The sequence below is a fragment of the Olea europaea genome, chromosome 10 (genome assembly GCF_002742605.1).
Source record: "Olea europaea var. sylvestris chromosome 10, O_europaea_v1, whole genome shotgun sequence".
NCBI lineage: Eukaryota > Viridiplantae > Streptophyta > Magnoliopsida > Lamiales > Oleaceae > Olea > Olea europaea.
Window position 1 is genome coordinate 41,087,696 of NC_036246.1, and position 72,089 is coordinate 41,159,784.

A 72,089-nucleotide genomic window follows, 5' to 3' on the forward strand; every position below is an offset into this window, starting at 1 on the left:
CTCTGTCAGCTAAAGCTATTCACAACTAATTATGAATTTAACGTGAATAAGCTCGAATGCAAAAAAATATTGAGTTGCTTAACATGCTTAGGACTGTTAACCCCTTTATCGAAGTTGGTAATGGGTAAACCATTGATTCCTTTAAAGATATTAATAGGAAGTCTAAAGGGGCTTTTTGAAAGCACCCAATATGGTTAAGACAGTATAAGCGAAAGGACAAATACCAAATCTAATGACCCTTGGTCTCATTATAGAATGAAAGGTCATTGGAAGGAATATTGTATGACTTACGTCTACTTCACGAGTTTCTTAGGTATATGATACCAGGTGTAAATATCGTATTTATACAAATATGGAGAAACTAAAAAGAAGTAGACCACTGCGAAAGGGTGAAGTTGACATACACGTTGGAGATGAGCAAATGTTGCTACATTATCTGTATGAATATACTTCTTACCATTGCCTTTTGGTTTAGTATTGGAATTAGAGAAATATCGTTTTATGCCAACTATAGCTGGAACATTAAAATGAATTTCATGTTTGGACATGAACTATTTTAATGTTAAGGACAATTGTTGTTCTTATTTATCTTGTTAAAGATCCTAATGGCTATGGTAAATTATAAAACGACATTTATATTCTTTAATACTAAAAATTCTATAATAAGTATAGAAATTATAAGGCATAAATACTATAATCTAATTATTATCGAAATCTGGCATGACAGACTTTGTCATTTAGATGAAATATAATTTCAAAGTTACATAAAGATGTATACTTGGGATTAATTCATTTTGACAAGTACAAATTATGCATGTCTGGCACAATGACCAAATCTTCTTTTGCTTGAAAAGAAGAAAGGCCAGCATAATTACTGGTCTAATGCATAGTGATGCATATGGATTCATGTCAATCAATATCAGGTAATGTTTCTCTTATTTCATCAATGATCATGTATACTTGATGAAAGCTCAAACATGAAACTCTTGAAAAGTTCAAGGGATTCACACTAGAATTAGAGAAACAAAGAGGTAAAGATACATTCACATTAAGATTCGATCAAGTGAAAGTATCTTAAAGATAAAATTTAGATTATCTAAGAGAGAATGAGATTCTCGAGCAGTGGACTCCTTCATATACACTGTAGCAGGGTGGTGTATCTAAAAGGAGAAATCGTTAATTATTACATATAATGCGATTAATAACAAGTCATGCAAATTTCTCAAAAAAAAAAAATTGTTTTGAGGTCACGCATTGATTGCAGTGTGCAACGCACTAAACCATGTCCCATCTAAATTGGTTAACGGAACTCCATACGAGTTATGGAAAGACAATAGTCCCAATTTATCTTATATGAAATATTGGGGCCATGACGCTTATTTGAAGTGCTTTAAATCGGATAAGTTTGAGACCGAATCCGATAAATACATATCTGTGTGATATTCAAATGAGACATTTGAATATAAATTCTATTATCATGAAGAAAGTTTTCGTCTCACGACACATCGTCTTCTTAGAGAAAGTGTTTACTCTAGGAGAGGACAGTGGGAGTAAAATAGAATTTTGAAAGAGTTCAAAAGTCCACAGATATAGTTAACCAAGTAGATAAATCCGAGTTTGATCCCATATCTTATATGTGACATACTTTGGATCAGGAAGTAAAGACTCCTGAGGACATGACAGCTCTATGTAAATCTAGTAGGATCATTCGACCTTCAAGAAGGTGCGAATTCATGATCATTAATTAGGTATTAGTGATCCAGGATAATGAACCTGCTAGTTGCAACAAAATAAAGTCAAGTGTTGACTTAAAAGAGAAAGCAAGAGGCCATGAAACTCGAGATGAAACTCGAGGCAAGTGAACAAGGTTTGGACCTTGGTCAAGCCTCCTAATGGAATAAAGCCAATAAGCTTTTGTAAATAGTTTACAAAAGAAAAGGTCGATATGGATATGAATATCCATATATACAAAGCAATGCTAGAAGCAAAGGTTAAAGTTGACCTTGGTGAAATATTTCTCTCGTAGCCTTGCTTAAGTCCATTCGGGTTTTGTTTGCAACAGGTGCATATCGTGACTATAGGTTAAGAGAAGTCTCTTGGAGCTGAAATCTTAGATTTGATGGAAAGTCAAAGTGTTTGATTTTATCAAATTTAAAAACAAATTGTGTGTTTACAAGAAGATAGTGGGAGCATTTTTCGTATTCCTAAAACGACATCCCTATATTTCAATCGTTGAAATAATGGTTGTTAAAGGATTTATTCATAAACGAAAAGGAATAAACAACTTGATCTATAGAGGTAGATCTAGAAGATTGCTTAACTCATCCCAATTTATATAGATGAAATCTTGAGAAGATTTCATATGGAGAAACTGGTTTACTCTTAAGCGGTATGTTGGAAAGGTTCCAAACGTGAAACAGCCGTTGATTCAATAGTAGAAACCTGATACATGGATACTTCAGAAGTAGCAAAGAGTTGCAATATGGATCATGATGTTCATAAATGAACTTGGAGTAGTTCCTGATATTGTTGATCACATACAATAGTATTGTGATAACAATAGAGCCATTGCGAAAGCAAAGGAACTAAGGTCTCATCAATGATCCAACACATGTATTAAGGCGGTATAATCTCATCAAAGAGATAATACATAGAAATGACGTAAAGAGGAGCAAATTTCCACATTTAATAATATTGCAGATCCACTGACAAAGAATTGTTGTAGTATAAACATGATCGTCATGTAGACTTATGATATTTGATACATAAGTGATTGGATCTAGTGCAAGTGAGAGTTTGTAAGTATTATGCCCTAGGTCCAATCAATTTTGGACATAAATACTTTTATATATAATTAATGCAATTAAATGGCAGATCTATTATTTAATTAATAGACAATTAAATAAATAATAGAGTCCGTAGATTCAAATTTTTGTAATTTGTTAATCACAAGGAGTTGTGATTGTGAGATACAAATTACATCTGATTGAATCTTAAATCATCCGTGGTCGTAAGTAATAACGAGATACGGATATCGTTATTACGGATAGACCCTCACGTGTGACATTTCTTACTTGTGAAGTAAGTAGCTGATCTCATAAGTTAAAGTGTGGTGACACTTAAATGAATACGTGGATGTTTTGTTATAGAACATAACATTGGAGACCCGTCGAGAGATTCCACATGGATAACTATCTGAGTGTTAATGGTTAATCTCAAACGTTCGATAGTGGAATTGATCCTTTGACTTGAGGTCGTCATTGTACCTTATATGAGGACAGTCATACTTTGGCGGAGTTGGATGTTGCTCTGAAAAGGGCATCTAATACGACATCGTTCGGGTACGTCAAGAATCGTATGAAGGTTGTGATTGATCAATAAAGGATTCGTCGCTCTTAGATAGTAGGAGATTATGATCTGCGTTTCATTCAATTAAGTCAATGATCAAATCCTTGGCCAAGGTATACTCATAAGTCGAAAAGGAGTTTCGATTTATATTGACTTAATAGTGAAATGAAAGATATGATCGATGATCGAGATTGACACAATTTCATATCTCGTAATTGATCGGATCATATTGACGAAGGGATTATAGTTTCACGGTAAACGAACGAATTTGGTTTTGTCATACCACGTGACATTTCCCGTCACATGTATTGCCTTGAAACATTGCTAGATGTCAATCATGGACGGCGAATGTGAATTGACGACAAATTAAAAGGGTGTTTTAATTTATCAATTTTGATTAGATCAAAATAATATTTCACGTCGTTAGACAACGTGGTCGGGAACCTAATGGGTCACACACAAAACAGAATTGGAAGATTGCAAATTGCCAATTGGTTAATTTAACAATCGTTGGATAAATTAATTAATTGGATTTGTTATTTATATTTCGAATTAATTAATTGGATTAATTAATTCACGGACCGGGTTTAATTAATTGGATTAATTAATTATTGGAGCGGACCGGGCCGAGCCTATTTGGGTTTATATAAATACATAACTAGGGCTTGAGGTCCAATAAGATTTTCATTATTCTTGCTGGCACAAGAGAAAACCCTAGAGGCTGCAATCATATTCTCTGTGTGGATCACCGTTGGAGGCTGGACAATTGGACAGCTGTGGTGGCAAATCAAGGTTGATGGAACGAAAAGAAAAGCAAAAGGATTGCAGATCTGGAAAAGGTACAATCTTATCACAATTTCTATCTAAACACAAAGGCGATTCTTGATGGGAATCGAAAATTATTTTAAATTTCGCTTTGCATGTATAAGTAGATTCCCAACATGAAAGACATACTATATTCATACTGGAGAAGTGATACAAGTAAGGAAGAGCTGATAAAACATTGTTCATCGGACATCTTAAGACTAGATTAATCGTGGGTCAAATATATATGGATGACATAGTATTGAATCCACTAAAAAAAAAAAAACCCAGGAAGTTTATCAATCTTATGCAAGATGAGTTTGAAATGAGTATAGTTGATGAACTGTCAATTTTTATGGGTTTGCTGGTTAAGCATGTTGATGTAGAGATCTTTATCTTATCGGCTAAGTATGTAAAGAATCTCGTAAAGGAATTTAGCCTGAAAAACATTAAGGCAGTCAGGACTTCCATGGCTATATCTATAAAGATCTACAGAGATAATCAGGGCAAGAACGTTGACCCTAGCCTATAAAAGAGCACGACTGGTAGCTTGCTATCTCATTCCAAGTTATCGTAACATAGCCTTTAGTGTTAGAGTGTGGACAAGATATCAACTAAAACTGCAAGTAAAGCGATGCTAATTTGGCAAGGAACTTGGATGACATAAAACATATTTGGAGGCTGTTTCTACATAGGTAATGATCTTATCTCTTGGCTAAATAAGAAACAAAACTCTATTTCCTTTTCTACTATAGAAGCTGGGTACATCATTGTCGATAGTTGTTGTATAAAGCTACTTTGGATGAAGCAGATGTTCAGTGACTATGGTATTGAACAAGATTTTCTATCATGTTCTATGATAACACCAATACTATAAACATCTATAAGAATCTAGTCCAGTTTTCTATGACTAAGCATATTGATATTCATCATCACTTCGTTAGCCACTTAGTTGAAGAATATAATTGTCCTAGAACACATTCACATTGAAGGACAATTGGTAGATGTACTCACTAAGCTTTAGATACTGGCTGATTTGAAACTTTGTGGAAAACTGTGGACATATGTATGATTAATTAAAAACTCTTTATATATATATATTTTATTTATTTATTTATTATTATTTTTTTACTTTATTTTGCGTGTTCACCTTGTTTAGTGTATTTTGCTTTTTTTATAAGAACAAAAAATCGATAAAAAATTGGAGTTTTTATTGCAATGTCACAAGATGTGGATATCTGATTGATTTGTAGTTATTAAAATGAAATTGAAATCTCCAATCAGTAATCAGTGTGGTGTGCTCAGAATAAATTATCATAAATTATTGTCAAATAAGTACACTATTAGAACATTGTGACTTCTTCTATTGTAAACATTTACTGACTAGGTTGTCACTTTAATGCGGCATATGTTTGAGTGTAGACATAAGACTGCAAACATGGGATGGCTATTATTCTATTGTAGTGCAATGATGGTGGACATTTCAATGGAGCAATGTTTTATCTGGCAAAAATGGACATGCGCGATTTGAGGGTGAGTCTAGTGGTGCATCATGATGTGCTTGTTTGGGTAATATTGAAAAGTTTGCTAAAAAATCTGAACAAGAGGACATGGAGATCTCCTTCAATATTACTATTTGCATGGAAAAAAAGAAGATGTAGAAGAGAATGGGAAACAAAAGTGAAGAGCTCCATGAATTTTTATCACCTTGTTATTGCTTAAAATAATGGTATCGCAATCGTGAAGTTCTAACAACGTTACTGAAATTGTCGAGTGTTACTGAGTACACCCCCTAATGTATTTTGATAAGACATGAAATGTTGTGTTTTTCATTCATTAATACTTGCACTTTTATTATTAATTGATACCTAAATATACTTAGTACCCTTATATTTTGATTTAGATTGCAATTGGATGAAAGCCGTGAAAGTTGGGAGAAAAGAGTGAAAAATGACCAAAATGGAAGTACATGAAATTTTAGAGATCAAATTGCAAATAATCCATAGATGAGACGGGGGATGAAATGAAGATTCAAGAGTGGTAGGGGTCAACTAAATGAGGAAAGAAGTCAAAGAGATGAAATATAGTCAAAGCGTTATCACATATCAACTTTCAGGCAAAAAAGTTATGCTTCAAAGTTCTAGCCTCTGTTTTAGACCCATTTTTGGCATAGTAAACTTGTGAATTAGAAAAATTCTGTATTAAGCAAAATTGTAGCCCTTTTTGTTAACTCTTTAATGCAATTTGAATCTCCTCAATCTCAAATTGGGAGAGAAAGTTATGACCAAAATATTAAACACTATTCGATGGAGAAAATGGTTTGAACCATGCGGTCGCATGGCTCAAAACCCATGCGGTTGCACAATACTATCTTGGGAATTCAGAGGCCGAAATAATTTGTTCCTTGTGACCGCATGAGTTTGTTCCTTGCGGTCTCATAGTTCATTTTCAAGACGAATTTTTAGTTTCCTTATTTCATTCAACTACTTATTGAAATAATCTTTGTACACTATATATAAACTCCAAATCTCATCCAAAACCTGAGAACGCCCCAAAACGCACTTTTCTCCCTTTCTGCTCTAGAATTGAAGATGTGTAGCTAATTTCTCTTTGCTTATCGAAGAAAACGAAGCCTTAGAACAATTATAACTGTGAGATCTACCTTGTTTTCTTAGTTTAATTCATATGTTTTGGTATTAAATATTTTTTTTTGTATGTATTTTTATGATTCTTGAGTTTAATTGCTAGAGTGCACACTAATTTGTTATTTTCTACAATCTATAGCTGAGTTAAATGTTCAAATCCGTAATTTTTTATTGATTTAACTTGTGAAGCAACTATGATTGGTAATTTGCTTCGGTGCAAATTATTAATTCTTGGAAAGAATATTTATCTAGGTTAAATGCAACCGCGTGTACTTGTGCTATCTAGTTCATTGATTTCTTTATTTCATAAGGCGGTTATTGAATTAAATCTTTGCGCTTGTCTGGGATTGTTTGATAATTATGATTAATTAGATTGTTTGTTTCTAATTAATTAAAACTAAAGAGAAATATAAGCCACTTCGAATGGGAAATTGTTTTCCACAATGAATGCTAAAACGGTGAATTGATGATTATTTGTGGATCAGTGATCGATTATAAATTTTCAATGATGGATGTTGTCTTAGATCAAGGTTCATTTTATTAATTTCATCCAATTTGTTGATTTGCATTGATATTAGTTGTTTTTCTTAAGAATTAATTTTTTCAAAAATCAAAACCCCCATTTTAGTTAATCTAGCCTAGAAAATAAACTAATCACTCTTTGTGGTATTGATCCTTATTTTTTCAAAAATCAAAACCCCAATTTTAGTTAATCTAGCCTAGAAAATAAACTAATCACTCTTTGTGGTATTGATCCTTACTTCTGTTACTACTTTAATTTTAAGAAGTAAAGATTCTAACTTGGAGTGTCTATAATGCACCAAATTTTGGCGCCATTGTCGGTGAGTGATTTAATTTATTTTTGTGCTTTTTATTTGTTTCATTAGTTTTTGTTTAAAAATAAATTTGTTTAATATATATATAAAAACCTCTCTGCATCATCTTTCTTACTTTAGATGATGCTACTACTTTTGAACTTAAATCTTGACTAATACATCTTTTGCCTACTTTTCATGGTCTTGCAGATGAAGATCTTCAAACACATCTAAAGGAATTTCACGTGGTTTGTACAAGCATAGAACCTACTGGAGTAACTGAAGAGCAAATCAAATAGAGAGCATTTCCATTTTCCCTCATGGATTGGCTATACTATCTACCATCTGGAAGTATTACAACATGGGAAGAGATGAAGAGGATGTTCTTCGAAAAATATTTTTCAGCTTCACAGGCACCTAACACTCGAAAGGAGATCTGTGGCATAAGGTAGGACAATAGAGGATCTTTGCATGGATATTGGGAACGGTTAAAGAAATTATGTGCAAGTTGCCCCTACCATCAGACTAGCGAACAACTTCTCATTCAATATTTCTATGAAGGACTTCTGCCTATTGATGGGAGTATGATGGTACTGCAAGTGGATGAGCTTTGGTAGATAAAACTTTTGAGGGCGCAAGGATCTTGATTGCAAACATGATAGCCAACTCTCAACAATTTGCTACTAGGCTTGACAGTCCATCTAAACTTGTCAATGAGGAGACCTATCAATAAGGTAAATATCTCATCCCTTGAACAATAGATTTTGAGCCTAACTACTCTTGTTCGACAAATGACTGCAGGTAATATGCAAACAGTGAGGGCTGTGGAATTTGTTCAGTGACAGAGCATCCAACTGACATGTGCCGAACTCTTCAAGAAAACCCCAATGAACAAGTTAATATAATGGGCGGCTTTCCTTGACAACCACAAAAGAGTTATGATCCCTACTCTAACACCTACAAGTGAGCCGACCTATGCAACAAAATCACCCAAATTTCCAGCAAAATAAGCAGCCATATCTTCCTAGACAACAACAGGGCCAAACTTCTAAGTCTGGTATATCTTTAGAAGATATTGTTAAGTCTCTCGCCACTAACACTTTACAATTTCAACAAGAGACAAAATAATTTCAGCAAGAGACAAGGGCAAGCATTCAAAGTTTGGAGAATTAGATGGGTCAAATGACAATTGCAATTAACCAGCTGGGACCTCAAAACTCGAGGAAATTACCTTCTCAAACAGTTGTGAACCTAAGGGAAAATGCAAGTGTAATTGTGTTAAGGAGTGGCAAAGAGGTTGAAGCACCGATGAAGGCAGTCTCCACATCATTAGAACAAGGAAAAGAGGAAGATGCCATCGCAAACAAAGGTACTTCCAACGGTGATGATATGCCAGTACCCTATCTTCCCCGGGCTTTAACAGAATCTAAGAAAGATGAACCAAAGAGCGAACTGAAACTTTTCGTAAATGTGAGGTAAAAATTCCATTGTTAGATGCTATTAAACAAGTATCTCGCTATGCTAAATTTTTTAAAGAATTGTGTACACTTAAAAGAAAATAGAAACTCAAAGGGTGGGAGAAAGTGAAAGTTGGGGAGAATGTCTTTCTAGTCATTCAAAGGAAACTTTTTGCAAAAAGCAAGGATCCAGGTATGTTTACTATCCCTTGCACGATAGGTGGCACTAAGTTTGAAAAGGCCGTGCTAGACTTAGGAGTTTCTATAAACGTCATGCCATATTCCATGTATGCTTCTTTGAAATTAAGGCCCTTAGTTAAAATTGGTGTAGTCATTCAATTAACTGATAGATCAAATGCCTATTCTAGGGGAATGATTGAGGATTCTTTGTAAAGGTTAATGAATTGATTTTTCTTGCTGATTTTAATGTACTTGACATGAAAAATGGTGACTAAACTAGTCCCACTTTGTTAGGAAGGACATTCTTAAAAACATCCAAAACGAAAATAGATGTACACAGTGGCATACTGACTATGGAATGTGGCATACTGACTATGGAATTTGATGGTGAAATAATTAAATCCAATATCTATGATGCCATGGAATTTCCTAGTGAAGATAATGTTGTTTACTTTATTGATTTGATTGATTGCTTGGAACAGAATGTTTTTGAACTTGATAGAAAGGATGAATTGGAGGTTGCTATTAGTAATCATGTTGAAAAGGAGAGTGGAGAATTGACTTTAAGCCCTGAATTGGGAGAAACTGTTGTAGCACTGAACAGTCTTCCAAAGTTACAACAAACATGTAATGATTCATATGCTGCTCTACCAGTTTTTAATGAAAAACTCATACTTCTGTTTTGCAAGCTTCTACTCCAGATTTGAAGCCTCTCCCTAATCACCTCAAATATGTGTTCGTTGGAGATGAAAACACGTTGCCTGTGATAATCTCAAACGAACTAAATGCAACACACGAAGAAAAACTGATGCAGGTTCTCAAGAAATATTGCACAGCTATTGGATGGACAATTGTAGACATCAAATGAATCAGTCCATCAACCTGTATGCATCACATTCTGCATGAATAAAGAGCAAGGTCTACCCGCCAACCTCAAAAGAGTTTGAACCCACCCATGATGGACGTAGTAAAGCAAGAGATTCTCAAGCTTTTGAATGTTGGAGTAATTTATCCTATCTCTGACAGCAGTTGGGTCAGTCCCATTTAAGTGGTTCCTAAGAAGACCTGGATAACTATGGTGAAGAATCAGAATAAAGAATTGGTTACCACCCGTGTTCAAAATGGTTGATGGGTTTGTATAAATTATAGGAAATTAAATGTTGTAACCCGCAAAGATCACTTCCCTTCACCTTTTATTGATCAAATGCTTGAAAGGTTAGCTGGTCATTCTTACTATTGCTTTCTTGATGGCTATTTAGGTTATTTCCAAATTGCAATTGCCCCAGAGGATCAAGAAAAGACAACTTTCACATGCCCATTTAGAACCTTTGCATATCGTCGCATGCCTTCTGGCCTTTGTAATGCTCCGGCTACTTTTAAACGGTGTATGGTTAGTATATTTTCAGATTACATTGAGCATATTATAGAAGTCTTTATGGATGACTCTACAGTCCAGGGAGACTTATTTGATTGCTGTTTACATAACTTTGCACTAGTCCTTAAAAGATGCATGAAAACCAACCTTGTACTAAATTCTAAAAAATGTTATTTCATGGTTGAACAAGGTATAGTTCTAAATGCAACATAGGAAGAAAAACTGATGCAGGTTCTCAGGAAACATCGCACAGCTATTGGATGGAAAATTGCAGACATCAAATGAATTAGTCCATCAACCTATCTGCATCGCATTCTACATGAAGAAGGAGCAAGGTCTATCCGTCAACCTCAAAAGAGTTTGAACCCATCCATGATGGACATAGTAAAGCAAGAGATTCTCAAGCTTTTGAACGTTGGAGTAATTTATCCTATCTCTGACAGCAGTTGGGCCAGTTCCGTTCAAGTGGTTCCTAAGAAGACCTGGATATCTGTGCTGAAGAATAAGAACAATGAATTGGTTACCATCCGTGTTCAAAATGGTTGATGGGTTTGTATAAATTATAAAAAATTACATGCTGTAACCCGCAAGGATCACTTCCCTTTGCCTTTTATTGATCAAATGCTTGAAATGTTAGCTGATCATTCTTACTATTGCTTTCTTGATGGCTATTTAGGTTATTTCCAAATTGCAATTGCCCCAAAGGATCAAGAAAAGACAACTTTCACATGCCCATTTAGAACCTTTGCATACCGTCGCATGCCTTCTGGCCTTTGTAATGCTCCGGTTACTTTTCAACGGTGTATGGTTAGTATATTTTCAGATTATATTGAGCATATTATAGAAGTCTTTATGGATGACTCTACAGTCCAGGGAGACTTATTTGATAGCTATTTGCATAACTTTGCACTAGTCCTTAAAAGATGCATGAAAACCAACTTTGTACTAAATTCTAAAAAATGTTATTTTATGGTTGAACAAGGTATAGTTCTAGGGCATGTCATTTCATCTAAGGGTATTGAGGTTGATAAAGCCAAAATTTATATTATAAAATCTCTGTCTTACCTCGCTAATGTGCGGAAAGTTCGTTCTTTCCTTGGACATGCAGGTTTATAAATGACCTCTTCAAAATAGCATTGCCTTTATGCAAATTGTTACAAAAGGACGTGGCTTTTAAGTTCTATGAGGATTGCAAAAAGGCATTTGATACACTGAAGGATCTGTTGACGTCAGCACCGATTATGCAACCTCCCGATTGGAACTTTCTCATTGAGATAATGTGTGATGCAAGTCACTTTGTAGTAGGCGCAGTGTTGGGTTAAAGAATTGAAAATGCTTCACATGCCATCTACTAATCTTCCAAGACTCTAAATGAAGCTCAGAGAAATTACTCCACGACTGAAAAAGAACTCTTAGCTGTTGTTTTTGCGTCAGAAAAATTTCTTCCATATTTACTTAGTACTAAAGTCATTGTTTATTCTGATCATGCAGCTCTGCGTTATTTGATGACAAAGAAGGAGGCAAAACCAAGATTAATACGGTGGATACTTCTCTTGAGTGAATTCAACTTGGAGATCAAGGACAAAAGAGGAATGGAGAACAGTGGAGTGAATTCACCTGCTGTCAGATCTATTCTTCCATGATTTCAGCCAATTGTGTTAAGATTACATTATAATTGCTTCAGCCATGGTTGAAGATGACAACAGATTGAATAAAAAGAAAGTAAAATTGGCTCAAGAGATTAGACAAACAGGGATGGATTTTTCTTTTTTCTTTTTATCACTTAAATAAAAATTGAAACATGAGAGAGTTGTTTTTTGGTGCTAAAAAATTCAACCATTGATTTTCCAGGTAAGAGATTGGAAATTATCATGTGGGTGCCCAAAGGAAGACTTCCATTATCGCGTTTTGTTAGGAAGCTTCATATGTAGTGATAAGGAATCTGAGGAATTTTCAAGTGATAGATGCATAATTGACAAGATTTGAGCTTTTCTTAGTACTTTTAATATTGTCCAGCACTATCTAATTGTCACGTCCAAACATGTCAATGCACGATCAAAACCCTAACACATAATGTACAATCATAGATAGACAGAGATCGTAAATGAATATGCTACCTTGCCAAAAAATAGGTGACAAATATAATGACATAATAGATAATTTATGTAATATTTATAAGTGTTTAACAACTATCTGATTATTCATATATATGATCTATTTGAAATTCAAGTCTAGGAAGTCTAGACTATCATTCTGCTCCGTAAGAAGGTTGCTACACCTACACTCAACAATAGAGGAATTCTAGGACTCGAAGCTTGCCAATACCTTCTCTTAAACAATAATTTCATAATTTGAAAACAGATTCTTTGAGACCAAGGCCTCCAGATACTCGACTGAGTGCTTTATATTTATTTTCTGAAAGTATTTCTTGTGTGTTTCCCTGTGCTTCTGAACTTCAGCATGAAATTTCTTGCATGCTGGAATCAACTTGTCAACCATGGACGCACGAAGTTTATTCAGGATCTCTGAATCGTATACTATCCATTTTGTGTGAAGTGTCTGAATCTCTTCAATCATGGAATTAATGGCCTTCAATCTTTTTCTCAATGCACGTTTTGAAACCTGAGTAGAAAAGCACCAAGTAACATAAAGTCCCTCTTCTCGACAACAAGACAAGAACTTGTCACAAGTTGAAACCTGATAGCTAGTCATTGCTTGCATAACATTCGTATTCAGTTTCTCCATATAATCATTGCCAATAATCTCTCGCAGCTCCTTGGATTCTTCAATTTTTTCTACAATGTAATGAACATTGTTCATCATGAACAAATGCCTTAAAGGAACATGTTTGAGCTGCTCTGATTTCCCCTTCAAATTCAGTTGTAAAACCACAATGATCAAAATCAAATGAAGAGCCAAATGACTTCTGCCTTTAAGATCCCCCAATTCTCCTTCGGGAATCAGTTGATCCTCAAATTTCATTGGTGGCATTGATATGATCAAGTCGGTGAGGAGCTTCTTATTGCTTACAATGAGAGAGATATAATTCATCACACGTTTCGTCAATGGATGAATGGCACCCCTATCATCTTGTATCGTTGAAAGCTCACGAAAAACAGCTTTCTCAAAATCCAATAACATTTTTCTTATATTATTCTCGAGTTGAGACACTGTCACCTTCACGCCGTTTTGAATAGCCTCTGCTGCGTCGAAGTCGAACAGGGTATCAATGTATTGTAAAAGAAACAACAGTGTATCATATAGGACTAAAATTGTTCCCATCCTCTCTGGGGACTGGTTAATGGAACTCACTGTTTCTGCAAAAACAAGTAAATTATTTGCAGAATCTCCAACTATTTCCCAAAAACATTCTTCACTAGCCCCATTTCCAAAACCAGAGAATAATTTCTCACTAATTTGTTTCTCCAAGTCAAAGAAGAAACAAAAACACACCCTAGCCACTCGAATCCACATTTCAATTTTCACCTTCAACTCTTGCCATAGAAACCTCTTTTTCTTGAAGGCACTTTTTGCAACCCCACCTATATACAATTCTTTCAAGCGAAGCCGTATTATCATAGTGTGGAAAAAGTATTTCCTCACTCTCTTGTAAAGTTCGATGCAATCTCCAAGGTGTCCTCCAGAATTTAATCTTTCCGCAACTTGCCTGAGATAAAAAATCGCCTCGTCACTCGGTAAATTGTCTACCGTTAAATAATCATCGTGTCCAGTACTGGCTAATGAACTCCAATCAGAGGTAGTTGAATCAACAGTGCCAAACGGATTTGATTGTGCTATGAGTACTTTCAGAAACTCGTGCTTGAGCCGAGCCATGGCTATGGAGTTCAGGTCACCAGATTCTGTTCCGTTCGTGGGGGACTGCTGGATTCTGTCGACAGCTTCTAGATATCGAGTTATTTCTCTTTCACCACTGTCGAAAATTAGCAGATTAACTGGTCTATGATGCCAATGATAGGTTGTATCAACAGCAGATTTGTATGATATTGTTGAAGTCATTGGATCCATGGACCTTCTGTCGAACTGTTACAGATGGTAGCAAAATTTCTGGTTCAAAATTCCAACTAGTAAATTTGTGTGATAATGAAAATGGTTGTATCTTGTGTTCTTGAGAAAGTATGGTGGCAAAATTTCCAAGTGGTCCTTAAATCTAAACTAAAGATGGAAGATTTGAATTGCCGCGTTTGAGAGGAGACTTCATAATATTGAGTCAATAAAGAATAAAATTAGAGACTTCCTTTTTCCTCACAAATATGTTTCCATTGCACAATGGCGGCCCCAAATTCCACAAACAAGTGTAGGTGAGATATTAGAATGTTCAAAAAGTGTAAAAGTGATGCCGCGTATTATCAAATAGTTAGTTTAATAAATTTCTTAGTACAAACGAGAAGGAAAAATTACAAATTTCTCTATTTTATGGTTGTGTTTTGATTACTATTGCTTGCCAAATATAATAATTCCATTCACACACGACATAAAAGCTTTATTTGATTTAGACAATACTTGCAAGTTTCACATGTTACATGTGAATATGTTCATAAAAATCATTTTGGGGTGGTCATGTTCACACCACATATTTTAATGAATCATGGCATTGAAATGGACACTACTAATTGATGTCGGCAATGCTTGATATAGCATATACTCTTACACTCAATCAAGCCAAAGTAAAATGCTCTTCTTTTTAGGGTGGTCATGCTCACACCACATATTTTGATAAATTACATATAAGGTCATTAACTTTTATTCATTGTCACAATTATATTCTTAAATTTTTTTTTTCATCGCATTCTTATTTTTAGCATTTCATTAATCAATTTTTTTTTTGTCCTCATTCGTGATTTGTTTTCAAAAATATTATTAACCTGCTTTAAAATAATTATAAAATATTATTTATTTTGTTTATTCAAAAATACAATCGACAAATGAGACATTTGACTCTATCTTAAAAAAATAAAAGAAAAAAAATAAAAAATTTGAGAGAAACCATAATCAGAAACAATTTATGTTAATTTGAAAATAAGAATGTGATGAAAAAAATTGAGAGATAAATGTAATAATATGTAAAGGTTATGTACCTTTTATACAATTAAAATGTAGTCTAGTTATTAAAAATTGTGGTGGGAATATATTTAGCATTTTTTATGTCAATAATCATTCTATGTTATAACCATTATAGAAAGCTTTTTGTTCTAATTAATATTCTTTTCACTTTTCTTTTCCAAAATTTACTCTATGATGGAATCAAGAGATAACAAACTTGCACCATAATGAATTGTTTTTTCTCATCATTACTGCCCTTGAAATTAAACAGACATTTAACCCTCACACGACTTGCTATTCGAGCTACGTAAAAATAGATAATGTTCTTGAATTTAAAGAACAACTAATTAATAATAAAAGACAAAGGAACAATTATTTATTTATTTATTATTATTATTTTTTTGCATGTATCTTAAATAAGATTAACAAACTATACCCTCTATATCACATTGTGTAACATTTTACGTACGTTAAATATAAATTGTTAGAATTTATTATGTTCTATAAAGTGCTCTTTATGATATAGTAATCTATTATGAGATTTGTATAATTTTATTATCTTCAATTCTTTGAACTCCAAGAATAATATATAAACTTTTATGAATTAATAAGGTATTAAAAATATGGATAACATTTCACTTGATGTGTTTGCCAACATCGCAAACGGACAAGCAAAAATTCTTAGTTGTCGATTTTCTAAGTGAATTTTTTTCAAAGAAAAAAAAATTAAAAATAAATATAATAATTTTTATATAAGTTATTATTGTTCAACTTAAAATTAATATATAATTACCTATAATTGGGATTTATTAGCAGATTACAAAAAGCTCCCTGAGGTTTATGAAAATTAGAGAGACACTCCCTCCATTTTTAAAATGTACACAAACCTTCCTTGTGTTAATGTTTTAAATAATGTATATATCCCATTTAAGTTAGTGACAATTTTAGAGACATCTCTAAAAAATTACATTAATATCTCTTATTTCAAATTTTAAATAACACATAACTCCACTAAAATTTATGACAATTTCAAGGACAACCTCTCTAGTTACGAAATTACACAAGCCTCCCTTATTTTAAGATTTGAATAACACATACCCCCTCTAATCACTTTTCTTTTACATGTTAGTATATCAGGTATTTGGTGTGGTTTCTACTAAAGTGTGTGCTTCGACCTTGTTTGGTTAACAGTAATTCTTAGGTGGAATTTTGGGAACCCAAGAGTAGGGTTCAGGTGTCGCCTGTGGATGCCTTGCAGAGGAAGATACTTTTGGTGATGGAGACTTTTGGTTATTGTGTTGAGGAGTTTGGCTATTTCGATGAAGACAGACTTATTTCTCAAGTGAAGAAATTTTGGAGCTTCGTTCGTTGCACCGAAATTTAGGTCAAGATGGAGATTATTAGATTTTTGTGCCCTAAATTAGGGAGAATTTTTTGGAAAATATTATTTCTTTACTTTCACGTGATTTTATTGGAAAATATTGTTATTTTCACATGATTTCATTGGAAAAATATTATTTTCTTAATTCCACTTTACTTTTTATATTATTTCCATCTTTATGGTATGGTATGTACCTATAAATACTAGTCTTTTCTTTCACTTTAGTTCAAATAAAAATTGTTGTGCTGTAATTTTCTCCATAGATTGTTATAATAAAACATCATTTCCTCTGTTTAACTTTCTTCGATTTCTTTACTTTAAATCTTGTTTCATCTTTGGGATTTTGTGTACATATTTCATACAACGTCATTAATCTCAATTCTTGCATCGCCTTTGGGATCAACAGGTAGGTCAAGTGATAAGTGTTATTTGCTTGAATATGAAGTTACAAGCTATGTCTCAAAAGTTGATTTTACAGATCTGTAGCACAAATGGTTTGGAGACCTAAACTATGGAAATCTTGTCAAACCTACTAAACTTGGTGTGGTAAGAGGAGCTCTTAAAGTCAGAGAAAAACCTAAAAGTATGCGTAGCTCATGCTAGAAAGGTAAAAAAACTAGAATTTCTGATAAACAAGGTCAGTTTCTCTTGAATTGCTACATATGGATTTGATAGGGTCAATTCAAACTGAAAGCCTCGGTTATAAGAGGTATAACTATATGGTTACTTTGGCAGACTTCTTAACTGAGGAATCTGATGTCCTTGAAATACTTACATTCTCATACAAAAATTGACCATTGAAAAACACCTGAATAGGACTAAAATTATAAGAATTAGGAGTGATCATGGTAAGGAGTTTGAGAATGCCAGATTTTCTAAATGAAAAGTATGGTATTTTTTTATGGATTTTCTGCTCCTAAAACCCCGAATAGAATGGTGTTATTGTGAGGAAGAATGTATCATTACAAAAAAGGGCTAGGATAATGCTAAATTGTAAGAAATTGCCTATTAAATTATGGGCTGAAGTTGTAAATACTGCTTGCTATATTAAACTGTGTGTATTCTTAAGAATTGGTGCCTTACAATCACATTATGAAATCTAAAGAGGTAGGAAACCAAATCTTAAGTACTTTTGTATTTTTAGTTATGTGTTAAATGACGGGGAACATTGGAAGAAATTTGATCCTAAGAGTGATAAAGGAGGGTTCATTGGCTATTCAAAAAACAATCAAGCTTATAAATTGTACAATATGAGGACTCAAACTATCGTTGAATGATACTGATGATTATTATTCTTATTCACAAGAACCTAAGATTTAGAACTCGGAGGAACAGTTTGAAACTACTCTGACTACTTAGGAAACATGTGCGACAGACTTTGAAAATAACAGTCAGACAGTTCCTCCAATACTTGGTTTTGGCAATTCTGAACTAGCTACTATTAGTGGTAATATACTTGAAAAAGACAGTGAATCGTAGGATAGAAGGTAGCCTCCTACTTGGATTCAAAAGGCGTATTATCTACACAATATGCTCTCTGATCGAGGAGATAGAATGATGACCAGATCAAGACTTGTCACAAAACTCGAGAATGTATGCTACGTGTCATATATTGAACCAAAAACTGTGATTGAAGTACTTAGTGATGAATCGTGGGTGTTAGCTATGCCAAGAATTAGCTCAATTTGAGCGAAATAATGTATGGGAACTAGTACCATGGCCAACATGTACAAATGTTATTTGAACTAAATGGATCTTCAAGAACAAATCAAATGAGCAAAACAACAAACAACGTAAAAGATGATTGCACAGGGTTATACCCAAGTTGAAGGAGTAGATTTTGAAGAGATTTTCGTTCCTATAGCCCGACTTCAATCTATTAGACTTTTATTGTATATTGCATGTCAATCGAGATTCGAACCTTTCAGATGGACGTTAAGAGTGCCTTTCTGATTGGAATTTTAAATAAAGAGGCCTACGTTGAGCGATCAAAAGGTTTAATTGATCCATATCTTCTTGACCACATGTTCAAGCTTAAAAAAACATTATATAAGCTGAAAAAAGCTCCCCAATCTTGGTATGAAAGACATACTATATTCATACTAGAGAAGTGATACAAGTGAGGAAGAGCTGATAAAACATTGCTCATCGGACATCTTAAGACAAATTAATCATGGGTCAAATATATATGGATGATATAGTATTGAACCCACTAAAAAAAAAAACCCAGGAAGTTTATCAATCTTATGCAAGATGAGTTTGAATTGAGTATAGTTGATGAACGGTTAATTTTTATGGGTTTGCTGGTTAAGCGAGTTCATGTAGAGATCTTTATCTTGTAGGCTAAGTATGTAAAGAATCTCGCAAAGGAATTTAGCCTGAAAAACATTAAGGCAGTCAGGACTTCCATGGCTATATCTGTAAAGATCTACAGAGATAATCAGGACAAGGACATTGACCCTAGCCTATAAAAGAGCATGACTGGTAGCTTGCTATCTCATTCCAAGTTATCGTAACATAGCCTTCAGTGTTAGAGTGTGGACAAGATATCAACTAAAACTGCAAGTAAAGTGATGCTGATTTGGCAAGGAACTTGGATGACAGAAAACACATTTGTAGGCTGTTTCTACATAGGTAATGATCTTATCTCTTAGCTAAATAAGAAACAAAACTCTATTTCCTTTTCTAATATAGAAGCTGGGTACATCATTGTCGATAGTTGTTGTGTAAAGCTACTTTGAATGAAGCAGATGTTTAGTGACTTTGGTATTGAACAAGATTCTCTATCATGTTCTATGATAACACCAGTACTATAAACATCTCTAAGAATTTAGTCCAGTGTTCTATGACTAAGCATATTGATATATTCATCATCACTTCGTTAGCGACTTAGTCGAAGGATAAAATTGTCCTAGAACACATTCACATTGAAGGACAATTGGCAGATGTACTCACTAAGCTTTAGATACTGGTTGATTTGAAATTTTGTGGAAAACTGTGGGCATATGTATGATTAATTAAAAACTCTTTATATATATATATATATTACTTTATTTTGTGTGTTCACCTTGTTTGATGTATTTTGCGTTTTTATAAGAACAAAAAATCGAAAAAATAAAAATAAAAATTGGGGTGTTTATTGCAATGACACAAGATGTGGATATCTGATTGATTTGTAGTTATTAAAATGAAATTGAAATCTCCAATCAGTGTGGTGTGCTCAAAATAAATTATGATAAATTATTATCAAATAAGTACATTATTAGAACATTGTGACTACTTCTATTGTAAACATTTACTGACCAGTTTGTCACTTTAATGCGGCATATGTTTGAATGTAGACATATGATTAGTATATATGTCTCTCTACACTATAATATGATGGTGTGCAAATAGACAAGTTCATTGGAGGAGAGGGCTACCACCATAGATGTGTGAAGCCATTCTTAATAGTAAACATAAATTATGAGAAAAAACCTACTTCCTATAATTGTGTGAAAGTTAACTCCATGAATTGAAAAGATCATAAATTAAAAGAAAACTGAAAAGAGTCATCATATGAATATTTAGAAGAAAAATTTTAAAAATTATATTACATTCTCGATTCTGGCATGCACATATCTTTATATCTACATGGACAATTTCAGATTATGGCTGATTTGAAATATGCTTTTGCATGCAATTATTGCAAGTGTCAATTTTGGTTAGGATATGATTCATAATTGATTAGTATAAAATTGTACTATTAGACACTCACATTTTAATTTGATAAATTAATTGAATTAATTGTGAGCAAACATCTAACTGAAATTTTTATGATTATCTTGATGATTTTAAGCTAATTGTGAAATTGATTGACAATGAAAATTTTCCTAAAAATATTATGATTGATTGAATTTTGGTAAATTTCATTATTAGAGTGTGATTAACATGTCTGGGATCTTTTGCAAAATTTTCAGATCTACCGTCTAAACACGAGTAAGATCGGCAAGAGCAAGTCTTCGTCTCTACAAGTAAACCAACCCATCGAAGTTCACGACAGAGACGAACAATGCCTTGCGCCCATGTTGCCACTAAGCCCATTCAATTAGATCATGAGGAAAAAGAGGCTATCGTACTAGTTTAACCACATCAAGAGACCCAAGGACTGAAGCCTCTAAAGAAAGCATGTCGTCAACAACTTCAGAAGAATCAGGGCGTCGAAATGAGCCCGTTCTTACCCTAGCTGACATGTTCAAATCTTTGAGCACCACATTGAGTCGTCTGAGGACAATGACGATGGAAACAGTGACAATAGGGTGAAGGGGATAACAAAGAAAAATAGACAGACTAATATCATGGGTATAAGGAAGTCAAAGTAGAATTTGAAGATGCTACAGATAAGGAGGTCAGTCCTGACCTGCCTAAGAAGGATACACCACCTACTGTACCTATTGTTGAGAAAGTTCAGACTCCTACCACTGTTTAAAAAGAAACCTAAAAATCATGGAGTGAAATATTTTAATGGTCACCGAAATTTGCACCTTGTCACGACTTACTCACCGAACTTTCTTAAGCATTCCATTAGCCACTAAACTTCGCTCCGTCCTACTCTATTACTCACCAGGTGGATTCCGTTTAAATTGATGCGTGGATGGCAAAATTATGAGTTGGTATGTTAATTCCCTCCAATAGTAAAGTCCTCAGCCATGTTAAGGCCATGTCATCAATTAAAACATGACTTCCAATCAATATATCGTATTTCCTATGACTTTGAAATCCCAAAAATTACCACTAACCCTAACCCCAAGTGAATTTGATTCTGCAATAACAACAATAGAAACCCCATCTTCGATCGGGAGGAAATTGAATTCATTTATTTGTCGGTGCAAGTTACCTTCTCATTTGCATTTCTGCTACGGTAGTCCCAAATTTGAGAGTCCATTTTCTCAGCTCGTATGGTGTCCAAAGCTCAGGCAACTTGGAGCTCACTGAGTAATGTTTGAAGCCAAATAGGTTCTGAAGGAACTGTGCATTAAAGGTAAATTTAATCCATTTCAATTATCAAATTTTTGTTTGAACGTTAATTTTACTATGCAAAGGGTTGTATACATTTCCTTTTTTTTTCTTATTATTATTTTTTAATAACTAACTTCAATCTATCATTTTTGATAATGAAGAATTACATTGGGGTTAATTTTGTATTTGTCAATTCAGGGGCTGGAAACTTCTTCATTCAAAAATGTTTCATTTTCTGAGCTGCCACTTTCCATTGATAAAATTCAAGAACCACTAGGTTAATGGGGTTATTAAATAAGAATGCATAATTCTCATATTTACAAGCAAGGATGATTGGTCAAGGATATTGAAATAATCTGTAATACATAAATTTAGTTAGTCAAAAAAATTTATTTTGGAATAATTGATTTGTGTCTGCAATTGCAGTTTTCAATAACAATGAAAAACAAGGATAATTGTAATAGTTGTAGGAAACCAAGGCACTACCTGTCAGAATGCCCGATAAAGAAATGATGCCCAAGATACGGCATGGGATTTGTGAAATGCATGGAGGTAGAAAAGATGAAATTTTGAAATGTACGGAGGTAGACAAGAAGACTGCAAACATGGGATGGCTATCCTTCTATTGTATAAAAAAAAAAAAAAAAAAAGGTTAAACCCTAACTTTAAGCTATCCTTCTATTGTAGTAATGATGGTGGGCATTTCAAGTGGGGCAATGTTTTATCTGGCGAAAATGAACATGTGCGATTTGAGGGTGAGTCTAGTGGTGCATCATGATGTGCTTGTTTGGGTAATATTGAAAAAGTTTGCTAAAAAATTTGAACAAGTGGACGTGGAGATCTCCTTCAATATTACTATTCGTGTAAATAGTATGCATTGATTAATTATTGATGTTAAAAACATATTTCACCTTTTTTAGCTTTTCCAATCAATCTTCTTTTCAATAAGAATGAGAACCTTGTATTGCAGGAGGATATCATTGTAGTTTCACGAACTGTATTTCCCTTTTCATCTTCAACAATCATAACTTCTCCTGGCTTCTCCATGCAACATATTGTAAGCAATCTCAACTTCGACATTGGAAAAACATAAAGTTGTCGCCTCTGCATGATTTGTGAGTCAACCATAGCCGAAAACATCTGATAATTCAATACAAAAATCAGGCATCAGCTAATTCTCGTAAGAACTATCTTACCTTTGATCACTATCCAGAGATTTGCTGTGCAATTCTTCAAAAGTGCCAGACAATTTCTAAGGAGCCATAATCGTTAGCTGACCAAATTCACTAGCAATAGCTTTAGGAGAAGAGAAAATTTATGAGAATTACACTGCATGATTGGCGCTTTATTACTAGCAATGATATACACAGCCTTCTTTCTTAGGTATAGTTTACGCTCCTCATACCATGGTATCTTCATGAGAACCATCACATAATAGCAATTGAATCTCTACACTTCTCAATATTCAGATCCATTCTGAGAAACCTACTTAAATTTATCACTTATTTCATTTTCTTTTCATTGGGCAGTCATCCAAGGACACGCACAACAAGAAAACACTATTTAAACAATTTACCTGGGAGAACTAGTCCTTCAAAGTCTTCAAATTTAAAACTGGAAACTATATGTATCATATAACCAACAGGAAAACAGGATTATGACTTTCAACCTCACTCAGGAAACAAAGATGGATTGATCATATTCAAAGATCTAAAACAAGAGAAAAAGATGAGAAGGGACTAAAATAATCTATTGCACCTGCAATCTCATCATGTTTGTGGCTGCTGCAGGATTGTCCTGATTATGATGTGCTTCAAACAGCTCTAAAACCAGTGAATTCCAATAGTCCAAGCAAACATGACAAATCAAATCAACAGCAACTTAGTTGTTATTAGAACCAAAATAGTGATAAAGTTTTATTGGATAAACGAGTCCGTTCATGTGCAAGCCAACCAGTCCTTGCTCGAAGTACAGAAATGAAATGGGTGCCGCTTCTTGACGCTTGGGTTGGCCTCTCCGAGTGGTCGACGAGGGAACTTGGGTAATTGATTTTCTTGATTTGGGGCTTAGGGTTCCGATGGAGCTTGGATAAATTTCATAGTCATTTGGGGGATTAGGGATGGAGCTTGGCCAATTGATTTGGGAATTTCCTTCTTCACGTTTCTGGGTTCAGACACAAAGGGTTCGAGACAGGAATTCACTATCCAGAGATTTGCTGTGCAATTCTTCAAAAGTGCCAGACAATTTCTAAGGAGCCATAATCGTTAGCTGACCAAATTCACTAGCAATAGCTTTAGGAGAAGAGAAAATTTATGAGAATTACACTGCATGATTGGCGCTTTATTACTAGCAATGATATACACAGCTTTCTTTCTTAGGTATAGTTTACGCTCCTCATACCATGGTATCTTCATGATAACCATCACATAATAGCAATTGAATCTCTACACTTCTCAATATTCAGATCCATTCTGAGAAACCTACTTAAATTTATCACTTATTTCATTTTCTTTTCATTGGGCAGTCATCCAAGGACACGCACAACAAGAAAACACTATTTAAACAATTTACCTGGGAGAACTAGTCCTTCAAAGTCTTCAACTTTAAAACTGGAAACTATATGTATCATATAACCAACAGGAAAACAGGATTATGACTTTCAACCTCACTCAGGAAACAAAGATGGATTGATCATATTCAAAGATCTAAAACAAGAGAAAAAGATGAGAAGGGACTAAAATAATCTATTGCACCTGCAATCTCATCATGTTTGTGGCTGCTGCAGGATTGTCCTGATTATGATGTGCTTCAAACAGCTCTAAAACCAGTGAATTCCAATAGTCCAAGCAAACATGACAAATCAAATCAACAGCAACTTAGTTGGTATTAGAACCAAAATAGTGATAAAGTTTTATTGGATAAACGAGTCCGTTCATGTGCAAGCCCACTAGTCCTTGCTCGAAGTACAGAAATGAAATGGGTGCCGCTTCTTGACGCTTGGGTTGGCCTCTCCGAGTGGTCGACGAGGGAACTTGGGTAATTGATTTTCTTGATTTGGGGCTTAGGGTTCCGATGGAGCTTGGATAAATTTCATAGTCATTTGGGGGATTAGGGATGGAGCTTGGCCAATTGATTTGGGAATTTCCTTCTTCACGTTTCTGGGTTCAGACACAAAGGGTTCGAGACAGGAATTGGCTTGGGAGGATAAAGGGACTTCACGCTTTCCACAAATGGATTTTCATTTTGTTAACTGAAAGGAGTAGGAGGCGGAAAATGGGAAGTCCGGCTCTGGGAGGACGAGGCGGAGACAGCGGAGCCGAAACTAGGAGTAAGCGGCGGCAGAGGCAGAGGCAGAGGCAGTGGCAGAGACGTAGTATGGAATCGGACTGAATTTGACTGGATGGAATGGGTTGAAGTCGTTCATATAAATGGTGATTCGGTATAGTACTGGCCTAATAAATGGGCTTCACTTCTTGGCTGGCCGGGATTGGCGATATTGTTAAAAAATATAAAAAAAAAATTTGGCATTTCTCAACGTTTATTAAACGTTGCAAAATAGAAATTCGCAACATTTGATAAACTTACTAAAGATTTCTCTTTTTATAACATTTGATAAATGTTGTGAAGATAAAAAATTCGCAACACTAAATAAACGTTGTTAAAAGGCGACATTAGCAACATTCACTTAAAAAATATTGTCAAATCTCAATTATTAACACCAATGACAACATTCATTTATTAGAATGTTACAATAGATCCTTAGCAATTTTAATTAATGAATGTTGCCTTTTACATGTTGCAAAAAGGCATTTTTGTTGTTGTGCTCGCTAATACTTAAATTTAAATGGGATAAGTCAATATATCAGAATGGATCAATCTGCAATCCATAAATAATGAAAGATACGAATTTACCACTTTAGGATCGTCATTATTCGCCTTAAACTCTTCAACAACTGTAGCAACCAATCAAACACAATCGAATCCCAAACGCGTAAAGGATGAAATCGTCCACATTTCACCGTATAACCTGAAATAAAAAACTAACACCAGAATATTAGAAATAATGTCAGGAACAAACTTCCCGAAGACAGCGTCGCCATAAACTGTCGTACACACCTACACACCCTTGGAGTCTCTGCGCATGATTTCGTGCACCATCGGACTGACTCACCTGTCAACCACCCTGATACGCCTCCTCCTGCAATCATGTTTATGATCTCCATTTCATTAAACTCATTTTGATTTGGCCTAAAATTGCATAAACAACCTCGATTTAAAAAAAAAAAAATTAGACAATTTTTTATTTTTTTTATTTTTTATTTTTTTACTTCGATTCTGCCACTTTTTCTGGTCAGATTTTTTAGCCAAATCCACTATCTTGAAGCTCCAATATTACAGAAGCTTGCTCAAAGATATTCGAAACGATGATTTTCGAGTTCAGTTTCACGTTATCATTCTTTACCAAACAACCAATCCAAATGGCTCCGACTCATAATTAATATATTTATCTCGGTTGCTTTTCAATCTCACCTATAAAGGACAAAATAACAGTGTTGATTTGCAAGAAATAAAGGCACGAGTCAAATGATGGAAGGAGGTACAAGATTGAGGCCAAAGACGCAAAGATAGTCACCGATTTTTCTTTCAAGCAAGGCAGCCAATTTTTCCCAGCAAGAGGACCTTTTTTTCATCTCTACACACATGCCACAAAGGCTAGGTCAAGAAACATCTATAAATATATCATAATAAGTTAGACTTAAGTTAGACCAATAAAGGGGTTGAATGGGCCAAGATCTAATAGCCGTCCAATAGCCAATAGGTAAATATGTGTGCCATGTCTTAAGCTACTTCCAAATGTCTACGTTATTTTCGGGTCGAGCCTTTAGGCTTGGTTGTTGATAATCAATTCACCATTGATTGAGGCATATGAAAATGTATTTCGACAATTTACTTCATCACAAGGGATTTATTGGGTATTAAAACCCTACAGAAGGAGTTGGGGAGAGGAAAATGGACAATTTAGTAATATTACTGTGTGCACTAGCAAATGTTGACGAGGACGAGGGTGAAGGCGAAGTCCAACAATGGGGGGGGGGGGCCCAAAATGATCTCAGAGAGACGAATGAAAGGAAAAATGTGGCTAAAAAATAATAGGAAGGGGGTGGTTGGGTTTTAGGAGAGAGTCAAAAAATAGGAAGTGTGTTGTACCATTGATGTGGCAACTAATATCCTGCACACTAAGGGCAAGATACTAGTTCTATTAGTTTAAATACAAAGAAAGAAAAGAATGGAAGCAGAAGTAGTTTATTGTTAGGGATTTTTCAAATTTTCAACACAAAGAACAGTTCTAATGGTGTAAATGTCCATTTCTAAACACATAATGGTATAATGTCATTTCGAGTCAATAGCATTTACGACACTTTTAGCCATTTTGTCTCCCTTTAAAATAAAATTTTATAATTTTCATGCTCATTTTCAACCATAGATTTATACAATAAATATTGAATTCAAAAATTTTCTCTACTTTTTAACCACGCATTCTTAAAAAAATCACTATTCAAAACATAATTTTTTTTTTTCTCAATAATGACCATCAAATATAGACTTGGAATATAAATAAGGGTATATCTGACTTTTTAACATATAATGAGCCTTAAAAACTTATTTTGAATAAGCTATACCCATAATCACTTTTGATAGTTTAAGCTAGAAAATACCCACATCAGTTATATTTTCTGTTCAACAAGTTTGGTAACCTAAATTGTGTTTGGGGATGAAATTTCTAAAGAAGAGTTAGAATGGAATTTTCTGAGAGGCTAGTAGTCTTCATATAGCACACATGGACTACTTACTGTCCTGTTTCTTCATTTATTTGGGGACTTCAATATAATATAGTGGTCATTGGTTTGATTTCGCATCCACGTTTCCAACATAAACTGAAATTCTGTCAAGTAAGTCGCGTTACACTTTTCACTGTTTATCAGAAATCACAGCTAACTTGATTGTCAAAGTGAAACATTTTTTCAACTTGTGACACAGACTAATGCTTGCAATTTGCATTTGAGAACATGTTTCTCATCCATATTAGTGCTTCCTTCGAAAAATATATTGGTTTGTTTGGTAAACTCAAACTCGAACTCAAATCTAATAGATTGAAAAGAGAGAGTCCAGAATGCTATAAATTAGCAAAATAGCATAAAAAGATTAGCTAACAGAAGACACTGTTTATGAAGCATAACTCAACGAAGGCAAAGGCAGAAAGATAAACAAGAAGCAATAAACAAGAAGCAAGCTACACTAGACAATTTGCACAAGACTTCTACGATATTTTGAGCTTTGGGATATGGGAAATACTAATCCAATATTGGTCTCCAGTTTCCTTCTTGTATTTCTGCTGTATGAGCGGACAATTCTGGATATGCAACTTCCTTAATGGTGCTGCCTTGAAGAGAAGATGCGGCAGTGCCTTCAGATTGCTGCAGTTGTAAAGTTTCAAAAAGCGGAGTCTAGGCATGATCTTGATGTGTTCATTTGCAGCTCTGATCATGTTCCATTCTTCCCAACTTCCCATGTTTGAAAATTTCAGTTTATTCAACTTTGGGAATGCAATATTTTCAGCTGATGATAATGCCAATGATCTGTCTTTGCTATCTGTTGTGATTTGATCATTCACATTGTCTGTTGCACCCAAAAATTCGAGCCCAAGAGATTTCAGATTATGCAGACCACCTATATGTAGAGTTGCCAGGGACGGAAGCCTTCCAAGAGGAGGCAAAATTGTGCAATTTTGGCACTCTTGAAGTGAAAGATCTTTCAGGCTGGTTAAAGTTACCATCCAATTGGCGAATCGTGTGCCTCCATATGAACTTATTTTTAAAGATTGCAACCCAGGGTGCAACTGAAGAGCTTCAATCACTTCGTCTTGGTTGCCTGTTTGAGCCTTAGAATTGAAGTCAAGGTGCAAGTCCGAAATATGTTTCTTTTCACTCAACTCTGCTATCCGGGCCTCGTCAGCATTTGTCACGTAACCCAATCCTTCGATTTTAAGACATCCACAATGTTGAAGGCAATTGCCAGAATGGGTTATGGGATAAGTTGAGGAACTTCAAGCTAATCAACTTCCCAACTTCTTTTGGAAGTTCACCCAACCTGTTACGACTTAAATCTAACACCTTGAGACATGCCGAGCGATTGCATAAATCTGGCTCAATCTTGTCCAATTCACTGATAATTGGAGGCGTATCAAAGAAAGATTGAACCCAAAACGAGTGTAGTTTTCCCGCATTAGCAATGGATGTAGGAAAACGGACGCCTTTTGCACGTACCAGGGTCAAATGACGAGTCGTTTTATAAGACGATCCCAAATTTACTGCTAGCTCCCCATCAACCTCCACCACAGAACATTCTCTCTTGGTAAGATACTGCGCAAAATCATGAACCATGTCGTGCATCTTAAATCTTAAAATCCTTTTACCGTCCTTGTCCTTTTCTATCTCTTGGAAGAAAGACCTCATAGCCAAATTTTGCAAGTATTCCTCACCTAATACTTCCATTTCTACATTTTTCTCAGGGCAGAGATAGCCTTGCGCCATCCAGAGTTTGATCAAATTGCTTGCGTTGATGACGTGATGTTTTGGAAAGAAAGCACAAAACGAAAAGCACCTTTTCATTGTCGAGGGCAAATCGAAGTAGCTCAACATCAAAGGAGGAAAGAGACCTTTTTCTGCTCCTTCAAATTCCCAGAATTCACTATTCAGAACATTCTGCCAATCTTGTAAAGAATTCTTGAACCGCATAAGACTGCCAATAGTCTTTACAGTAAGAGGTATGCCCCGGCACTTGTCAGCTATTTTCCTTCCAATTCCTTCCAATTCTTCACAATCCTCTATACTTCTTTCAAAAAACGCTATTTGACTGAATAGCGACCAACTGTCCTCGTCTGCCAACTGCCCCAAATGAAGCTCATAGCTACTTCTCAACATTTTTGCGGTTCTCTCGTTTCTCGTCGTCACTAGAATTTTACTTCCAGATGCACCAATTTTGAGAGAGTTGAACAATTGTTCCCATTTCCTGTAGTCATCTGTCCACACATCATCTAGCACAAGCAGGAACTTCTTTCCTGAAATAGCGTTCCTAAGACGGCGCAATACAGTTTCAAGTTCATATAAAAACGGAGCATTACCTTCAAGGTCTTCAACAATCGCTTTTGCAACTCGAACTTCATCAAAAGGCTCAGAAACACATACCCACATTTTTCTCTCAAAATCTTGCTCTACAGAATCACAATTGTAAACCATTTGTGCTAGAGTTGTTTTACCAATTCCCCCCATGCCGACTACAGAAACAACATGGAATCCATCACTTTGGCTACTCTCAGACAACAACTTGCTTACAAGAGTATTCTTATCCACATCTCGACCTCGTACTTCAGATACATCAATATAAGAGTTAGTTTTTAATCTCTCAGGATCACCACTCTCCGTTAACGTATTAAAATTGTACCTATTCTTCTCGGTGGCAATAACGTCGAGTCTTTCCTTAATGCCCTTAATCTTGAGAGCTATGTCACGACGTAGGGCAAATCGCCTAAATCGAAGGCTAGGTAAAGAGATAAAAGACCATACCTTTTTCTTGGAAAGGGATGAATCTTCAACACCTTCAGTTTTCGCCTTTCGGATTGCAGTTAACCATTCAGACAACACATCGTCCATGTCATAGGCTAAGTCTTTGAGCTTTTCTAACCACAATTTGACTGATTCATCCTTCACTTGTCTCTTTTCAGCATCAACAAGCACAGATCGGATGGATTCCAATCCGCTGGTGAGTTTTTCGATATCTTTTTTGACCCCCACAACTAATCTCACCTGCTTTCGGATCTGTTCTTCCGTGATTTCAGCCAATTGTGTTAACATTACAGTTATCATTGCTTCAGCCATGGTTGAAGATGACAACAGATTGAACAAAAAGCAAGTGAAATTGGCTCAAGAGATTAGACAAACAGGGATGGATTTTTCTTTTTCTTTTTCTTTTTGTCACTTAAATGAAAAGTGAAACGAGAGAGAGAGAGAGTGAAATTGGCTCAAGAGATTAGACAAACAGGGATGGATTTTGATTTTGATTTTTCTTTTTCTTTTTGTCACTTAAATGAAAAGTGAAACGAGAGAGAGAGAGAGTTATTTTTTAGTGCTAAAAAATTCAACCATTGATTTTCCTGGTAAGTGATTGGAAATTTCCATGTGGGTGCCCAAAGGAAGAGAGAGAGAGAGAGTTATTTTTTAGTGCTAAAAAATTCAACCATTGATTTTCCTGGTAAGAGATTGGAAATTTCCATGTGGGTGCCCAAAGGAAGACTTTGAAGGAGGAAGACTTCAATTATTGCGTTTTGATAGGAAGCTTCATATGTAGTAATAAGGAATCTTAGAAATTTTCAAGTGATGATTGCAATATTGTCTAGCACTATAATATTGTCCAGTGCTATCTAATTGTCACGTCCAAACATGTTAATGCAAGACCAACATAATTTACAATCATAAATAGATAGAGATAAAATTGGTGACAAATATAATGACATAATAGGTGTTTAACAACTATTTGATTTCCTAATTTGAAAATGATTCTTTGAGAACAATGCCTCGAGATCCTAGACTGAACGGTTTATATTTATTTTCTGAAAGCATTTCTTTTGTATTTCCCTGTGCTTCTAAATTTCAGCATGGAATTTCTTGTATGCTGGAATCAACTTGTCAACCATGGACGCACGAAGTTTATTCAGGAGCTCTGAATCATGTACTATCCAGTTCGTCTGAAGTGTCTGAATCTCTTCAAACACAGAATTAATGGACTTCAATCCTTTTCTCAATGCAGGTTTTGACACACGAGTAGAAAAACACCAAGTAACATAAAGTCCCTCTTCTTGACAACAAGACAAGAACTTGTCACAAGTTGAAACTTGATAGCTAGTCATTGCTTGCTTGACATTCCTATACAGTTTCTCCATATAATCATCACCAATAATCTGTCGTAGCTCCTTGGATTCTTCGATCTTTTCTACAATGTAATGAACATTGTTCATCATGAACAAATGCCTTAAAGAGACATGATTGAGCTGCTCTGATTTTCCCTTCAAATTCAGTTGTAAGACCACAATGATCAAAATAAAATGAAGAGCCAAATGACTTTTGCCTTTAAGATCCAGTTGATCCCCAAATTTCAATGGTGGCATTGATATGATCAAGTCTGTGAGGAGCTCCTTATTGCATACAATGAGAGAGATATAATTCATCACGCGTTTTGTCAATGAATGAGTGGCACCCCTTTTATCTTGTATAGGCGAAAGCTCACCAAAAACAGCTTTCTCAAAATCTAATAACATCCTTCTTATATTATTCTCAACTTAAGACAATGTCACCTTCATGCCTTGTCGAATAGCCTCTGCTGCGTGGAAGTCGAACATGATATCTATGTATTATAAAAGAATCAACAGTGTATCATATAGGCCTAAAATTGTTTCCGTCCTCTTTGAGGACTGATTACTGGAACTCAGTGTTTCTACAAAAACAAGTAAATTATTTGTAGAATCTCCCACTATTTCCCAAAAACATTCTTCACTAGCCCCATTTCCAAAACCAGAGAATAATTTCTCACTAATTTGTTTCTCCCAGTCAAAGAAGTAACAAAAACACAACCTAGCCACTTGAATCCACCGTTCAATTTTCACCTTCAACTCTTCCCATAAAAACCTCTTTTTCTTGAAGGTACTTAGAAACCTCTTTTCATTCCCACCTCTATACAATCCTTCCAAGTGAAGCTGTTTTATCAATGTGTGGAAAAAGGATTTCCTCACACTTTTGTGAACTTTGATGCAATCTCCAAGGTGTCTGTTGGAATTTAATCTTTTTGCGACATGCCTGAGATAAAAAATCACCTCATCACTTGGTGAATTGTATGCTAATAAATAATCCTCGTATGCAGTACTGGCCAATGAACTCCAATCAGAGGTAATTGAATCAACAGTGCCAAACGGTTCAGATTGTCTTATGAGCATTGTCAGAAACTCGTGCTTGAGCCGAGCCATGGCTATGGAGTTCAGGTCACCAGATTTTGTTACGTTTGCGGGGAACTGCTGGATTTTGTCGACAGCTTCTAGGTATCGAGTTATTTGACATTCACTAAGGTTGAAAATTAGTTGTTCAACTAGTCTATGATGCCAATGATAGATTGTATCAACAGCTGATTGGTGTGATATTGTTAAAGTCACTATGCCAATAGACCTTCGATCGAACTGTTACAAATGGTAGAAAAATTTCTAGTTCAAAATTCCAACTTGTAAATTTGTGTGGTAATGAAAATGGTTGTATCTTGTGTTCTTGAGAAAGTACTGGTGGCAAAATATCTAGATGGTCCCTAAATCTAAATAAAAGATGGAAGACTTGAATTGCCGCGTTTGAGAGGAACTTCATATGTAATTGTTGGAAAATATCGAGTCAATAAAAAATAAAATTAGAGAAACTCCAAGATACATTTCCTTTTTCCCCACAAATGTGTTCCCATTGCACAATGGCAGTTCTGACTATAGACGGAGTAGACGATTGTCTAAGGCCTCACTTTGGCGAAAGCCCCAAATTATGTAAGATTAATTGGTTGATTGAAGAAAAATAAAAAATCTATGTATGAAATTCTTTAAAATAAAACAATCATATGAAAAAACAAGAAATTAATAAAAATTGAAAATACAAAAATTTTTAAAAATGTATAAATGACATAGAACTTATCACTTACATTTATTTATCACATAAATATATTACAAACATTACTTTCTCTTTCTATAACTATTTGACTATTTATTGTCCAAACATTCACTTTCTTTCTTAACAAAACAAAATGTTTCATTGTCTCTTCAAATTTTACATCAAACAGTAAACCACCATAATTTTTTCAACCTACCAAGAAATAAATTATCTCCATTTGAACTAAAATTTTGAAGATTCAATTTACTAGATTGATTTGGTCTTACTGCCATTGTTACAGCCTTATAGGTTTCTTTCTTTCTCCCCTTATCTTCAAAACATATACTGCACAGTACAAGGTTGTTGTTATTATTATTATTTTGGTTTAATCTCATGATAATAGCCTTTTTAGATGTTTCATTTTGAATTTAATAATTCTTTGTTTGTGTTCATACTTCTTATTTGTAAGTCAATTTTTTATGAATTAATATAAAATTAAAAGCTCATTTGTATTTTATCGTCATTTTCATTATTTTGTTACACTATCTCTTGCGGTCAACACTCTCTTATTTTGTACATTAATCACTCAAATTCATATTCAATTTTGTTTAAACAGTTGCAGTGAGAAAATGATCAAAGAAATGAATAGACCACTTTATCATTGCATTATATTTCCATTTGCCAAACTTTGCTTATAGTTTGTATTGCATGTTGAAATTTGATATTTTATTATTTTCCTCATCAAATTTTCAAACTTAGTTGTTCGTATTAAATTCTGTATAATTATATTAAATTTTTCTGTAAGAATAAATTGGCATAAAGCCCCCGAATTATCAAGTCCGGCCCTGTCATTGCAAGAATATTACCCATAAATTTGGATAAACAAGGTAATTAGCCAAGTTGACGAGCCAACGTTTAGTGAGGACGTTCGTGACTTCATAGGTGAGATGAAAATGGGAGACAAAATAGACCATCACATTGTTCAAACAGATTAAGCTCTAATGTCTTGCATCAAGTTGCTATTTCTATCCATTTTTTCATGAACTAGTTGATAAGTTTGAAAATGTGATGTGACTTCATTAGCTTGCAAGGCTAGCAAATTTGATTATGTGACTTCAAATTTCATTATATGAAAACAAATGCTTTGAGATCAAAGCCTCAAGATCCTCAACTGAATGCTTTACATTTATTTTTTGAAAGCATTTCGTTTGTGTTTCACTTTTCTGCTCAATCTCAATATATGTCCTGAACTAGTGTAGGAATTCCTTATATGCTAGAATCAGCTTGTCAACCATGGACACACGAAGCTTGTCTCGGAGCTCCAAATTGTGTACTATCGAGTTTGAGTGAAATTTCTGGATCCTTCATACAGGAAATCAAAGGCCTTAAATCTTTTCCTTATTGCACCTTTCGACACTTGAGAATAAAAGCACCAACTAACATAAAGTAAGTCCTATTGAAAACAAGACAATAACTTGTTACAAGTCGAGACTTGATAGCTAGTCATGACTTGCTCAACATTTCAGTTCAGTTTCGCCATATATTCATTGCCAATCATCTCGCGCAACTCATGAGATCCTTGGATCTTTTGTACGATGTAAAAAATACTGTTCATCATGAGCAAATGCCTCTAAGGAATTGATTAGTGTCTAAAACTGCTTTAAAGATATATCATTTATAAGGCATTTTATATTCACTTTGTTTAAAAACACTAATGTTAGTCTCTAATTTCAATTCTATTGCTGTAAATTCAGTTTCAATAAATACATGGCAAAAAGTACAATTAATTGAAATACGTATTTAAATACATGTTGGCATGAGTATTATACTTTTGAAAGAGTATTTATTTGATGTATTTCACATGTATTTCCAAGGTAGAACAAGTGGAGCAAGTGGAGAAAAGATGTTGAAAAGTAAAAAATGATTAGCTGTCTTGAGCAAGATACAACCATCTCGATAAAATGGCAATAACTCGAGCTATAGCTATCAAAACAAGGTGATTCAAGTTGTATTGGAAAGATAAGATATGTATCTACAATTTTCATGTTTACCAAGAAGTCAAATTCGCATCATAAAGTGGCCAAAATTACCACGCAGAGTCCAACTTGTTACCTGCCGGATACAGCTTTTCTACCTATGAAGCATCACTCATTGTTTTGGCCATATCTGAGTTATTGAGATCCAATGGACTTGATTTTTGCACCAATGGAAAGCTAACTCAAGTGGTAACAATTTATCTTTGATCATAAGTTCAAATTTTCTGCACAAAGTATCTGAAAATTTGCATCAAGTCGCATGTTCTAGCTGTTTTGAAACTGGATAGAAATAAGTTACATTGTCCACTTGCATTTTGGATGTTCCTTTGCCTATGAAAGGGAAACTTGGCCAAGATTTTGAGAGCATCAATTCCTCTTCATCATATTCTAGTTTCCTTCATTATGTATTTTTAAACCATTAGCTAGAGTTAAGGGTGAAATTTTGGTGAATGTGTAGTATTGTCTTTGATCTTTCACTTTGTTCTTCAATGTTCCTCTTCTTACATGGTTGAAGTACATGTTCTACAAATAGTTTTGGTTTGTTAAAGACTTTGATTTATTTTTGACAATTTTGGCACAATAAATGCTTAGATAATCTCTATATATCAACAACTTATTTTGACATATTATTTCAAACAATTATCAAGAACTATCTTTTAGTATATTTGCGATCAATGTTTTATCTTCCATATTTCATATGAGTTAAATAAAAGATCAAGAGTAATTTCTACTCATTTATCCGAAGTGAATCCCCAATGCTCTAGTGTTCTTCTCCATCGTATTTCCACCAATCTTCACTACTCATAAACTAGTTTATTTCCTTCCAATTCCCTGTGGTTCGACCTCGGACTTCCGAATTTACTACTTGAGACAACTTGCACTTGGGTTTTCCACCTTAAATCTGTAGCAAGTTTTTGGTGCCATTGCCGGGGATTTGCATCAAGGATTATTTTCTACTACTTTTTGTGAGGTTTTCTTCTCTTTCATAATCTTCATAAATTAGATACACTCGTTCCTTTTTCGATCTTACTACATTAGTTATTTTACTTTAAAAGAAGGCCAAGCCTCCTTCATTTTTTTTATTTTCTGTTTATTTTCTTTCTTTAAAGGGAAGGCCGAGCCTCTCGAACTGCCTTTTCTTTATTATATGGTTGGCCGTGCCATCTAATTTTCGTTCTTTACATCTAGTTTATGTTATTTTGTCATATTGGTATCGCATATTTAATTTTGATCGTTTAGTTAAAGATAATTGTGAAACTTTCTTTTGTTAATTTGTTTGACTTACCTCAACACTCACTCACATCTTCCACCATGGCTGATAATGAAAGCGTACATGATGAAAATGAAAACCAAAAAGCACGAACTATGCGTGATTACTTGCAACCTGAATACACCCAAAGAATAACACGATAGTTGTAGCACAGCTTTGGGGTGTCGATTCCACAGGGAGATGGACGAATTGTTTAAATAATTTATTGAACTAGGATTTCATGAATTATGTGAAAATAATTTGTCAATTAGAATGATATTTAATTATCCATATGCGAAGCATCTGAATTCCTTTAATTGGATTGGATCATTAACATCAATAATTCATGGGGTTTTGCTCAATTAGAGGTTTTCATCCCAACTCTCTAATCGGAAGATTTAACAATGAAGTTCAATCAAATTTCAATTGTAATATTAGGATTTAGACTTTTTTAAACCATTCCCACACATATTTATTGGACTAAGATTAAGAATCGACTATATACACAATGCATAAAGCAGTAAATAATCCACTAATAAAGTTGATTGAAATTGAAATTCAACAATTAGTTCAATTCCACAATAGACAAAACATGATTGAATCTATGAAGAATGTAGTAAAAGTTAAATCAATTTCAAAGTAAATTCATAAAAGATAGTCTAGATCTAGAAGTGTTTGACAATAAAAATATCAATTTGCATGAATAAATTATGTGAAGTCGCCAAATCCAATGAGTTCTTTTGTAGCTTCACCTAGGAATTTAGTTCTCCATCAAATTCTTTAGCCCAAGATGAGAGAAAATTGTTATGGAGGTGAAGATAGACGTTCTCTATCTAGTCTAGGGCTTAAAATAGTATGCCAAGTTGTTTCCAAAAGAGGTTGAACCGAAAAAGGAAACTAAATTTTCGGTTAGAATATTCTGTACGACTATTTTCAGTATTTTGACAATAACTTTATTTTCGATGTCCAATTAAGGAAATTAAAAGTGAATTGGAAATCTAACACAAAGGGATATAATTTTTCTATAAGTAGCTCTTTCCAAATTTGGACATTTACTGGGTTAAAAGTTGATCTCAATCTCTAGCTGAAAATCTAAATTTTTTTTTTTGTGGTTGTAATTTGATTTGTGAAAATATTATGGTCACATTTAACTTCTTTTGACTTCTAATTGCACCCAATGGACTCCTAGCTTTCTCAAATCATTATTTCATCCCCCGTCTCATCTTTATATTATTTGCAACTCGGTCCCTAAACTATCAGTTTCTTCTATTTTGGTCATTTTTCGCTCTTTTCTTCTAAATTTCAGCTTTTCTACCAAAATACAACATGAATCAAAGCATAAGTATAATGAGTGCATTTTGGTATCAAATAATCACACGAGTGCAATAATTAAGATGGGAAAGTATTATATTTTGCACTCTTATCATACCCCAACTTGCTTATTGCTAGTCCCTAGCATTTTAATGCAGAATAAGTAAATGAATGATTAGATTGTGATACAAGTATAATTATTAAGTATCAATTTAACAACATACCATGTCCCTTTCAAACTCAACACCACAAGAACTTAACAATGCCATGATCTTCAAGATATCGAAAACACTTATCAAATGTGTAAGTGTGTGTCAAGCTATAACCATCTTGCCTCCAACCCTAACACATGCAACAATAAGTATATCTCAAGTTGAAGGTTCAGCCCCATAACTCACGGGAGTCAAAGTGTTTAGTACGGTTTTCTCTTATGGAACTAAGAAAGATATACTCTCAGAACATGGAGGCTTAAAATTTATGAATAAGCAACAAACAAACATTGATCTTGTCATAGGCATACTTCCAAATGAGAATTCGTCCAATTCTTACTACAACCATACTTGGGATCAAATCAGTCAATGTAAAGGGTTGTAATGCAGTTTGAATTAAGCTATATGAAAGGAGGGATATAATGATTCAAAAACTTCCAAGTACATAGCCAAGTGTAGCATCAAGCTTCTCAATGGATCACATCAACACATTCTTTATTACTTTCAACCCCCAAAATCAATTAAAAAATTTTCTTTTTTTGAATAACATTCCCTTCTTCTTCTTTTAACTTTTATGACTTCACTTGAGCACTTATCAACTTTTGTCATCTCTTTGCTTCTTTTCTTCACAATTAAACCTCCAACACCTACTATACACTTAGAAGTGAAAAGGTGGGCAAACACATATATAGGTCTCACTCCAATGTAGAGGGAAAGGGATAGCACGGGTGCATGAAGAAAAATATTAGACATGTATGTGTATTGGCTCAAAGTGGCTACTAGGGGTTATAATCATGAAAGAAAATTGGCTTGAAAGGTTAAAATTTAATCCTAAATTGATTGTCATCATTTCTTAAGTAATCAACCACCATACCTCAAACAATGTAACGTTATTCTCAAAAGAGTTCCCAATTCACAAAACCAATGAATGCTTATTACCATTTTTAGTTATATGGATCTCAATCCTCACCAATTCTCCCATAAGAAAACTTCAGCAAGAGACTCATCTAGCTACATGTGTTAAACCACTATCTTACCACAAGACTTGTGTGTACAAAATGATTCAACAAGTGTCTTAGCATCTAGACTCACATGAACAATATCAACTCTTAGTGACATATTTTGTCATTCAAGAACATGAACATGTAGCAAATGGAGACTTAAGGAAAAATCAAGACCAAAATTCCATGTAAATCATGCAATTCACAAAAAAATTTAAGATAAACTCTCTCCCAACTAAACATTGCGTTGTCCTAAATGCAAAAACATGTATGCTAAATAAAGGTAAGGAAAGATGTCACCTGAGTGTCGAAGTGAATCACATGAGTTGAAGTATAAGAAACTTGAAAGTCTTCAATGGAAAAGGTAATGCAGAAAATGAAAATAAACTAGAATGCAGTGAATAATGCATGTGATGCAAATAAACCTAACAAATGCAGAAATAAGATAAAAGAAGAAAAGAGAATTCCCATTGGGTTGCCTCGCAAGCAGTGCCTTTGTTTATTGTCGTTGGCTCGACCCAATGTTTGTTTCTTTAACCCGCATCCAATCAGGGCGTTGTCAACACTCTTTGCATTGCACCAAGCTCAGTAGAAATAATTGCCGATGATGTTACACAATCTTGCAAATCATCAAAGGCAGCACAAATATTAGCATATTCCCCATCATCATATTAGCATTCTAGAATTTCAGAATTTAAAAGAAAAGAGTTTAAAGGGTTGGGGTTAATAATTGCAGGTGCTTCCTCCTAAATGAGTGCATCAATCATGAATGTTTGATGACACTTGTCATCCTCCTTAGGTTGCTTCATGATGTGAAAGTTATTGACGTCTAGGGTCATGTTCCCAAATGATAGTTTCATTGGACCATCCTTGCAATTGATAAGAGCATTAGTCGTGACAAGAAAAGTTCTACCAAGAATTATGGAAATTTTGAAGTTAGCATTTACATCAACTTTTAGGTCCAAAATCAAGAATTCAATAGGATAGTAAAATTTATCAACTTGTGCCAACACATCATCAACTACTCCCCTAGGCCTAATAATGAATTGATCAGCCAATTGTAAACTTACTGATATGGGTTTCATCTCTCCTAGCCCTAATGACAAGTAAATATCATATGGCATGACATGGACACTAGCCCCTAGATTAAGAAGGGCTTGTGAAATCTCATGGTTCCCGATGATGTAAGAGACAGTAGGACAACTAGGGTCTTTATACTTTGGCGAGATCTTTTGCTCAATCACATCACTCACATTTTCAGTCAAGAAAGCAGTTTTCTTGACATGGTGTTTCCTCTTCACAGTGCACAAGGCTTTTAGGATTTTAGCATATGTGGGAACTTGAAAGATCAAATGTAGAAGAGGTAGATTGATTTTTACTTGTTTTAAATGCTCTAGGATCTCACTATGTTGGCCAACAGATTTTGAGGTAGACTTGAGAGCTTGAGGGAAATGTACTCTAGATTGATTTTTTACCACCTCCTTACTAGGGGGTGCTCTATACTGCATTGTTGGAGACCTTTTCATTTTCTTTAGGTTTGAGAATCAGTTCTATGACCTTACCAGATCGAGTGGTTATGGCATTTACTTCTCTAAGATTGCTTTCTCCAGACCTTGAAGTTTGTGCCATATGTTGCCCCCTAGGGTTCAGTTGAGCTTGCGCTGGGAATTTTTCCCACCCTCCAATAGCTAAGGCATTAGTTAGTTTGGACATATGAGATTTTATTTCCTTGTTTTCTTCAAAAATTAGGGTGATCATGGTCTCAAACTTTTGGTTAGTCTTACTTTGTGCCTCTATAAATGCATGTAGAGTGTCTTCTAAAGAGTTCCTAGAGGACGTGAGCTGATATGGAGGTGTAGTGTGAGCTTTATTTGGCTGGCCTTCAGATTTCCAGCAGAGATTGGGGTGATTTCACCATCCCGAATTGTATGTTTCAGAAAAGGGAGAATAAGACTTTTGGTATGTGCCTAAGGCATTGCAGTGTTCCTCTTAAACTTCCCTCATCTCAGCATAGGTTGCGTACCCTTGAGCTGGATGATTAGTTCCACCACAAACAAAACATGGTCCTAAAGATTCAACATGGGATGCATTCTATGTAGGCTTTGAGTCCCTAGCATGTAAGATTTTGAGTTCTTTAGTGAGGGCATCTACCTTGGCTCTAAGGTCATCCTCCTCCCTAAGATGATAAATGGCTGTGCTAGTGGTGTTCGGGTAGGTCGAGACCTATTAGTACTCTCAGTGGCACTAGGTCCACCAAGTATGGGCTTTCTCGGCTAAGTTATCTAAATACTCTATAGCCTCATCTGGATCTTTTTGTAGGAATTCACCATTACACATCATTTTCACAAACTGACGCTCCTTAGGTAATAATCCCTCATAAAAGTAACTCACAACACGCCAACTTTCATAACCGTGGTGGGGCAAAGGGCTTGCAATTCTTTGTATCTTTCCCATGCTTGATATAAAGTTTCATTATCCTTTTGGGACAAAAGAAGGATTTTTTTAAAGTAGTTGTTTTATGATGGGAAAAGTATTTGCCAAAAAATGCTTAGGTCATTTTAGCCCAAGTCCCAATCGAACGAGATCGCAATGAATACACCCAGCTTTTTGCTCATTCCTTGTGTGAAACTGAAATTTTTTTTAGCCTGACTACATCCAATGTACCATGTTGACTGTCGAAGGTTGCCACCACCTCCTCAAACTCCCTAATATGCAAGTATGGATTTTTGCTTTCAAGACTGTGAAAATTGGGAAGAAGTTGAATCATTCCCGATTTTAGGTCAATACGTGGCATGTTAGGTGGAAACATGATGCATGACGATGTAGATGTGTGTGTGGGATGAAGGTAATCATGCAAGGACCTATAGGGTGCATTACCATGCTCACTATCAGACATTGTGTTATATGATGTGGCGTTCGTGGCAATAGATTCAGTATCTAAGAGAGGGTTAGAAGAGATTCAAACAGTGGTTGAGGCTTTGCTATAAATAGCCCTCACTCGTCACGAAGCCTGTTCATAAAACACAAAAAAATGAAACTAAATGAGAAATAACAAAATAATTAAAAAAATAAACTAAACTAACTAAAAGAATGTAAAAAGGGACGAAGTCACCATTTTGCTCGAGAATCCTTCAAGTATTAATACCGTCTCCTCAACAACGGCGCCAAAATTTGATTACGCTCAAAGAATAACGTGGTAGTTATAGCACAGCTTTGGGGTGTCGATTCCACAGGGAGATGGACGAATTGTTTAAAGGATTTATCGAACTAGGATTTCATGAAGTATGTGAAAATAATTTGTCAATTGGAATGAGATTTAATTATCAATATGCGAAGCATCCTAATTCCTTCAATTGGATTGGATCATCAACATTAATAATTCATGGGGTTTTGCTCAAATCCCAACTCTCTAATCGGAAGATTTAATAATGAAGATCAATCAAATTTCAATTGTAATCCTAGGATTTAGACTTTTGTAAACCATTCCCACACATATTTATTGGACTAAGATTAAGAATCAACCATATACAAAATGCATAAGACAGTAAATAATCCACTAATAAAGTTGATTGAAATTGAAATTCAACAATTAGTTCAATTCCACAATAGAAAAAGCATGATTGAGTCTATGAAAAATCTAGTAAAAGTTAAATCAATTTCAAAGTAAATTCATAAAAGAAAGTCTAGATCTAGAAGTGTTTGACAATAAAAATATCAATTTGCATGAATAAATGATGTGAAGTCCCCAAATTCAATGAGTTATTTCGTAGCTTCACCTAGGAATTTAGTTCTCCATCGAATTCTTTAGCCCTAGATGAGAGAAAATTGTTATGGAGGTGAAGAGAGGCGTTCTCTATCCAGTCTAGGGCTTAAAACTATGTGTCAAGTTGTTTCCAAAAGAGTTGAACTGAATAAGGAAACTAAATTTTCGACTAGAATATTCTATGGGACTAGTTTCAGTATTTTGACCATAACTTTCTCTCCCGATGTCCAATTAAGAAAATTCGAAGTGCGTTGAAAAGATAACACAAAGGCTATAATTTTGCTAATATCTCTTTCCAAATTTGGACATTTACTAGGTCAAAAGTTGATCTCAATCTCTGGCCGAAAATCTGGAAAATCCTTATGTGGTTTTGATTTGATTTGTGAAAATATTATGGTCATATTTAACTTCTTTTGACTTCTAATTGCACCAAATGGACTCCTAGCTTTCTCAAATCATTATTCCATCGCCCATCTCATCTTTAGATTATTTGCAGCTTGGTCACTAAACTTTCACTTTCTTCCATTTTTGGTCATTTTTCACTCTTTTCTTCTAAATTTCAAATTTTCTACCAAAATGCAACATGAATCACAGCATAAGCATAATGAGGGCATTTTGGTATCAAATAATCAAACGAGTGCAATAATTAAGATGGCAAAATATTATATTTTATACTCTTATCTCAACCTCCTCGAAACTCTACTCCTCATTTTCCCTCTTAATGCTAATAATTTTCGATTCAATCCAGGTATGATTCTATTACTTCTTAATTTTCATGGCTTAGAATCCAAAAGTTCATATTTGCATCTTAAAGAATTTAAGGAAGTATGTGCCACATTTAACAATTAAACTTGTCCCAATGAAATTGTTTCCTTTTTCTCTAAAAGATAAAGCAAAAACTTGACTTAACTCTTTAAAACCTAGGTCGATTGGCACATGGCAAGAAATGCAAAGTGAGTTTTTTAAGAAATTCTTTCCAGCACATAAAACTAATGCTTTGAAAAGACAAATCCAAAATTTTTCTCAAAAAAACAACGAAGCGTACTTCCAATGTTTAGAAAGATTTGTTAAATACTTGCCCACATCATGGTTTTAAAAAATGGCATACTATAAGTTTCTTTTATGAGGCTTAACTCCTGAAACAAAATAATTTGTAGAAACGATGTGCAATGGTGAATCTTCAGATAAAGATCTGGATGAATCTTTAGAATTTCTAGATCATCTAGCTGAAAATTCTCAATCTTGGCAAACAGTAAAACCAATCGTAAACTCAATTAGATCTAGTCTTGCTAGTTCTAGTGGAGGAAAATATCAATTGAGTCAAGATGATGATCTAAATGCTAGGATTGCTAGTTTGTATAGAAAGGTTGAAGCTATAGAATTAAGGAAAGTAAAGGAAGTTAAACCATTACAAAATGATGAAATTTGTAGCATTTGTGAAACTTTTGGGCATCCAAAGCATGATTGTCCTAACATCCCAGTTTTGAAAGAAGTTTTACATGATCAAGCCAATGCTATGGACACTTTTAAAAAGCCTTTTGCTTCTCCATTCTCAAAAATATATAATCAACAATGGAGAAATTATCCCAACTTTAGTTGGAGAGCCTTTTCCTTCTCCATTCTCATAAACATATAATCGTGTTCATATATCACAACCTCAAGGGCTTTCAAAATTCCCTTCTTTTCCACAACCACAATAACAAACTCTTGAGGAAACATTGCAGCCATTCATGCATGGACAAGCAAACATTAATAATCAAACTTCACAAGCCGTCAATGAAATCAAGAACTCACTTTCTTCATTGACCTCTTCTTTGCGTTCTCAAGAGAAAGGTAAATTTTCTGCTCAACCTCAACTAAATCCTTCTGGGCAATTTAATGTAAATGCTTCTAATTCCTCTGAAACTCAACAAGAAATTGGCAACTCCATCACAACTCTTCGTAGTGGAAAAATTATTGACAAAACCATTCCTTCAAAAGAACTAAAATTGGGTGGAACTTCAAAGTAAGAAAATGATGTTTCCAAAACTGAGGAAAAAATCATTTCTGAACCTAGTGTTGAAAAATGCCTCATTCCAGCTCCATTTCCTCAATGATTGCAACCAATTTCAAAACTCAACCATAATTCTGAAATTTTTGAACATTTCAAACAAGTTAAAATTACCATACCATTATTGCATGCAATCAAACAAGTTCCTTCATATACAAAATTTTTAAAAGACACACTGTCAAGAGAAAACTAAGCATTTTTGACAGAGAACGTGAGCTCAATTATTCAACAAAACACTCCACCTAAATTCAAAGATCCTGGTTGTCCAACAATTTCTTGTGTGATTGGGAATAATAGGATAGAGTGTGCCTTGCTTGATCTTGGTGCTAGTGTTAATCTATTACCTTTTTCTGTGTCTTGGTTTGGGAGAACTTAAGCCAACAGCAACAATACTTCAACTTGCTGATCATTCAGTAAAAGTTCCAAGAGGGGTTGAAGAGGATGTTCTAGTTCAAATTGATAAATTCTATTATCCTATTGAATTTATTGTTTTGGACACACATCCCATTTTAAATTCAAATGCACAAATAGTCATTTTAGGACGTCCCTTTCTTGCTACTTCAAATGCGTTGATAAATTGTAGAAATGGTATCTTGAAACTCTCTTTTGGAAATATGACAATGGAAATGAATATTTTTAACATTTGCAAGCAACATGGAGATAAAGATAATTTGGATGAAGTAGATTTTATTGAACAACTTGTTGATGATTAGTTTATCACTACATCTTCATCTGATGTGCTAGAATTTGAATTCATCGATAATTCTAAAAATCCGCATATAATTTCTTTGTTGAATTCTTTTCAGGAGAAAAAGATAAGTGATTGGAAATCAAAGTTTGAGAAATTATCACAACAGTCCAATATGTTCATGATTTCTCACAACAATCCAATATGTTCATGATTTCAAGTGTTCAAATGCCAAAGATCGACTTGAAACCATTACCATCTAATCTGAAATATTCATTTTTGGGTTAAGATGAAATTTTTTCGGTAATAATTTCTTCCAAACTTGATGCGCACCAAGAAGGTAAGTTATTACAAAATTGAAAAATGCATAAAAATGTTTTAGGATGGACCATGGCTGATATAAAGGGGACTAGTCCTTTGATTTGCACACATAAGATTTATTCGGAAGAATATGCTAAACCCACAAGAGAAATGCAATGAAGGCTTAATCTTATTTTAAAAGAGGTGGTAGGAAATGAAGTCATTAAACTCTTAGATAATGAAATCATTTATCCTATTTTTGATGGTAGATGGGTAAGTCCAACCCAAGTTGTACTAAAAAAATCCGGTGTTACTGTAGTAAAAAACGAAGAAAATGAGTTAGTTCCAACTAGAACTGTTACTGGTTAGCACATGTGTATCGACTATAGGAATCTCAACTTAATGACTAGGAAAGATCATTTTCCTTTACCTTTTATGGATCAAGGAAAGAGTGGCAGGACATGAATTTTATTGTTTTCTAGATGGATATTCTGGGTATAACCAAATTGAAATTGCACCTGAGGACCAAGTAAAGACCACTTTCAAATGTCCCTTTGGTACTTTTGCTTATCGTAGAATGCCTTTTGGATTATGCAATGCACCAGCTACATTTCAAAGATGCATGCTTAGTATTTTTAGCGACATAATTGAAAGATCTTTGGAAGTTTTCATGGATGATTTTTCTGTTTTTGGAGATTCATTTGATTATTGTTTAACTAACTTACAAAAAGTTTTAGTTAGGTGTGAAGAAAAGAATCTTGTGCTCAACGGGGAAAAATGTCATTTTATGGTCACTAATGGCATCGTACTTGGTCATATTGTATCATCTAACGGAATTGAGGTAGACAAATCTAAAACTGAATTAATTTCTAATTTGCCTACTCCAAATAGTGTTAAAGAGGTAAGATCTTCTTTAGGACATTCTGGTTTTTATAGAAGGTTTATCAAAGACTTTAGTGCCATATCTAAATCATTGTGTAATCTCTTATCTAAAGACATGCCTTTTGAATGGACTAAGTCTTGTCAAGAAGCTTTTGTTAAACTTAAGAATATGCTTACTTGTGCTCCTATCATGACACCTTTGGATTGGAATTTATCTTTTGAAATCATGTGTGATGCTAGCGATTATGCCGTTGGAGCTGTCTTAGGCCAAAGAAGAGATAAAAAGCCTCATGTCATTTACTAGGCAAGTAAAACTCTAAATAGTGTTCAAATGAATTATTCATGGCTCACCAATTGTTATTTTTAGTGATCATGTAGCTTTAAAATAACCTCTCTCTAAGAAAGATGCTAAACCTAGGATGATTAGGTGGATTCTTTTACTCCAAGAATTTGACATCACCATTCGAGAAAAGAAAGGAGTAGAGAATGTTGTAGTTGATCACTTGACTAGGCTTACTTGTGATGAATCGTTTGAAACAAAATCAATGAAGGATACTCTCCCTGATGAACAGCTTCTTAGTGTTTCTGACTTGCCTTGGTTTGTTGATATTGCTAATTTTCTTGTAACAGGTTAAATACCATCTCATTGGAATGTGCAAGACAAAAAGAAATTCTTCAAAGAGGTAAGAAATTTCTTTTTTGATGATCCCCACCTATTCAAATATTATCCGGACCAAATAATAAGAAGATGTGTGCCAAATAATGAAATCCAAAAGATAATTGCCTTTTGCTATTCTGAAGCATCTCTTTTCTTCAAAGAAAACTGCTGCAAAAATCTTGCAGTCTGGATTTTATTGCCTAACTCTTTTCAAAGACACATGAATTTTGTAAAGCTTGTGAATGTTGTCAAAAAATAGGCGAGATAACTCATAGAAATATGATGCCATTGACACCCATACTAGTTATTGAAATATTTGATTGTTGGGGTATTGATTTCATGGGTCCATTCTCATTTGGTTATTTATACATCTTGGTAGGAGTTGATTATTTTTCTAAATGGGTAGAGGCAATTCCTTGAAAACACGATGATCACAAAATTGTTATGAAATTTTTGAAAGAAAATATTTTTTCAAGATTTGGAATACCTCGAGCCATTATAAGCGACGGCGGTTTACCGATTGGTGTCTAAAAGTGCTTCAAAAATATACCATTTACAAGGCATTGTACATTCACTTTGTTTAAAACCACTAATGTTAGTCTCTAATTTCAATTCTCTTGCCATAAATTCAATTTTCATAAATATATGGTTAAAAGATCAATTAATCGAAATGCGTATTTAAATACATGTCGGCATGAGTATTATACTTTTAAAGAGTATTTATTTGATGTATTTCACATGTATTTCCAAGGTAGAACAAGTGGAGAAAAAAATGTTGAAAAGTAAAAAATATCAGCTGTCTCGAGTAAAGATACAGCTGTCTCGGTGAAATTGCCATAACTCGAGTTGTAGATATCGAAACAAGGTGATTCAAGTCGGGTTGGAAAGATAAGATATGCATCTACAACTTTTTTGTTTACCAAGAAGTCAAATTCACATCATAAGGTAGCCAAAATTACTGTGCAAAATCTAACTTGTTACCTGCCGGATACAGCTTTTTCTACTTGTGAACAACACTCATTGTTTTGGCCATATCTGGAGTTGTAGAGATCCAATGGATCTGACATTGTCTCAACTGGCAACAATTTATCGGTGGATCATAAGTCCAAATTCATGGCATAAAGTATCTGAAAATTGACATCAAGTTGCATATTCTAGCTGTCTTGAAGTTGGACAGAAACAAGTTGCATTGTCTACTTCCATTTTGGATGTTTCTTTGCCTATAAAAGGGAACCTTGGCCAAGATTTTGAGGGCATAAATTCCTCTTCATCATATTCTAGTTTTCTTCATTTTCTTTGTAAGATTTGATTATATATTTCTAAACCATTAGCTAGAACTAGGGGTGAAACTTTGGTGAATGTGTAGTATTGTCTTTGATCTTTCACTTTGTTCTTCAATGTTCATCTTCTTATTTGGTTGAAATATATGTTCTACAAATGGTTTTGGTTTATTAAAGATTTTGATTTATTGTTGACAAATTTTGGCACAATAAATGCTTAGATAATTTCTACATTCCAACAACTTATTTTGACATATTCTCTCAAACAATTATCAAGATCTATCTTTTAGTATATTTGCAATCAATGTTTTATCTTCCATATTTCATATGAGTTAAATAAAAGATCAAGAGTAATTTCTACTTATTTTTCCGAAGTGAATCCCTAAAGCTCTAGTGTTCTTCTTCATCATATTTCCACCAACAGTTTACTACTCATAGACTAGTTTATTTCCTTCCAATTCCTTGTGGTTCGATCTCGGATTTTCGAGTTTACTACTTAAGACAACCTGCACTTAGGTTTGCAACCTTAAAGTTGTAGAGTTTACACTTCTGTAATAAACTTTTTAAGGCCCTAATGAAAAAATATGGAATTACTCATAAACTATCTACTCCTTATCACCCAAACACTAGTGGTTAAGTTGAACTCGCAAATAGAGAGATTAAATGCATTTTGGAAAAAAACAATGAATCCAAATAGAAAAGATTTGTCTTTACGATTAACCGATACACTTTGGGCTTATCGTACAGCTTTCAAAACACCCCTTGGTATGTCACCTTATCAACTTGTTTTTGGAAAGCCTTGTCATTTACCTGTTGAATTGGAACACAAAGCATTTTGAGCTATTAAAATATTTAATTTCAGTTTAGATGAAGGTTTACTAAGGAAACTTCAATTGAATGAGTTGGAAGAAATTAGGAATGAAGCTTGTGAAAACTCTCGAATTTACAAGGAGAGAATGAAGGTATTCCATGATAAAAATATTGTTAGAAAAACTTTTGAGTCTTCCCAAAAATTTCTTTTGTACAACTCAAGATTACATTTATTTCCTGAAAAATTATGCTCCAAATGGATTGGTCCTCTCATTGTCAAAATTGCTTACCCACATGGAGCTGTAGAAATTAAAAATCCAAGTAATGAAAATATTTTTAAAGTTAATGGACATCGTTTGAAACCATTTTTTAAGAATTTCTCTAGATTAAAAGGGTCCATTGATCCTAAAGATTGATATCATTTTCTCATTAGTTTATTTTGTATGTTTCTTTTCAATTTTATAATGTTGTGCGTTTGTTTTAGGTGTGTTTCTTTTATTGTCATTTTTCTTTTTCTCTCCTTTTTTTTTTTTGGCTAATGAAATTGAAGGTTCATTTAGGCCAAGTTTATGCAGACTCTCCAGGTAAATCTCAAAACCCGTTCCTTTGTTCAAAATTTTGCTCCTTACTGTCCTTCATATACTTTGCATGTTTAATCTTCACATTGAGGACAATGTTTCATTTAGGTTGGGGAGAAAGGAATAAAAAAAAAAAAAAGACTTGCCGAGCAATGATGATATTATTTGAAATTGTTTTTATATTATTGTGACTAGGGAATGCTGTTTTGATTTAGTTGAAACTTGTTCATGTTAGAATGATTTACATTGAGCACAATAATCATGAAAATCACATATTATTTAGATTGGATCAATGGATAGAATATGTCGAATTAACCATGACAAAAAAAATAAAAAATAAAAAATTCTACTAAACCAATTCTAGTATAGTTTGGGGTAGTTGAGCTGTTGTAGGGAGAAATTAAGATAGATGTGGATTCCATGCGTGTTAAATTTTGTGTGGATTGCTTAAGACCAATGAGATGATAATTACGTAAAAATTTTAAGTTAAAGATCAATTTTTGAGAATAAGTATTTAATGAGGGGCATTGCACTAATCATTGCATAGAAGGGAAAAAAGCTGTCATGTTGTGAAGCTATCCTAAAAGAGCCGAATGAGGACAATTATATATATAAAAAGAGATCAGGCTAGTGCACGAAACAGAATACGCACGACAAACTTGAAAAAAGCAGGTGCATGAAACAGAAGACGCACTACATGCTTGATTGAGTCCCAAACACTTATTTTAGAGAATTAGACATTTGATAAGGGATTAGTAGTTTAGTTGATTCTTGGAGGTTGAATCGGTCAAAATTAAGGAGAATTCTCATTTATTAATGTGTTGAACTATAATTAGTAAAATCTAACCAAACTAGAGAGGGTGAGTAATAGTATATAAATTTAACCATAAATCACACCTTGAGAAAATAGTTACAAAATCAAGTTTGAGGATGTGCATCCCACGAGAGAAGAGAGAAATAATTGACCATTCAGGGTTAGGATGAGTCCAATTTGAAAAAGTATGTGATTGAATTAATTATGCACATACATACGTTGGTCGAGTATTGGACAAGTTAGACTATGTTTTGGTAGCAAACCTTAAAAACATTTTGTTAAGTAGTTTCAAATCTTGAGACAAGTGCGACAAGCTATTTTATTTGAACTATTTTGAATTTTATTGCTAGAGACTAGTAATATCTTGGTTGGAAGTGTGATTAGTGTCTAAAAATGCTTCACAGATATATCATTTACAAGGCATTTTATATTTACTTTGTTTAAAAACACTAATGTTAGTCTCTAATTTCAATCCTCTTGCCGTAAATTCAGTTTCAATAAATACATGGTGAAAAGTGCAATTAATCGAAATACGTATTTAAATACACGTCAACATGAGTATTATACTTTTGAAAGAGTATTTATTTGATGTATATCACATGTATTTCCAAGGTAGAACAAGTGGAACAAGTGGAGAAAAGATGTTGAAAAGTAAAAAATGATTAGTTGTCTTGAGCAAGATACTACTGTCTCGATAAAAGGGACATAACTCGAGCTGTAGTTATCGAAACAAGGTGATTCAAGTTGGGCTGGAAAGATAAAATACGTATATAAAATTTTCATGTTTACCAAGAGTCAAATTCACATCATAAGGTAGCCAAAATTACCATGCAAAGTTCAACTTGTTACCTATCGGATACAACTTTTCTACCTGTGAAGCAGTACTTATTGTTTTGGCCATATCTGGAGTTATAGAGACCCAATGGACCAGATATTTGTACCAATGGAAAGCTAACTCAAGTGTAACAATTTATTTATTGATCATAAGTTCAAATTTGCTAAACAAAGTATTTGAAAATTGGTATCAAATTGCATGTTCCAACTGTCTTGAAGCTCGACAGAAATAAGTTGCATTGTCCGCTTGCATTTTGGATGTTCCTTTGCCTATAACCTTGGCCAAGATTTTGAGAGCATCAATGACTTTATTATATTCTAGTTTCTTTCATTTTCTTTGTAACATTTGACTATATATTTCTAAACTATTAGCTAGAGCTATGGGTGAAACTTTGGTGAATGTGTAGTATTGTCTTTGATCTTTCACTTTGTTTTTCAATGTTCATCTTCTTACTTAGTTGAAGTATATATTCTACAAATAGTTTTGGTTTGTTAAAGACTTTGATTTATTGTTGACAATTTAGGCACAATAAATGCTTAGATAATCTCTACATACCAACGACTTATTTTGACATATTCTTTCAAACAATTTTTAAGATATATCTTTTAGTATAATTGTGATCAATGTTTTATCTTCCATATTTCATATGATTTAAATAAAAGATCAAGAGTAATTTTTACTTATTTATCCGAAGTGAATTCCCAACGCTCTAGTGTTCTTCTCCATCGTATTTCTACCAACTGTTCACTACTCATAGATTAGTTTATTTTCTTCTAATTCCCTGTGGTTCAACCTCGGTCTTCCGAGTTGACTACTTGGGACAACCTGTGCTTAGGTTTGCAACCTTAAAGTTGTAGCAGAAACATGCTCGTATTGCTTCGATTTGCCCTTCAAATTTAGTTGTAAAACCATAATGATTAAAATCAAATGAAGTTCAAAATGATTTCTTCCATTAAGATCCCCCAACTCCTCTTTTGGAATCATTTGATCCCCAAATTTCAATGGTGGCATTGAATTGATCAAGTTTGTGTGGAGCCTTTTGTGGCTTAAGGTGAGATTGATATAATCAAACACCTTTTCTATCAATGGATGAATGGCTCCTCTGTCCTCAGTATCGAAGAAAGCTTATGAAAAACAGTGAAAGGTCGATAAATACCCAAATATTAACTAGGATTCAAAAAACCAATTAACAAAGTAGTAAGTAAAGTGCAAAAAATAGAAAAATCAACACAAGGATTTTTTCGGCCGAAGACCCAGAAGTTCGACGAACACATCTAACGCCTAATCTCCTATTGAGCATCCATTATAAATGGATTTAGCTCGTTTGCACTATAAAGCCAAAATCCCGCAACAAGAATATATAATATGTTCCAAAAATTACAAAGATCAAGCTACTAAGACTTATCTTTAAGAAGATTGAAGAATCAAATCACACTCTTTCAGAAACTTGAAGAAGATCACTCAGATTTTCTCAAAAACCCTACTGCTTGCACGAATCACTTAGATTCTGGGACATTTAACTCATAATACAGTGCAGTAGCATGTAGATCTAGAGTATTACAGATGTTTCACTAAGATTTAATCATTGAAACACTCAAGAACTCAAACCTTAATCACGAAGAATGAGCAATTCTCACGAATAGGAAAGGAGATGAAGAGATGAAACTCCACCCTAGAAATTCTCTCAAAGTGTGCAAGTCAAAGAGTCACGATCAGAATATAAAGCAAGAAGCATCTAGAACTTAATCAAACAGTCATCACTGTACCACACGTCACAATTTGATTGAAGACCTCCAATAACAAAGGTGTAAAATCAGAAACACGCTTTCTTCACATTTTGGAAGCACACTTTTATAAGTAATGAGGTCAATGGTTCGAAACTCAACAATCTCCACATTGCTTCCAAAATTCTTGGCAATAGTGCAGCCAGGAGCTTCACCAACTATTTATAATTTCATTTGCTCTGGTACCTGTATAGTTAATGACAAGAATCAACAAATAAATCCTTTAAACAATTTTTGAAACTTGTTTAAAGGTATCACTTTTGTTCCCATATAAGACGAATTACACTAAGTAGGAATTTTATAAATTTTCTGCAACCATTTTAAGATAATATCTGTAATAAAACGGTATTTGACATCAATGTGTTTAGTTCTTTCATGGAACATGGGATTGTTACTCAAATGGATTACACTCTAATTGTTAGAATATAGGATTGGATTAGTGTCTGCAAAACCAAGTTCATTTAACAGTCCAACAGACATCTACATTCTTTGATGGCATCAGTGGCTGTAACGTATTTAGCCTTTGTGGAAGATAGAACAACAATTTTCTTTAACTGAGATTTCTTGCTTATTATAATGCCACACAAAGTGTAAAAATATGATGAGATTGATCTCATATTGTCTCTATCCTCAGTAAAATCAGAATTTGTATATCCCTTTAGAATTACACCCTCTTTATTCATTCTAAACATGAACCATAAGTTAGATGAACCCTTTAGATATTTCATTAACTATTTCAAAGCTTTCCAGTGACTTTCATCAGTATTTTCCATAAATTTACTCAAAACACTAATACTATATGCCAAGTCAGGTCTAGTGCAAATCATCAAGTACATAACTGATCCAACAACATTAGCATAGGGTATTTTTGATATTCTTCTAAGTTCATCTTCAGTTTTAGGGCAATAATCTGATGTTAATATAAAATGATTAGTAAGGGGTAAAGACACAGGTTTACAATCAAACACGTTAAACCTTTTTAGGTTCTTATTCACATAATCTTGTTGACTTAAGAACAAGCAATCAGATTCTTTATTTCTCATGATTTGCATACCAAGAATTTTCTTGGTAGGGCCAAGATTCTTTATATCGAATTTTGATTTTAATTTGTATTTGATATCATCAATTTCAGATTTATTAGCACTGCAAGAAGTATATCATCAACATAAAGCACAAGATAAAGAGGGTCTGTAACACCATTTCCTTTACAATAAAGACATGTATCATAGTTGCTTCTATTAAAACCAAGCTTTAAGACAAATGAATCAAATCTTTTGTACTATTGTATTGGAGCTTGTTTTAAGCCATACAATTTTTTTTTTCAACAAACACACAGTTTTATTAGGATTTCCTTTAATAAATCCTATGGTTGTTTCATGTAAATCACTTCATCCAATTCACCATAAAAAATGCAGTTTTAACATCCAGTTGATCAAATTTCCACTTAAATTGCACGACCAAAGCAAGAATGCATCTTATTGTAGTACATTTAACTATGGGGGAAAAATCTCATCATAGTTCACACCCTCTTTTTGTGTGAAACCCTTGGTAACAAGTCTAGCTTTGTATCTAACCTTATTAGTATCCTCTTCCTCTTCCCCTTCTTTTATTTTATAAATTCATTTACAATCAACTAGTTTCTGATCCTTTGGTTTATCAATTGATTCCCTTGTCTTATTTTTGTACAAAGAAGCCATTTCTTCTTCCATAGCAGCCAACCACCTTTTAGAGTCTTCAGATTTTAAGGCTTCATTATATGAACTAGTTCATATCCTTTTTCTTCCTGGTAAGTGAATAAAGACACAAAGTCATCACTATTAAACCTTGTAGATGATCTAATTTGTCTCCTATCCTTATCTCTTGTGAGCTGGTATTTATCCAGTGTTACATATGTGTTATCATATTGCTTAGGTTTTGCCAAATCAAGCTCATTTTCATTCAGGTCGGCCTTAATAGTTTCAGTTTCTAAGGGGACAAACTATTATTATTAATTTTAACAGGCTCCACCTCAATTTGGACATAATTTTTCGTTAAATTCCCTTTCTTTCCTTCCAAACATGGCATACGTGACTCATTAAAGGCCACATCCCTTCAAATGATAACCCTATAACCTTTTCCCCATAAACCCACAGCCTATACCTTTTAATATTTTCAGCATAGCCCAAAAATACACACGTCAGTGATCTAGATTCAAGTTTCCCTATGTTTTGATTTGCATATGCAGCACAACCAAAAGTTTTCAAATAAGAGTATACAATAGGCTTTTATGTCCACATAGATTCAGGCATATCAAAATTTAAAGCGCTTGTAGGACTTCTACTAATCAAATATGTAGCAGTTTTAACAGTCTCACCCCAAAATAATTTGGGTACGCTTGTACTTAAAAGCATGCATCTAACCTTATTCAATAAAGTCCTATTCATTCTTTCTGCAATTCAATTTTGCTGGGGTGTATGTGTTAAGAGTTCTATGTCTTCAAATGCCATGCAATTTGCAAAAAATCAATAAACTCATAATTGCAAAATTCTAGGCCATTGTTTGTTCTTAAAGTCTTAATTTTCAAATCAGTTTGATTTTCAATTTGGATTTTTCAATCTTTAAATGTAGTAAATGTTTCACCTTTAGTTTTCAGCAACAAAATCCAAATTTTCCTTAAAAATCATCAACAATCAACAAGTAATACTTGTAACCAGACAATATAGGTGTGGATGAAGGGCCCCACAAAGCAAAATGTATAAACTCTAGAATTTGCTTTGATTTTTGAGTTCTAGTGGGAAAGGGAAACTTAACTTGTTTTCCAATCAAACATCGTTCACAAGTAAGTAATTCACCAATATTTGATTTTCCAAATGCACCTTTATTTTGAAGAGCCTTTAGACCTTTCATCCCAATGTGACCAAGTCTACAATGCCATAATTTTGCCAGGTTAAATTCATTATCTAAAGCTGCTATAGATAGACCCATTAAAGATTTTGCGTTTAGAAAATATAAACCATGTCTCTTTGGGATAGAAATGATCAAGTCACTATAAAGATTTAATATGTCCTTGACCCAATTTAATGTCAAACTCCATACCATCAAGCATCCCTAGAGACACAAAGTTCTTTTCTAATTCAGAAACAAATCTAGCATTCTTTAACAGTAAAACTTTGCCATTTTCTAAAAGCATTTTTATTGTTCCAATCCCTTTTACTTTACAAGTCATGATGTTTTCCATGATAACTTGACCTCCTTTAATTTATTCAAAATTCAAAAAATAGTTTTTGTTTGGACACATGTGGAAAGAGCAGCCTCAGTCAAGAATCTATTTTTGATTCATGTTTCTTTCAACATTTACAAGAACTAGGCCATTGTTCATTTGTTGCTTATCATAGGACATAACAGCATTATCGTCACTTGACTCCTTTTCTTTTAAATCATTTTGCTTTTTATATTAGTCTTTAGAAAAGTGACCCAACCTACTACAATAATAGCACTTCTTTCCCTTGGCCTTATTTTTATATTTCATTTTATCATTGTTCTTTCTTCTAGGGTCAATGGGAAATTTTGAATGAAAATTAGATTTACCAACATTTTTGCCTTTTATAAAAGGATTTTCTCCATTTTGATTGTTAATAGAATCTAATTTGAGTTCAAGAACCTTATTTCTTAAGGCATTTATAATGATATTAGTTGTAAGCTTATTTCTACCATATTCAAGGGCATTCTTGAGGTCTCTATGTCTATCAATAATGGAGTTTAACAAGATCACAACCAATTGATCATTTGATGATTTTCATCACAGTTGGCAAGGTCCTGGGTCAATTTTGTAAATCTGTCTAGGTTTTCATCCAATTCAACAGAAGAGTCCATTTTAAAAGAAAAGAACTGTTTAGGTAAAAAAATTTATTTAGGACAGTCTTTGGCTCATATTGAGCCTTTAATTTGGTTCACAATTTTTCAGCAGTTTTAGTTTTTCCTATACACCTGATCACATCGTTTGAAAAGTACGAGAAAATAGTACTCCAAGCTATTTATTCTAACTTAATTCTTTTAGACACAGACATTTCTACAGGCCAAGAATTGTCTAAGGCTCTAGCACATTTTAACTGCATTAAGATAGCTTTCATCTTTTGGCTCCACATATTAAAGTCCCTCCCTTCCACCATACATATTCACTTCAAACTTAGCAGTGGCCATTACAAGATACCCCAAGATAATACACAGAGAGATACACAATAAGTGGACAACATGCAGATAGGGGATTGGGGCCAACAGTGATGCACTTATACTAATTTTTTCAAATAGTGAACACACAACACCAATTATAAGGGCAGGATCACATAACAGAGATAGCAATTCCTATGTCTCAACTGACTTCTCCGGCAAGACCTTCCATTTGCACTCCTCACTGTGTTGTTTTCTCAGATTCCCAAGACTTTTTAGAGTCTTTGGACAAAGACCAATCACAGGAGGGGTTAAGTGCAAGGTAAATCAAGGGAAAACTTCAGGAGACTCTACAGCAAAGAGATTACAAGTAGCAGTATACACGAAAGATCTCACCAAAGAGTTCAACAGAACTCAAAATTTCTACAGCCAATGTTCACTCGATTTGAAGGTAGGTTTCAAATCCAATTTTTCACAAAGATCAATTTTCCTTCAGCAGACCAGCCTTTGATACCATCGGAAGGTCGAGAAATACCCAAATATTAACCAAGATTAAAAAAACAATTAAGTAAAGTGCAGAAAATAGAAAAATCAACATAAGGATTCTTTCGACCGAAGCCCCAAAGGTTCGGGCGACCACATCTAACGTCTAATCCCATGTTGAGCATCCATTATAAATGAATTTAGCTCGGTTGCACTATAAAGCCAAAAACCGGCAACAAGAATATACAATATGTTCCAAAAATTACAAAGATCGAGCCACTAAGACTTATCTTAGAAAGAATGAAGAATTAGATCACACTCCTTCAGAAACTCAAAGAAGATCACTCAAATCTTTTCAGAAACCCTACTGCTTGCACGAATCACTTAGATTCTGGTACATTAAACTATAACACAGTACAGTAGCATATAGATCTAGAGTATTACAAACGTCTCACTAAGATTTAATCACTGAAACACTCAAGAACTCAAAACCCTAATCACGAAGAATGAGGGATTCTCACGAAGAGGGAAGGAGATGAAGAGATGAAAGCCACCCTAGAAATTCTCTCAAAGTGTGCAAGTCAAAGAGTCACCGTTAGAATATAAAGCAAGATGCATCTAGAACTTAATCAAGCAGTCATTACTGCGCCACGCATCACAATCCGGTTAAAGACCTCCCCTAACAAAGGTGTAAAATCAGAAACACGCTTTCTTCACATTTTGAAAGCACGCTTTTATAATTAATGAGATCAATGGTTCGAAACTCAACAAACGGATTTCTCAAAATCTGATAACATCCATCTCACATCGTCCCCGAGTTGAAAAACTATTCCCTTTATTCCAGTTCGAATAGCATATGCTGATTTGGAGTCGAAAAGGGCATCAATTTTTGGTAAAAGAGACGCCAAAGTATCATATAGGCNTAATTGAATAAATTGATGAGCATGAACGTGTTAGAGAAAAATAAACTTTATACTATATATTACTAACAAAATAAACTATATATACTTTATTCTGGTTTAGTTCGATTTTAAATCGTGATTTTCTTCATATATGATTTATTCTGGTTCAGTTAAATATTACTAACAAAATAAACTATATACTAACTATAATCGCAATAACTAGAAGAGTTTGCTGAGCTTTTGGGTTTACACATTGGGACGTGAAGAAGTTTTTGTGTCTGAAATATGTAGTACAAACTATGAATAATTATGGATTGTGTGCTTTATCACATTACAGTATTTAGTGAGTTATAGTTCATCAAACTGCCTAACTTAAATTAAAATAGTTATAATATATTTTGTAGGTGAATATTTTATCGATTTGATGATTCTGATCCGTGTTCAATTTGGATTATTTTTAGAATCCTAATTTTTTTTATTTGTACTTCTATTTTTTTATTATTATTATTTTTAAATTATAAGCGGTCTAATTCAATTTCAAATGTGAAAGCTTTAATTGGTTTAAACAGTACTTGCAAGTTATCACATGTTACATGTGAATATGTTCATAAAACTTATTTTAGGGAACAAGAATGAATCATTGAATTGAAATGGACACGAATTTTGGGTTAGGTGTCACTAATTGATGTTGGCAATGGGTGATATAGCATATACTCTTACAATCAATCAAGCCAAAGTAAAATGCTCTTCATTTTTTTATTTTATTATTATTATTTTTTTTTGGGTTCACACCACATATTTTGATAAATACACTACTTTTAAATCACATTAAAAGGTATTAAGTTCTATTCATTATTACAATTATATTCTTAAATTTTTTCATCACATTCTTATTTTTAGCACTTTGTTAATAAATTTTTTTTGTCCTTATTCATGAATTTTAAGTTCTATTCATTATTACAAGTATATTCTTAAATTTTTTCATCACATTCTTATTTTTAACACTTCGTTGATAAAATTTTTTTGTCCTTAATCATGAATTTTTTTGAAAATATTATTAACGTGCTTTAAGATAATTATAAAATATTATTTAGTTTGCATATTCAAAAATACAATTGAAAAATGAGACATTTGACTCTATCTTAAAAAAAAAAATTGGAGAGAAACTATAATCAGAAACAAATTATGTTAATTTGAGAATAAGAATGCGATGAAAAAAAATTGAGACATAAACGTAATAATATGTAAAGGTTATGAACCTTTTATGTAATTAAAATGTAGGTGAGAATATATTTAGCCTTTTTTATGTCTCTATGTTATAACCATTATAGAAAGCTTTTTGTTCTAATAAATATTAACACTTTGTCAACATTCCGCCTTTCTTTTCCAAAATTTACTCTATAATGGAATCAAGAGATAACAAACAAATGAGGTTAAAATAATCGTTTTATTAATCACATTTATTATTTTTATTGCACCTTTATTACTGTTATAGCTCGGGAATTTTTGACATCTAATTATTAGGGTTTGGTATCTAAAGAAGAGTACCACTTTTGTTGATATTGGTTGTTTTCAATTATTTAATAATATTTTGTAGAGTTTCTCCAAATCGTTTAATCCAATTTGATGTTCCATGTGAATCAACGAAATTGAATCCCTGCTCTCTAAGTTGGATCACTTTATCATTTCTCTCCAAAGATAAATGCTAAAAGTACAATTTTTTTTTTTAACAAATTTTATATAGGAAATACAGCTGTCTCACAAGAAAATCAGCTATCTTCCTATATAAAATCCGGTAAAAAAATCTGTACTCGTAGAATAATTCCTCTCCAACTGCACATAAAAAAATAAAAAAATAAAAACGGAAGGAAAGGAATAATAATTTAAGAAAGAAGTTAATATGGGAACAAATAAGTTTTGACGTTAAGCTCTAACTTATAAATATTGTAGTAAGTACATCTCCAAGAACTTTATTCCTTTTATTATTATTATTTTTTTTTTAAACAAATATTCCTCCAAGCTTTATTATTTTTTTTTCTGCAAACATGTCTACAACCTTTCGATTTTGTAACAAACTTGCACCATAATGAATTGTTTTTTCTCATCATTATTGCCCTTGAAGTTAAACAGACATTTAACTCTCACACGACTTGCTATTCGATGTTAAAATATATAATATTGTTAAATTTAAAGAACAACCAAGTAATAATAAAAAAAAAAAAAGGAAAGAAAAAAAATTCTATTTGCCGACTCAATATAAAAATTTACATGCATATTAAATAAGATTAACAAACTATACCTTCTATATCACATTGTGTAACATTTTACGTACTTTAAAGTATTATAAATTTTTTTTTATTTTTTTCAATGACGGGGGAACCTGCAGCCGCTACCTTTCACGTGTGCACTGGGTAAACCCTCGAGTTGACGCAATAGCTTGCAAACCACACCAGTCAGGTAAATCGTACTAGCCAAGCCCTGTGCGACAGGTTCAAACGAGAAAGTGTTGGTATTATAAATTGTTAGAAGCTATTATGTTCCATAAAGCGCTCTTTATGATATGGTAATCTATTATGAGATTTGTATAATTTTACTATCTTCAACTCTTTGAACTCCAAAAATAATAAATAAACTTTTATGAACTAATAAGGTATTAAAAATATGGACAACATTTCACTTGATGTGTTTGCCAACATCGCAAACAGACAAACGAGAATTCTTAGTTGTCGATTTTCTAAGTGAATTTTTTTCAAAGAAAAATAAATTTAAAAAATATAATAATTTTTACATAAGTTATTATTGTTCAACTTAAAGTTAATATATAATTACCTATAATAGGGATTTATTAGCATTATATTATTTTTAGCAGATTACAAAAAGCTCCCTGAGGTTTATGAAAATTAGAGAGACACTTCCTCCATTTTAAAAATTTACACAAACCTTCCTTATTTTATGTTTTAAATAATGCATACATCCCATTTAAGTTTGTGACAATTTTAGAGACATCTCTAAAAAAATTGCACTAATATCTCTTATTTCAAATTTTAAATAACACATAACTCCACGGGGCAATCTCTCTAGTTCCGAAATTACACAAGCCTCCTTTATTTTAAGATTTGAATAACACATACCTCATCTAATCACTTTTCTTTTACATATTAGTATATATCATAGTTGTAATGCTTAAAATATCCTAATGAATTTCTTCCATCTTGTGGCCCATTTAACAATAATTTAACATTCAAAATACAATTTTAACTCTTCTAATTATATCATCAACAGGTATTATCTAGACTATCAATTCTTAAAAAATAGATCAATAGATACTTTAATTTAAGATAATCAAATATATTTACACATGACGAAGTGATGAGCACAATCAAGATAGTATCCAAATAAAAATAGTAATAGATATTTCATTTTGCCTATAAATCATCCTCTATTTACAAAATATAACAAAATACTTCAGAAATAAGTTATATGTAGCATTTATTTAAACTCCACTTGATTGATCATTAAAAAACTTCATTTTTTTACTCTCTATTAAAGTAAAAGTATTTAAAAAAGTGATATATGTACAAAGTTATAAATATTTGAAAAATGTAATCATGTTATTAACTTTTGTTAGATTTTGAGTTGGCAATTTTGTGAATAAAAGGGCCAATCTGTCAATGTTCAAAAGTTTGGGCTCAATTTGTCAGTGTTTAAAAGTTAGGGGTTAATTTGTACATATGTAAAAGATGAGGGACTTAGTTTCAATTTTGTCAAATTATGTTAGGGCTTGAGTTGTGAAGTAGGTTAAGAAGTGTCGTTGAAGTTTCGCTAGCTGCTCGCTAGGTGGTCCCTCGAGCGTTAAAAGCAGAGTCTCTCGCTCGCTTTTCTCCCCGGTCTCACTCGAGCGAAATAGGGTCGCTAGCTTTTCGCTCGAGCTACAGTGTTACCTGGAGAACTCTATTTCTTTTTTCGAGATTTTGACCCGACCCATATGACCCAAAACATCTCATATAAATTTGATTGCGCCGTTTTTCAGTTGTTTTTCTTGGGGATTGAACTAGGAGAAAACACTCCACACCTTGATTCTGTCATTCGATCCCATATTCTCTTAGTGCAATCACACAAAAAACATCAAATCCACCTTCATCAAATGCTACAATAAATTCTTCCAGAGCATCTGTTAAGACTTGAAGATCAGGGAAAGAGATCGGGATTCTGATCATTGGGGAATGAGGAGTTCTTTGAAATTCATAGGAGATAGATGAAATCAAGAGCTGAGAATTGGTGTAAAGCATGCAATCTAGGAGGGCTAGGAGCCAGGAGTTGGTGCAGGATCATGCATTCCAGGAGGGCTTTTGAAAACTATAATCAGGAGGTCAGAAAAACTAGTGTGGGTTGAGTCTGACGGATTATAAGAGATATTTTTGTTTGTAGTGGATTCATACTAGCTTGGGCCCTGAGTTTTACCCACATTGGGGTTTCTTCGTCATCAAACAACCGTATTCTTTACATTTATGCAATTTACTTGTTTCCGATAATTTAATGTGGGATAGTAAAGCATGTGAATTGATCTAAACATATTAATACTTGTGACTTGTTGTATTTATTAATTAATTAATTAATAAATTTCTGCATAAACACCTATTCATCCCCTCTCTAGGTGTTATTTGGATCAAACTACATTATTTCAAGTGGTTTCAGAGCCAAACCTCGAGTCCTGACCCATTGTTGTCTAGATGAGACAATCATTGTCCATGCCTCCGTATTTTGACGGAAGCAACTATGCCTACTGGAAGGTTATGATGCATGTTTTTCTTAAGTCCCTAGATGAACATGTTTGGGTGAGTGTGCAAAATGGTTGGAAGCCGCCTTCTACAACTGTGTCTGGTATTTTTACTCTAATTGATATTTCACTTTGGACTAGGGAAGAATTAGTTGATTACAATTGGAATAGAAAAGGACTCCATGCCTTGTTTATGGCTGTGTCTCTCGAAGAGTTTAGGAGAGTGTCAATGTGCGAAACTGCTAAGGAGGAGTGGGACATTCTAGAAACTACTCATGAGGGAATAAAACCATAAAAAATTCAAAACTACATTTGCTAGCCTCTAGGTTTGAAGAAATTAGGATAAAGGATGATGAATCGTTTAATAAGTTTTACGCAAAATTGAATGGCATTGTAAACTCTAGCTTCTAGGAGAGAAGATTCCCAAATCCAAAATTGTGAGAAAGGTTCTTAGGTCTTTGCCCGAGAGGTTTACACTTAAAGTTACAGCTATCGAAAAGAGCAAGGACCTGGACACGATTAAGATAGAAGAACTCATAGGATCCCTTCAAACCTATGAACTCACCATTTCACAACTTAAGAAAAACAAGTCCATAGTGTTGAACACAGTTAAAGAAGAAGAGTATGAGTTATTTGCCTTAGAAACCCTTAGAATAAAGAGATAGCCTACTTTATGAAGAAATTCCAGAAAGCTTTAAAGGGCAAAAGATAGCCCCAAGAGAAAAAAGAGGAGCCCCTAGTAAATTCTAGAAAGATAAGGATGATAAACCGACTGCTGGGAACTTTAGTAAAAAACCTCAGGCTGTTAAATGCCATAAATGTCAAGGGTTTGGTCACTATAGAAATGAATGTCCTAGTTTGAAGAAAAATTTGAAAAAGGGAAAGAGTAAGGTAGCTGTGTCATTGACTGATGATGAAATAAACTCGAGTGATCAAAGTGATTCCTCTAGAAGTGAAGACGAAAAGTGATGGCTTTTGTATCCACCGTTAAGAACAAGTCAGATAAGGAGAATGATAAGGTTGAGAAAGAGGTACACAGTGAGAACACTAGTGACGACACTAAGGATGAGACCGATATTCAAGAGGCTTATCAACTTCTGTTTAAGGAGAGTCCTAAAATCAAGAAGGTAAATAAAGTCTTATTCAAGAAAGTAGACGAACATGAAAGAGAAAAAGAGAGGCTCACAAGTGATCTCTAGAATTCATCCAAAAAACCTTTGTGAGTTTAAATGTGTCAATGAGAAGCTAGAAGACAAGATTAAGACATTGACTAATGAATTAGAAAAATCTAATACTCACCTTCAGTCATTCATGAGTGGGACTAAGAAATTGGATAACCTGTTAGGAATGAACAAGCCAACTAGGAATAGGCAAGGTCTAGGATTTGTTTAGAGTGATAAAAACATGGTTAGTTCAACCAAGACCACATTCGTGATCTTGAACTCAAAAGCAAGAGTGTCACAGAACTAAGAGCCACTAGAGCTCGTAAGATCCTCGCACCTAAAATTCAGCATCAATAGTCACGATATCCCTAGTCAGGTTAGCTTTCTTTCAAATCAGATTAGTCACTTAACTGAGATGGTGAAAAAATTGACTACGATCACCTCGACCTCTAGAAAATTTTGGGTCAAGAAATCTGATGTAGCTAGGTGTGATGAGAATCTAAATTATTTTGTAGCTCATGTTGCATATAAGGCTCAAAATACATGTATGTGGTATCTTGATAGTGCTTGTTTTGGACACATGTGTGGAAATAAGGCCTTGTTCTCTACCTTTAATGAATGTAACGGTGGTGTAGTTACCTTTGGGGACGGCGCTTCGACACTTATCCGTGGTAAAGGTACCATCAATATATCTGGACTTCCTATAATATCAAATGTGCTTTATATAGAGGGTCTAAAGTCCAATCTTTTGAGCATTAGTTAAATTTGTGATGCTGATTACGAAGTGAGTTTTATCTAAAAGAGATGTACTGTTTATAACTCTTCGAGTGGTGTTGTCCTCGAAGGTGTTAGAACTTCTGATAACTGTTATGGAGTTCTCCCCAACTCAAATTATGTGTGTAGCAGTGCTAAAATTAATGTGACCGAACTTTGGCATCAAAGACTCGGTCATGTTAACTATAAAAGTTTGTCAAAACTGGTCAAAAAGAAAACTGTTGATGGTTTGCCTAAAATTGAACAAAATGAGAGTGCTGTGTGTAAACCCCTGTCAACAAGGGAAATAACTTAGGATAAAACACAAACAAACCTCTAAAATCTTGACAAACAGATACTTAGAACTTCTCCATATGGATTTAATGGGACCATCTAGGATTGAAAGCCTAGGAGGTAAACTTTATATTTTTTTTTTGTGGTAGATGACTTCTCTAGATACACCTGGATTGAACTATTAAGAGAAAAATCTGAGACATGTGATCTGGTTAAATCCCTATGTAAAAGACTTAGAATGGAACAAAATCTTTCCATTTCTAGGGTTCTAATTGATCATGAAAAAGAGTATGAAAACTTTGATCTTGAAATCTTCTGTCTGGAGGATGGGATTTAGCATGAGTTCTTCTCACCAATCACTCCACAGTAAAATGGGGTTGTTGAGAGGAAAAATAGAGTGCTCCAGGAAATGGCTAGGGTCATCCATCATGACAAGGATCTAGCAATGTATTTCTAGAGTGAAGCCATTAACACTGCTTGCCACATAATGAACAGAGTATACTTGAGATCGAAAACCGATAAGACTCCTTATGAGATCTAAAAGGGCAAGAAGCCTACAGTCAAATACTTTCGTGTGTTTGGCAGTAAGTGCTACATTCTGCGTGATAGATAAAACTTAGGCAAATTTGATTCCAAGAGTGATGAAGGGGTTTTTCTAGGATATTCTAAGAACGAGTATACAACTTGCGTACTTAGATTGTCACGGAGTCCATAAATGTTGCTGTTGATGATGCCTTCATTGAGGGGGAGAAGGTGAAAAATGGGGTAGATTTAGATGATCTAAGTGATGGTCAAGGATCTACAATTGAAGTTAAAGAACAATCAATCTCAAAATCTTCGCGATCTCGTAAAGGCATAGACACCTCCGATAAAGATCTACCAACTAGTGACCTATCTAAGATTTCTAGAGAACCATCATCCAGGGTTAAATCCAATCATCCAAAGGTCAACATCTTTTGGGATCTAGATCAGGGTATGAGGTTACGAAAGAGAGTTTTGAATAATCTAACCTATACAAGCTATGTATCCCAGATTGAACCTAAGAAAGTGGAGGAAGCACTTAGAGATGAATGTTGGGTGAATACAATGCATGAAGAACTTAATCAATTTGTTTAAAACAATGTTTGGTATCTAGTTCCTAGGCCTGATGATTGCAATGTCATAGGTACTAAGTGGATTTTCAAGGACAAGACCGATGACCAGGGTACTATAATGAAAAATAAGGTTAGGCTAGTTGCCCAAGGGTACACTCAGATTGAAGGGGTAGATTTTGATGAGACATTTGCCTCTGTTGCACGCCTTGAGTCCATTCGTATCCTTTTTGCGGTTGCTTATACTTTAGGGTTCAAGCTATATCAAATAGATGTCAAGAATGTCTTCTTAAATGGAATACTTCAAGAAGACACATATATTGAATAGCCTAAAGGATTCATCAATCCTAAGTTTCCTCATTATGTCTACAAATTGAATAAAGCTTTACATGGTCTAAAACAAGCTCCTAGAGCTTGGTATAACATACTGTATATCTCGTTGACCATACACGAGGTGGTACTGATAGAACGCTATTCATTATGCATATTGAAGAAACCAAAACTATAGCATAGATCTACATCGATGACATTGTGTTTGGCTCTCCCATTGACTCTCTTGCTCATGAATTTGCCAAATGTATGAAGCGAGAATTTGAGATTAACATGGTTGAAGAGGTAAGTTACTTCCTTGGTCTTCAAGTGAAACAAATTAACTATGGATTGTTTATTTCTCAATCAAAGTATGCTAAAGATCTAGTAAAGCGATTTAGGCTGGATAGTGAAAAACACACAAGGACACCCATGAGCACGAGTGTTAAGTTAGGTCATGATTTTACAGGTAAGAGTGTTGATTAGACATTGTACAGGAGTATGATAGGTAGCTTACTCTATCTTACAGCTAGTAGACCCGACATAGGATTCAGTGTTGGTGTGTGTGTGAGATTTCAGGCAAATCCTAAGGCATCCCATCTGAATGCAGTGAGGCGTATCATTAGGTATGTGAATGGGATTGTAGATCATGGGATCTTGTATTCCAAAGAGTCTAATCTTGATCTAGTCGGCTATTCTGATGTCGACTGGGCTAGAAATACCGATGACAGAAAGAGTATCTCGAGTGGATGTTTCTATGTTGGTTCTAATCTTGTGTCATGGATGAGTAAGAAACAAAACTCAGTCTCTATGTCTACAACCTAGATATAATACATTGCAGTAGGTAGTTGTTGCACTCAATTGCTTTGGATGAAGCAAAGTCTGAGTGATTATGGGATAAAATAGGGTACCATGACTGTGCTTAGTGATAACAACAGTACTATCAACATCTCTAAAAATTCTGTTCAGTATTCTAGGACCAAACATATTGACATTCGACATCACTTTATTTGAGAGCTAGTTGAGTCCAATGTGGTATCCCTAGAACATGTCTCTGCTGAAAATCAACTTGCCGATCTGTTCACTAAACCTCTAGATGGTCTGAGGTTCGAGTCACTTAGAAAGGCTGTCGGCATTTGTGTCCCTCATTGATCACCTTCATAGGTGCATCAATGTCTAGTTCATATCAATTATTCATTTCTACATTCATTGTATTGCATGGTATCATTTTGCATCTGTCTCTCATTTTGCATGCTTTATTTCTTCATATAAAAAAAAAAAAAATTGGGGGTGGTATTTCCTTGTCACTATAGCATTGTATTTCCTTGTCACTATAGCATTGTAGTTGTTGACTTGAATTTACAGCTTGTAATCAAATATGCATTCCACATATGGTTAGCTCTAATTCCCATCACTTAAATTGAGTTTGTATGGAGTACTTGGTATATGTTCCTTTGCACAGCACACGCTTGGACCCTGTGAATGAGTCTTGATCGCATGTGTGAGATTTGGGATGACTCTCATTTGTTGGTGAGTTGGCCTTGAGATTGAGTTGACCTTGAGATTGGATTGATCTTGGACAAGATGACCTATATTCTGGTGTTTTCCAAGTCATACCAGAAAAATATTATTTATTGAATTACATCTTACGCCCGTCTTCATAGCCGGGTTGACTCGAGCAATTATGTCTGAGAGATTTTCATAACCTAGTGCCCTAAAGCCAACTGCTTTGGGAGTCACTGGCCTAAAGCTCATTACGGGGTCTTCCTAATAGTTTAATGGAGATGGACTTGCACATAAGATTAAAAAATAAAAATTGGGTGCTTGGTCACAAGGGGAGAATTAAAACTATACACCATGTTTCAGTGAATTATAGGTCCTAGTGGCATTGGATTTGATTTTCATACATCTGGGAATAGACTCATTCTGTAGTGATTTAGCTATCCCTTCTCACAAACTTAAGGTTTTGAGTCTTGCTTGCATGGAATTAGTGGCACTTTTCACATGTGGATCATGTATACAATTTACTCCATCCGAGCTTGATCCCTGTGTGTGGGGAAGCATTTCTAATCATTGTGCATGCCATATTTGTGATCAATTGCACTTTTGGGTGCAAATAAATGCTGTAGTGCGTGCCTTAGTAGTCATTTTTTTTAAAAGGGTGCGAAAATTCAAAGTTTTTAAAATGGTGCTAAATTTCAGAATTCTCAAAATAATGCTTCTTTTCTGACACTTCATGCATTGGTGCTATTTTTGTCATTTTCATGTCGCTCAAATCTCGCAGGATCCTCGCTTGAGCGATAATAACAGATTCACTCTCGTTTGCTTCTCGCTTGAGTGTCGCTCGAGCGACAATAGGGCTTTTTGTTTTCTTGCGTACGCCTTAAACTTCATTTTTTTTATTCTTCGTCCATTTCTTCTCTCATTTTCCCCTCACCCACTCTCTAAGACGTATATCCAGTGCATTTTTGGTTGTTTTGAGGATCAATTCTTCAAGTTTTGTCGACTTTCACACTTGGATTTTCATCATTTCACGGTAAATGGCTCGAGAACCCTCATGTACAATGTGTTCTCATTTCTTTTGGATTTCTTCATTTTTTTTTGTTTTTCTTGCTCCTTTGTCTTGTGTTTGATTAGCATTTTGTTATGGATTAATTTGGGATCAATTTTGATTAATTCTTTTGGGGATATTTTGTTCATTTTCGTACAGTCTTTGTGTCATTACTTTTAGTTTTGTGGTTACATTAGGGTACATTCATTTTCATAGTTTGTTCTGGAGATGTTGGAGTATCGCTTGGTGCTTGGTGGGGACTAGGGACTTAGGTTACCGTGGAGATTTTTCACCTTTTCGTCACGCATACCACATGTTCGATTAAAGTTTTCTTCACTAGTTTGGTCATTACTTCAACACCTTTCGCACACCACTATTATTGTCTCGATTGCTTATAGATCTTCCTGGGTCTTGATTGCCATATCTTCCTTGTCATGGTGTGTTCATTTCATGTAGGCCATGTCGTGACATCTTCCCGCCTGCGCCTTGATGTATGTCACTTGTGTCGTATATCGTGGCATTTAGTTTTTGTCATCGCACTTCGTTGCATAGTTTTATGCACGTTCCTCTATTTTGCATTGTTTTGCATGAATATTGCATTTTTTGCTTCGTTTTGCGTGCATTACACTGAGCTGCATCATTTTGCACGTCCTTGCATATATTACACTATTTTGCATCATTTTACGTGCCCAACTAGACTTTGGTTTGCTTTGTGTCCCATTTGTTCATGCATGGCCTATGTCCCTGATCAGTTGCCACTGTTATTTCTATCATATGCCATATAAGCATGCAAGGACTGCTGCTCAGCCTACTAGTGGGTCGACATCCTATAGCCGCTCTAGGTTTATATCCTCCATAGCTCAGGAAGTGTTCGGGAGTTAGTTTTCCTTGCGCTCAGTCCTAGTCAAGCGTGAGGTCACCCTCTCTAACCTACTGCCCAACCTTACAGCCATATTCACCTCCCAGGGTTGGGTGCCCTTGTTGATAGGTTTGAACTTACCTCCTAGTCTCCTAGTTCGAGAACTTTATGTGAACATTCAGCATGTCAGCAGGTCGTCTTTTAGGGTGTTTCTTAGGGGTCAGGCGATTATGATCACACCTGATATTATCTCTAGCACCATCCATGTTCCCTGTGTCATTCACCCCATTTTCCCATATCTGTCGGCCGACACTCTCCCAACCAACGCTCTTGTCAGGTCCACCTTATTTAACAGTCATTTGGATGGTGGACCGTAGGCGATCTGCACTGGATCCCTACTAACCGACCGTCAGATTCCATCGTGCATTGTGTATATAAATCTGTGGCCGATTTCACACACTTTTTCATTGCCTATGGACAAGGCCGGATTTTTATATGCCCAACTGCATGGTGATTCCATTGACCTACCCACCTTCATCTGTCAGTACATTTTACGTAACTTCAGGGTACTGGGTTATAATATTGGCTTTCCCTACGCTTGCTTAATCTACTATTTGGTGACATCCCTCGAGGCTTCATTTCCTTATGGGGTTTCTCGATGGGGTCTTTGTCCCATCGGCCATACTACATTCTCCTAGAGTCGATCACATGGTGCTTTTTCTT

The 72,089-nt window shown here is 34.3% G+C and overlaps 3 protein-coding genes and 1 pseudogene across 8 annotated transcripts; 1 reads left to right on the forward strand and 3 right to left on the reverse strand.

The window, feature by feature from the left end:
• Positions 1-12,724: 12,724 nt before the first annotated feature.
• Positions 12,725-25,454, reverse strand: LOC111402281 (exocyst complex component EXO70A1-like). Of its 6 annotated transcripts, XM_023030460.1 has the most exons (5): positions 24,818-25,454; positions 24,636-24,680; positions 22,976-23,204; positions 21,943-22,073; positions 12,725-14,665 (listed from the first exon to the last, which is right to left on the reverse strand). In XM_023030460.1, the coding sequence occupies exons 4-5, from the start codon at positions 21,988-21,990 to the stop codon at positions 12,956-12,958; spliced, it is 1,758 nt and encodes a 585-aa protein (XP_022886228.1). In that variant the 5' UTR covers positions 21,991-22,073; positions 22,976-23,204; positions 24,636-24,680; positions 24,818-25,454; the 3' UTR covers positions 12,725-12,955. The 6 variants fall into 6 exon arrangements, with proteins under 6 accessions (XP_022886228.1, XP_022886229.1, XP_022886227.1 ...); XM_023030461.1 differs by lacking the exon at positions 24,636-24,680; XM_023030459.1 differs by lacking the exons at positions 24,636-24,680; positions 24,818-25,454 and adding an exon at positions 23,823-24,256.
• Positions 25,455-28,383: 2,929 nt separating this feature from the next.
• On the reverse strand, positions 28,384-31,000 carry LOC111400669 (putative disease resistance RPP13-like protein 1). Its single transcript, XM_023028062.1, has 2 exons — positions 29,209-31,000; positions 28,384-29,099 (listed from the first exon to the last, which is right to left on the reverse strand). Exons 1-2 carry the CDS (start codon positions 30,998-31,000, stop codon positions 28,384-28,386), a joined length of 2,508 nt encoding a protein of 835 aa, XP_022883830.1.
• Positions 31,001-31,764: 764 nt separating this feature from the next.
• LOC111400670 (exocyst complex component EXO70A1-like) lies at positions 31,765-33,138 on the reverse strand. The gene is made up of 2 exons (XM_023028063.1): positions 32,598-33,138; positions 31,765-32,426 (listed from the first exon to the last, which is right to left on the reverse strand). The coding sequence occupies exons 1-2, from the start codon at positions 33,136-33,138 to the stop codon at positions 31,765-31,767; spliced, it is 1,203 nt and encodes a 400-aa protein (XP_022883831.1).
• Positions 33,139-43,935: 10,797 nt separating this feature from the next.
• LOC111400671 lies at positions 43,936-52,660 on the forward strand (annotated as a pseudogene).
• Positions 52,661-72,089: the final 19,429 nt, after the last annotated feature.

Excerpts from the sequence above, each read along its gene's own strand:
- LOC111402281 (XM_023030461.1), bottom strand. The coding sequence starts at position 21,990 with ATGGACTCTCAAATTTGGGACTACCGTAGCAGAAATGCAAATGAGAAG. Across the intron at positions 14,666-21,942 it reads GCAGAAATGCAAATGAGAAG|TTCGACAGAAGGTCCATGGA; the intron begins GTAACTTGCACC and ends CATCTGTAACAG.
- LOC111400669 (XM_023028062.1), bottom strand. The coding sequence starts at position 31,000 with ATGGCTGAAGCAATGATAACTGTAATGTTAACACAATTGGCTGAAATC. Across the intron at positions 29,100-29,208 it reads TTTAAGTCGTAACAGGTTGG|GATTGGGTTACGTGACAAAT; the intron begins GTGAACTTCCAA and ends TTAAAATCGAAG.
- LOC111400670 (XM_023028063.1), bottom strand. The coding sequence starts at position 33,138 with ATGGCTCGGCTCAAGCACGAGTTTCTGACAATGCTCATAAGACAATCT. Across the intron at positions 32,427-32,597 it reads TGTAGAAACACTGAGTTCCA|ATTTTGAGAAAGCTGTTTTT; the intron begins GTAATCAGTCCT and ends GGATGTTATTAG.